Here is a 58,413-nt window from a genome sequence, read left to right as displayed (position 1 = left end):
ATCAAATCCATTCAGTAATAACAGAGGTAGAGTGAAAGTGCACCAAAACTTTAACCTGAAATTCTAAGTAAAAAGGGGGAATAATTCATGAAAGAAATGGTGCCAGAGTTATGCATCTTGTGTCATATGATGTGGGTGATGATGTTGAACAACTATTTAAAGTTTGAATCAAATCCATTCAGTAATAGCAGAGATAGATTGAAAGTGCATCAAAACTTTAACCTGAAAATCTAAGTGTAAAGGGGGGATAATTCATGTAATATTGGTGCCAGAGTTATGCACCTTATGTCAGATGATGTGGATGATGATGAGCAATAAGTATTTCAAGTTTGAATCAAATCCATCAAGTAATTAAAGAGATAAGTTGAAAAAAGAGAAAGTGTAAAAAAACTTTAACCAAGATGGGGACGCGGAAAGACGCCGACGCCGACGCCGGGGCGAGTAGGATAGCTCCCCTTATACTTCGTATAGTCGAACTAATAATTATATTTAAACGAAAGCAAGTTGTAAAAGCTATAACAGATGAAGATCATTCATTATTTACAAATCATCGCAAAAGGTAACATAGAGCATATGTAATGTTACACAAAAAGTTTACTGAAAGTCATGAAATAATTCCTTTTTTTTGCTGAATTTGTACTGTAGTTCCAGAGTATCCATGCATTATAATGCATGGAGCTCAAAGTCAACATTACCATTGTGTACTTTGGGATAATTTGAATGCATTCTTACCTAAAGTTTGAGTTTTAAATTTGAAAAGTACAATACTTCCATAGTGGACAAATTTACACACGTCTAGTATGCAATTGGAAGAAGCGATGTGTACATATGTATTACCGTTGCGGCGTAAAAACGATGAAGCGTTCTGTAGAGAATTACCACAGAGTATATATGTATGTTCCATGTGCAATAACAATTTAAAATATTACTGCCGTAGTGTATAAATGTACACTACAGTAAAATTTTGTATTTCATGGAAAAAGGTTCAGAACTACCGTTATGCACCTTGTGTCATATGGTGTGGGTGATGATGTTGAACAACTATTTTAAGGTTGAATCAAATCCATTCAGTAATAACAGAGACAGAGTGAAAGTGCATCAAAACTTTAACCTAAAATTCTAAGTAAAAAGGGGAAATAATTCATGAAAAATTGGCCCCAGAGTTATGCACCTTGTGTCATATGATAGGGTAATGATGTTGAACAATTGTTTATGTTTGAATCAGATCCTTCTAGAATAGCAGAGATAGATGTAATGTGCATAAAATTTAATAAACCTTGAAAATTCCTAAGTAAAACATGGGAAAAAGTTCAGAAAATTGGCCAGATTATGCACTTGTGTCATATGATGTGGGTGATGATGTGACCAACTATTTTAAGTTGAATCAAATCCATTCAGTAATAACAGAGTAGAGTGAAAGTGCACAAAATTTAACCTGAAATTCTAAGTAAAAAGGGGAATAATTCATGAAAAAATGGCCCAGAGTTATGCATCTTGTGTCATATGATGTGGGTGATGATGTTGAACAACTATTTTAAGTTTGAATCAAATCCATTCAGTAATAGCAGAGATAGATTGAAAGTGCATCAAAACTTTAACCTGAAAATCTAAGTGTAAAGAGGGGATAATTCATGTAATATTGGTGCCAGAGTTATGCACCTTATGTCAGATGATGTGGATGATGATGAGCAATAAGTATTTCAAGTTTGAATCAAATCCATCAAGTAATTAAAGAGATAAGTTGAAAAAAGAGAAAGTGTAAAAAAACTTTAACTAAGATGGGGACGCGGAAAGACGCCGACGCCGACGCCGGGGCGAGTAGGATAGCTCCCCTTATACTTCGTATAGTCGAACTAATAATTATATTTAAACGAAAGCAAGTTGTAAAAGCTGTAACAGATGAAGATCATTCATTATTTACAAATCATCGCAAAAGGTAACATAGAGCATATGTAATGTTACACAAAAAGTTTACTGAAAGTCATGAAATAATTCCTTTTTTTTGTTGAATTTGTACTGTAGTCCGTTTAAACTGAGTAAGAATGAAACAATTTTGTCAACGACTTACGACAATAACCGTTAATCTATATATACATGGATTTTTTGAATAGCCGTCTAAAGGCAAGGGGGTGGGGGTTAGGGTAATTAGCATTGTTAATGACGCATAGAAAGATAAAATGTCCAAAATTCACTGTGATAAACATGTCATCGGTAGAACTGTTTAATAAGTTAGTTATGTGTCTATATTTAATATGCCCGGTTGTATGATTATTATTTCTATGCTATATTACAATGTATCAAAATTCACAAGAAGCCAAACTTTATGAAACATGTTTTTCTTGAATTTCAAAACTTTAAACACCTTTTCCCTTGAGACAGCTCATGTTAGAAAAGTATATTGCATGTGAAAATTAATTATCAAAAGATGAATCAATCAAACTTTCTCATTCGTACTAAAAACATAACGTACATATACACACGACACATAGTAAAAATGTGTACACCATGTAATGTTGTCACTATCTTAGGCACTGTCTGTTTCTTTCTCCAGTTTGTGCTTAGTGTCCGCTAGTCTGACAGTCATTTCTTCTTCGTCGATTTCCAAGATAATTTTGTTGGCATTTTACGGGGTGTTTCTATTTTAATATGTACCTTCCTGGGTGATTTTTTGCAACCGTTATGTAGTTAAATTGAAGGAAGGGATTTCTGATTAAAATGTAGTAATAATGAGCAATAATAAAACGTATCAAATTATAACATTTAGTGATTTGCAATGGTTATATATACTAAAATCGATTTTCTGGAGTTTCCAATTTTGCTCTTGTTGCCATAAGTTGTACGGACGTTTTCAGATTTGAGGTCTGTATGGACTTGTCCTTTAGTTAGCCAATCCCAGTTCTGGACGCATGATACGAAAGAAAGCATTCCCTGAAAGTATTATTTAAAAGATCACGGGGATTAACCCTGAAAATAGATGACAAATATTTTTATGTAAGCAAGACATTTTGATTTTCAACTACAATTATTGCACAACTTCTCTGGAACTGGCTTTTGTACTTAAGGGTTGGATTTCTCGAAACATTTTATCCTGTACTAAGATTAACCTGTTAAGAGCAGTCGAATATATAATTCAATAACAGACTTTTCCTCTTCTGACATGCTTAAATATTTCGAGAAATTTGACCTAGAGCGATAATTTGAGTACATTTTTGGATTTGAGCGACTTGTTGACTCAGACCCAATTTATATACATGGAGTAAAAGAAAGTACGTTTACGTAACATAGCAATGACTCAATAATACCATGAAATCTTTAAAACTACTCATTAGATCAATATAACTTTTTAATAAGAAGAGTATTGTTATACCTGTGTAAATTGTCTTTACATTGCTTACAACCAAATGATGACGTTTGTGTTCGGAGACCACCGGCGGTCTTCAGTTTCTTCATACTGCAAAACTGACAAGCATTTGTTCGCCCTGACATTGAGATAATTTCATGTGAGTCTGCAAACTCTCGGTTAATGGTATCAACTACCTGCGTTTTTTTTGGTTTAATAATTCCTGAACGATAACCTTCTATACTCTAGCTACCATGTTTCCATCTTTGATTTGACGTGTCATATGCTGTCCTTTGTTCATTGTACTAACCAAAACCAGGAATTATAATGTATTACATGTATTACATTATTCCTGCCGAAACATCCTTCTGTCGGACTAATTTCTGTGGTTTCAAATCATATGGCAAGAATTTTCGCCCTTATTAAAAGACCCACAAAGATGGGTTGAGCTGGCAAGGAACGCCTGTGCCAAAGTGATGTGTCTAGAAGCACTACACGGTTCAACCAGATGTTCAACAACCTTCCTCGTTAGTTCTATTTCTTTTTTTCCCCTCTAATATAAAATTTAAACTTCCAAAGATATGCAGAAACTGCATCTGCTAAAACGAATATTTTAAAGCCTCTCTTTAATACATACTATTAACTAAATGTTTACCTATTTATCTTTTTATACTGCATCACTCCTCTTTACGAGTATTACGTGCAGCTGCGCGCCTGTACAAGAATTTTAAAAGTAGAATGGACAGGAGAATAAAAATAATACACGATGTGTATTGCAAGCATGAATACAGTTGATAGTGTTAAAAACAAGAAGGATTTACAGATAAAAGCAGTTTAAAGAAACAGGTCTATCACGTTAAGCATTGTGTGCAAGTTTGGTTACACCCTGCCTAAACTGGTTCAGGGTTGGGGCTTGCACAAGTTGTACTGGAATGGAATTCCAAAGCACTATGGTGCCTGGAAAAAAGAGTGCTTATAATAATTACAGGGAGTGAGGATCTAGGTATAGGAGTGGGGATGCATATGTCTTGTTATACGGGATTGGGGAGGGGGAGGGGCTGATATAGGGAGGAAGTGGTACAGCAACCAAACCACTCTGCAAATAATTACCACAGTAGACGTTTGCAGGAAGAACGAATTTCAATGTAGTACCGCAGTGTAGTTTTACTTGTCCTGTTACACAGAACTATAATAGACTTTTGTGAGAAACTTGAATTTTAAGGCAGTGCCATAGTGTAGTTATACATATTAAATGAAATTAAGTGCACTTCCACAGTGCTGAGAAAGTTACCCTGCGAAAGGATTATACTAGTAATCAAAACTTATCCTATAGGCATTATTTATTCCCCCGATTACCACAGTAGTTTAATGCAGGGCATGCGAAACCAAATAGGGTGCCGCAGCGTATTAATACATATTCACACAAAATAGTATGTACTGCCACGGTGATGCAGTGGCCGTTTAAATATGTGACTTTTAATAAATAACATTAACTGTTTGTTTTATCTGCATATAAATACCATAGTAGACTATTGCAGGAAACAAGAAACTATAAGTTGTGCCACAGTGTAGTTATACCAATAACCACACAATGGACATAACTACCATAGTGTAGCAACCGTTTTACATAAAAATTACCGCAGCATAAAAATGTAGCATATTTTTGTTAATTCCTTCTATTTTCAATTGCGAAAAAATACAATTTTTACCCAAATACTGCATTATGCGCTATGGAAATGAGCACCCCCATTTTTCTGGTACGTATTAGTCGTCTGCGGTAGCCCGCCTGCAAAACAGTAGCGGTAATGGAGAACCCCAAAAATATAGTCTGCATTTTGCGTCTCAGGTAGTGCGTCGGTGTACGATAGCGGTAGTCGAAAGGATATGCCCCCTCCCCCATTTTATGGCGGGGGCATAACAACTGTGCCATTCTGAAATAAAATTAATATTTTATGTAATTTTGAAACATGAAACTGTGACCTCTAAATATAAAGAATGATTGCACAGTGCTTCCGAACAATTTTAGAAACTGAAAAAACATGCACCACGTGTTGGGTATCAGAGTGATAACGTGTATCGTACCATTGCGTTTTTACAGAAAATCATCCCCGGTTCGGTCAAAACATTGAAGGTAACTCAAAAACTAGAGGGACTGTAAACAAGAGACATACATCGTTGGAAAGAGCATTAAAATGTGCATAGACTGTGCTATAACAAGAGTGGAATAGATGCTGTAGTTTTTACTAACCTTTGAAAATTGATAAAAAATTAAAAATCCGCCATGTTGGTTTCCGTGTTCCGTACTATTTTGGGCCACGTGATTCCCCGCACTTTTTATACTATTTTGAAATTACCGATAGCTGAAGAAAGATCCACATAGAGTGTCACAATTCGTTTATTTAGAATAGAATATGTGGTTCGTATGGTACTACTGAGTAGTTCAGATCTTTCCCGACAGCGTGAGCTCTTTAAGCCCATACTTGTTCGACCGTACGTGCTTCATATTGTATCGCTAAGTAGTTCCTCACTTGTTTGACAATATGTATAAAAGATACATTTTAAGTTTCAAGTCTTTATCTTATATTGCATTAAAGTAATATCCAGAAAGCGAAGATTGCAAAAAAAAGTTTAAGTACAAGAGGGGCATTATTCTGTCAAAAATACAATTAGAGTTATGGGGTTTGTAACCACAGATGATGATTATAAAGAAATATTTTTAATTTCAAGTCATTATCTTTTAAAGTACCAAAGATATGTCTATAAACGAAGCTTTCGAAAAATTTTACATGAAAACAATTCCAAGTATAACAACTTTGTGACCTTGACCTTGGGTATAATGGGCCAAGCCCCTGCACATACTTTGTTTGTATGCTTGACAATGTTTATATGAACTTACAGTAAGACATAAGCAATAGTAACAAAGATATGACAGAAAAACAAAGGTTGCCGAAAATCTTTTACCTTAAAAATAACCTAAGTATAACACCTTGGTGACCTTGACCTTGGATAAAATGGGCCCAGCCCCTGTACATACTTTGCTTGTATGCTAGACAATATGTATGTAAAGTTACAGTACGTTATAAGCAAAAGTAACAAATATAGGACAGAAAAACAAAGGTTGCCGAAAAACTTTAACCTTAAAAATAACATAAGTATAACACCTTGGTGACCTTGACCTTGGGTATAATTGGCTCAGCTCCTACATATACTTTGCTTGTAATCTCGACAATGTTTATGTGAAGTTACACTCAGATGTAAGCAATATTAACAAAGATATGACAGAAAAACAAAGGTTGCCGAAAAAACTTTAACCTTAAAACTAACCTAAGTATAACAGCTTGTTGACCTTGACCTTGAGTATAATGGGCTCAGCCCCTACACATACATTGTTTGTATACTGGACAATGTTTATGTGAAGTTACAGTAAGATATAAGCAATAGTAACAAAGATATGACAGAAAAACAAAGGTTGCCGAAAAACTTTAACCAAGAAGGGTCACGCCGACACCGACGCCGACGCCGGGCGAGTAGAATAGCCCCAATATTCTCCGAAAAGTGGAGATAAAAAGGGCGTATACTCATACTTGCTGTACACTTGAATATTGACGGACTGATATGGACTGCTAAAGAGATAAAAGATATAACATGTTTTGCGTTGATTTTGTTAAATGGACTTAGAGAAATGCTTGAAAATATACACACATGCTAATTAAGATATTTAGAAAAAACAGTAGTTAAAGAATAGAAGATGTAAACTAAAACAAAGCATTAAAATCGTATTGTACATGTAATTTACATTGCATTTCTAGGAAGCTTGTACCCAAAGCTGAATTTAACCAACCCAACAAACAGACAACATCAAATTTCATATATACATGTACATTTTGCTAATTTGGTCTTTGTTTTAAACTCGGGTTAGATACAGTTTCTTAATTAGTCTTGTACAGTATAACTTAATTTTTAAAAAGCGTAAGTCCTGTGAGAAAATGTCTGCAATGAAGCAGCTTAATTTAATCGATAGTTTCCTCCAGCAATTTCCTATAAATAACTGAGGTTGTTTCTCAAACAAGTTACACGTTTATTGGAAAAACAGACAGTAATTGGTTTTTGTTTTGCTAAAAATCATGGCGGCTGATTGTGCCAATTTCGTACTGTCGTTTTGTTGATCCCGTCACAACGAAAGAGCGATATGTCTTGTTTTTTTCGTTATGTCGTTGTATTCTGTTGTTTGGGCGGGGGCGACAGAACGAAAGAGCGATTGTAAATTATTGTCCTGTTGTTCTATCGGCATGGGGTGAACGAAAAAGAAAACAGAAAAAAACGAGGGCGAAAGTACGATATTTTGACAATGTTTCATTGTTCCATCGTCTCCTTCTGCCCCGCTACAGTGACAGAACGAAAAGTCAGCAGTTTATGGGCACCGTATCTGCCGTTCTTTTGTTCTGTCTCAACCACCAGGCTGGCCAATTCTGATTCCTGAACATCATTGTATGTGTTATAGATCTATACAGGATTTTTTTTTACAAAAAAGTATTATTACACTACTGCCTATTTATTGGCCACTATCAGTCCTGCATGAAAAATAGGACTGCTAATAGAAGACAGAGTACTTTAATAACCACCCTACAACATTTCAGAGAGTGTGTAACTACCTAAGAAAATAAGAGCTATCGACGCTTGCTCGACTATACAGAAGCAGTTCCACTAAGATGGTAAAATAATGAAAACGTAGGCAAACAACTATAAAAGTGACATTAATTTTGAATAACAAAACTTTCATTTCTAATGATACTTGTACTTAATAAAAACACGCACACACGTACACACGCACACACACGTACACACAACAAAAGTTGCTAAGTCGAAAAAGGGACATACCATTGTGAAATAGCAAATTTAATTTATAAGACCTGGGTATTTCATGGAATATGTGCATTCATGTAAGACAATCGCAGTGAAAAATATGTCGAAGTTTCAATCCATTCTCCGTAGTTAATGCGATACAAGCTTGCATACAAAAGTAAACCAAATCGAGACTCGGACGCGGTCGAATGTGCGAGTGAAACTGTTTTACCTAATTGAAATGTCGAGCTAATAAAATATCAAACAGATAAAAAGAATAAAGAACATATTGGTCTTCTATTTTTCTGTGTTTATATAATGTAAACTACATTGCGTAATATGGTCAACTTCCAACTTCGGGAAGTAAAATGGGCCTGACGGGTGCCTGGCTCAGATAGTCCAAAAGTTGATTACGCTCGCTAGAGTCTATCTATATGGTGTAACTATATCTATGAAATCCGTTTCTGATAGCCTAGAATTCATGTTCTTTAATTTAAACGTCTTAAACATAGTCTTATACACAATATGAACTTTACCAACATATGATTACATTTCGTGCCAAGTTATTTCAACATATATGGACGCATGAAATAGTTATATTCCGGGCAAGAAGATGACCAAACTTCGAATTTTAAGTGTGACTTTGATATCAAAGGTATTGGTCTGGACCTTGCACTGCACTTACAAATCTCATTTGGTAAATGTGTGTCCCAAAATATGTGAAAATCTGTTTTGTTTTCATATCAAAGACGGAAAATAATTTGTCGATCTTTTGAATTGACAGATAAACAATTAAATCTTCTAATATCATTTTCAGTACCTTTAAGCCTATAATATCGTCTTGTTATAGTGAATATTAGTGCAAAGTTATTGTCTTATTAATCCGTACATGCCAAAGCTATTGACTGAATAAGAAAACTTACCCCAAAACATTTGGCACTGCCTGTGACCTTGACCTTTTTGCTAGGGGCATCCATGAAATGCTTACCGCTTTAGGCCCGAAACGTCGTTTGAGGTGAAGGCTTAAGGAAGGTCGTTGTCCATCGTGCTTGTAATAATACTCATAAGGGTATCTGTGGTCCTCTCCCTCCATGCAAAGCTGGAAAGTCGCCATATGACTTATGATATTGTACTAGTGTGACGTTAATCCCGACAAAACAAAACAAAAAATAGGTGTTACGTCTATTGTGCAAAAGCCACATTTCTGCATTAATTTAACATTAATTTGATTCATTATCCTTAATTAGCAATTCATGTTAATTAGGTGTTTGTTTGTACAATATATGCCTTACTAACAATTCAATTCAATTCAATTAAATATATTTATTGCATTAAACATATTATACATATTTATAGCAACACAGTACATTAAATACAGTAGAAAACATGGATTTCATTCAATATTATACATTTTTTGCAAAAGAGCATAGATGTTTGTTGATATTGAAAAAAAAAGGTTCTTAGCTTCGTATCAGATTGGCATAATATATAAATTTACACAAGTTTTTATGTAATTTTCCGATTAGTCACTGTAAATAAGTTGATAAACTTTTGTTTGGCGGGCCAAAAATAATAATAACGTTTTAAATATTTTTTTCTGATGTCTCTCAATCTAGGACAAATTAGAAGAAAATGATATTCATTTTCGATTATTCCATGTACAACGTTCTTTCATTCTTTGTTACGTTGGCGTAACGCCGATATATTGTATGCTTTAAATAATATTGGCTGATTTTCTAGAGTAAGAAATTTTATCCAGTATTTAATTAGAAGTATTTTTCGCTGAATATTAATTGGTGTTCTTCCTAATTCTCCATAAAGAGTTTGTGGAGCGATTTACACATAACATTTTTCTACAAAATTTACTATGTATAATCTCAACGTCCAGTCCAGAATGGTGGTCCCATACCTCGGCATAATAATTTTAAGGGTTGACGACACAAGGGCAACACATATGTATACCATCTAAATATTCTATGAAACATATTCCTCCAATAATATGAGCTCTGTTGTGCTATGTATAGAGTCAAACATCAAACAAATGTCTAAAAATAGCCTTGTACTAGATCCGAGACGAAGACAAGATGATTTTGAAAAAAGTGTGTAACGTAACACTTTCAAATACGTCCGCTTTATATCGGCTGTTAAGTTTGTTTTCAAATCTTTAACGTCATAGATTGCGGCCTGACCAAACTTCGTGTCATATTTCTTTGATTTACATTTGAATAGTTTACAAAAGGATCAGCTTTTCAAATATTTCATAACATAAAACATGGGCAAACACATTGTGATTTTCTTTCGGGAATTATATCAAATACATGCGTATGAAACGCTTCAAATTTGCAAATCCAATATAACCATATTACAGGAACTGCGCATGTCAAAAATCAATTTTCAATATGTATAAAGTCTGACACAATATTCTTGACTTAAAACAGCTGATAAATTACATATAACTGAGAAATGTAAGCTTAATGTTTTTGTCATATGTGGATATGAATCGATACGTTTGTATTTCATAAGTGAAAGGCAAAAAATATAATTATAGTTTTTGTTCAACATCTATTATACTTTGAATGCTTGTGATTTTGATATCTTACATGTTGAAAGGCATGCGAAGAAGAGACAAAGAAGAGACAAATGAGTGTTTACTTGGGCGGTATGAAATAAGATGCATAGAACACATTTGTCATAAAAACAAAACAATATTCTCTCTTCTAATTATGATTGAACTTTATAATTACCATTTGTACTGATTGTTTTAAACGAGGAAAAGAAAAAAGAAAAAAACAATTATATATTCAGATAACGTCATGACTGTATAATTCAGTGAAATATTTATTCTTATTCTTTTTTTTTAGGTCTTGAGGATAAATACCAAATCTTATGCTCTGTTTACATGTTTCTTGTCTGTTGTAGTTTGATTTTGACGTTTGAGAGTTCAATTTATAGACTCATCTGTCGATTAGGGAAATCAGCATGATTTACTTTGCCTTATTTAGGTAAGAACCACTATCGTACTGAATAACACGTAAATAACGGACCATACCATTATTAAAAGTACAAAAGAAACCCCACCCCCCCAAAAAAAAAACAACGACAAAAAACAAACAAACAAAAAAACAAAAAACAACACGCATCGCTGACCTCGAAATCAAACTATTCTTTGCAATGAAGTAAAACAAATACAAACCCTTTTTCAAAGGATAGTAAAACAATATGCGAAATCTTTATGATAGCATGTATAGATATTGAATGTCATTCCGAATATACATTTAATTAGTTTTGAATAAACATCTCTTTGACAAAAAGCAATGTAAATGAAATGATATTTGTTTGTCAGAATGATTTGTATTTTTCGGCGACGCCGTCTAAATTCGTTTTCGTTACCTATGCCACGTGACTTCAGTTTGCAAATCAAACTACTTGGTAACGCATTATAGATAATTTATCAAAATGGAAGATTTATGCAACACTCTGCCTGATTGGACGGAGAGTGTTAATTTCTTTCACTCTGTTGATTGTGCTGCGCTGAGTGAAATGTAGACAAAGCGTTTATCCTAAACGACGCTGTTCATAGTTTTAAAGCTAACTTTGGATGAGTATATTTAGTAAATATATTGATATATCTCAAAATGATAAGCAAATTTAATAAATATGATAAAAACCTGTTCAAATACCAACATATATTAAATTAAAGAAAGAGCTGAATACGGTCTGCGTATCACATGAATAAGGGTGGGTGTGATAAGAGTCTTTTATGTAGAGAAGTGCTTTTTAAAAGATTTTCCTTGTTACAATTGTCGTCTGTATATGAAAAGGTTTCTTGCTTTTGTGCCTTATTCAGATTGCATATTAAAATGAGTACTTGTTTGCTTTGATATATTTGTTATAAATTATTTAACTGATTTATTATATATGAATATTTTTCTTTAGTATGGTATGCAGATATTGAACTCAGTTGAAATCTGTTTTATTATATATATGCTATATAATGACTGAATCTCATTACACTGAAATGAAGGTACGCTGCATACAGTTTATCTATGTGATATGACTACGGTCCAACTTTGCTTATGAAACAGAAATATTGAAATAATTACAATTGTATGTTTTGCTTGACCTTCACTTTTTTGTAGGTGTGACGTCATTGTCCAAAGATTTATGAATAGCGAATATGCATTTGTTAAAGCGGGATCAGTTGGTCTATTTTAGAAATAAATAAAAATGATAAATAAAAGAAAACCTTTAATTGATTTTTTCTCATGTATTCTAATCAAACTTGATTTGTAGCATCTTTATTAGGCCCGCAGCCATCTTTGCTCAGCTGGGACATTTAACCCCTTTTAGGGGCTGCTAGAGCTAAAACTAGAAATGCCTTTATACAGCTTCTCATGAACAGCTTTGTGGATCTTTGTCATACTTGGTCTGGAGCATCATTATAAGGTCCTCTTCCAAATTTATTTATATAGGAACTTGGGCCCTATTACGGACCACTATAGCTAAAAGTAGATATGCCTTTCTTCGCATTAACCACTAAAATGTAATGGATTTTTATCAACTCGATGTGTAACAATATCGTAAGGTCTCCTGCTATTTTGTTACAAATGGGGATAGGGACCAATTTAGCTAAAAATATAAACACGTTTAATGACCTCTTCTCATGAACCGCTTCATGAATCTTCATCAAACTACTGCTGTAAATTATTCGTCTAAAGATAAACGAAACCAAATTGCAACCCTACGAAACCTTTGCGAAAAATTAAAAGAGAACCATTTAAATTGTTAAAGTGCGGTGTTTAGTTTTGCAATTTGAAAAAAATGTTAGATGAAAGATGAATGTTAGATGAAAAATTCATAAACTTCTTTCCTTATTACAACTCGCCGACCATCATTTTTAAAGATATTTCTTGTTAGATTGTATTCTTAACATGTTGTAGAAGGACAGATAGATTGTGTCAGAACCCGTTATGTTGTACCATGCTTTATTTGTAGTTGATTTACTGTAAGTAGTAAGATTTATGTAATTTAAAGTCGATTCGGTTTAATTACAGTCATAGCTGGATCCCAGTATCACTCATTATACATTATACAATGTTTAAAGGGAACATCAAATACCAACTGAGAATTAAGACCAATTTGAAACGTCCCCTGTAAGTAGCACAAATCATAACTCACTATAAATAGCACAGGAAATCACTATATGGTAATTAAATCAGTTGTCGTATTGTTTCAATCTGTCTCATATGACCTCTCCCGAACATCACGTAAGTTTTGCTAATTTCCACCGTTAAATACACATGTTTTACTACAGTATTAATTACGCTTTCAGTTTTCATTCTAAGGTCGAAATTATTCGATATGAAAATATCAAATCTTTCCACCAGTTTCAATTACTAAGTGATATAAATATGCAAATAACGGTTATCAAAAAGCGAAAACGAAACTTTTAAATTTAAATGATCTCATCAAAATTCTTGCAATTATGTCATCAGGAAAATCTGTTGAGATGAAAGAAGAAACATTTTCGCATATGTGGCCATAGGACTCTAAACTTACGGCATGGCGCTTCCTTTACTTAACCAATTTTGGTCTAGCTTTGATTTGTAAGCAGGTACCTCACCTACCACTCTTAAGAATGAAATGAAACAGTTCACTGTGATGATCCGACATGCAGTGCACAGGTTCCATTATATTCTTGCTTTTTCCTAAAGTAATGTCTCAGTCCTGACTAAGCAATTTGTGGTTACTTTTTGTATGTGAGCATGCATTTCATTTAACATCATATGAGGGGAAAGTTCTGTGGCTACAACATACGTACGTTTAAGCAAATTTGATGGCACTTTTGTACTTCTTTACGTCATCGATTCATTACTTTATCTTTCTTAAGTCACATGGCATTTGAATGGTCGAGGCTTGTTTCCTGGTAATAAATTTGGTATTTGTATATATATATATATAAACAGTTGTTCTAAGTTTTCCAAATTTAGAACAGAAGTCAATATATAATAAAACAAATAAGTGTGAATAATTAATTTTTAAAATTGAAATATGAGATCCGGGGACAGAAATCAAAGGTTTTAATGAGACCCTATTATTAAACTAGCCGCCATGTATTTTTATTATATTAATATGTATTCTTGCATTTATACCCTATCATATGTTTAAGTAATAGGCCTGAGCGTTTGAATATCCAACGATGATAAATGGTATTCACCATTGTTCTTTTGACTGGTTAGAGCTTCATTCAATGGCTTTTACTTAGTTTATTTGAACTTATTGGTCAAAGCTGCATGTTGAGTGAGTGTAAAATTGACTAGGCATAAACGCGTTTAATGTTCAACTAAAGTGTTAGCGAGACCACCTTTAGGTGAATTTTATTTGGAAGATTTATACGTCATTGAACATTACCGTGTCGCGCACATGACCCATGGTTGTCGGTTAAAGGTCAAGGTCACTATTGAAGGTCAAGTAAATTTTTTTCCCGGTAGGAGACTTCTATATTGCCACTGCAATACTCGGTCACTTGTTTATCTAGGTACCCCTAGTTACGAAGTATGGGTTATTTATATGTTTTTTAAACATTGCACTATTTTGTCATTTTGACAGCTCTACTTTCACTTTCATTTTGCATTTTTTGTATTTTTTTTAAATGTACATGTTTTTCAAAACTCAGAGTACCTTGAGTCATATGTAATGCACACAATTATTATAGCCATAATGTCAAATTGTCTTTGAAAAAGAGTTTGATATTTTCTACAACATAGAATATGGACAGTCGGAAAACATGTCATATAAGATACAATTTGTTGTTTCAAACAAAATAACCACCCTTGAAAACCTTCTCTACTTGTTTTGAATAGTTTGGTAGGCATAGGAAAAAGAGATCAATATAATTGCACCTTTACTAATCCTACCAGGTGTTCTGTATTACAAAAGTGCTTCTATTGTGACATTTTGATACAAGCAAAACTGTATTATCTGCACTATAATATACTTACTGGTATTTCATTTTATTATCGGCTGGTTAAAAGTTAATTTTTACCATAAGTAGGTTGACAAAATCATAGGAACCAGTGGTTCAGGGGTAAATCAAACACATATTAATAAATCCTAAACGATTTTGTTGTGCAAAAATGTATAATATTGTGTTTTAAACCGTTTTCTTTTTCTATTCTACTGTGTAATTGCAAGGGAAGTTAACTAATAAATATCACTGCTTTAAAGTACTAGCCCAAGGCAAGAGTTCACATTCTTTGCGGATCACAGCTTTGAATTAAATATTAAAATTTCTGTTATTGATATTAGCAAAACTATCATATATTGCACATTTGTAAAATCATTTTTATTAATTTCAAGGACTTGGAAATCAATTTCTAGACTTTATTTAATGTATTTCTATCGATGAAAATGTAAGGGTCTATCTCTAAGTTTGGTATACTTTTTATAAGAAATAAAAGCCTATGAAGCGTAAAAACATAAAACCAAACTTCGTCCGAGGGGAGGTTTCAAGACACATTACAAAAACCTTAATCCCCCAGTTTATGTGTTCAATGTTGCTGGTCGTTGCAAGGCGTTGTCCAATCCTAAAATTTATAGCAGCAATTTTACTCCAGCGAAAAATGTGTCTGGTATCTTTAAATATATAGAACCAATGTATATCCTAAAGTTGTCTTAATATGAATATGAATGAATAAAATGAAGGTAGACTTTGCAAGGTTACATACTACGTATCTGTTAAAACATATATTAATTTCATGGAACTTGCTGTAAATATCAGTGGCTTCTGTCGCGGTTACCTCTGCCTTCTGTGATTGACTGGACAAGATTGCTCCCTTTTGCCAAAGATTATAGTTAAATGTATAAATGATTTTATTAATATGTATCTTGATGCATTAATGTAATTTTTCATACAAAAGAATAACTTGGAATAATAATTATGTTCAATCTTACTATTTTGTTGTTGGTTTCTTTAAAGTAGAGGTTGTATATAGATATATTCAGCCGAGTTTTAAAGAGGCCAATGATAACCCGTTGCGGGCCCGTTCTATTTTTATCTGTATTATAGTGAATCATTTTCCCTTTCAAGAGCCTCCTTTAGCAGCATAACGAAGTCTGCTCCTTATTTGGGCTTATCAGCATTAAATTGAGCCTCGTTCTGATAAGCAGGGGAATATTTCTTTGTTTCTAGGACTGCTTATTGCTCGTTCTAAAATACGCGCCCCAGCATCTTATTAAATTCATTTCTTTGTGCGCTGGATCTCCAATCGAATGGACGTTATCTTTGCTACACGCTCTAACCGCCATCCACCCCACCTCCAGGTACCAGGTACCGGGTTCTGCATTTTTGGAGTAATCTCGTGCAGTCTGTCACTGGATGCTCTATGTGACTGCTGTTATGCAACGCCCCAAACGGCCAAGCTATAACAAGCGTTATATACGCTTGCTATAGCAAAGTCTAGACAAACACTAGACTTATCCATTGCCAGGTCTAGACAAACACTAGACCTTAAAGGCCACTATATAACTTCCGTTATATATGCGCCCCTATAAGAATCGCTAAATAGAACCAAACAACACAATTATAGCAATTGTTAACACAATATCAGTCTGTCAGCTTCCTTTGGTCAAACTGGTTCTTTTGGCTGGTTCTTCATTTCGAACTCGGCTCCTTCGATCCGACTGCCCGTCTGTCCAAGGCATTATCAGTTCTAGTTCTGGGAACTGTATCGATGAGTACACGCCTCATCGCCTTCTGTCGTGGTTACCTCAGCTGGGCTCGCCAGCTTTCTGTGATGGACTGGACAAATTTGCTCCTTTATGCCAGTTGGCAATATTTCTTATTAGAAAGAATTATGTGAAACATTAACACTAACGAAAAAGGTATCAAAATCGGACTACAAAAAAAAAAGATATTGCCATTTGAATACCATCTATGAAAATGGCAGCCATTTTGGGCACAGTGACATCATCATTCTTTCCTTAAAGGAGTTCATCACAATATTTTGTGCGCAGCTCAATCGCGCAGCATGCGATAACCACTGTAAAGTTCAGGATTCTCCGCCGAAAGTACATAATTGTCCGATATGCAGCGCACTCGCGCAAAAAACATCGTATGTACTGACAATATACTTCGTGCATCCATATTTTACCTTTAAAAGTGATGGTGTTTTATCGGAGGAGTAGTCGTAGGAAGTGCTCGAATCGAATACATTGTGGGCAGCCAATTTGAAAGTAAACCATTTCGTCCAGTAATGATGCAGCCGACTCCAAGTCAAATAAAATTCCAGAAAATCTTAACGTAGATCTATCTCCTTCAGGTTCAAATGTTACTTCCTAAAAATGTTGTTTTACTTTTTGTGCCCCATCCCGCATTTCAAGTAGTAAGACCAGAGTTATGGCCCTTGACAGTCAAATTGTACATAAAGGTTCTAAACATTTGTGTCGCATGTACCTCAAAAGTATATGCGCCAAGAGTCATGAAACCACACAAAAATTAAATTCAGCATGCGAAGTTGTGCACCAATGATTTTGATTTGAGGTTTCACTCAGTGAAAACAGATTTATGTCCCCTGACGTGGTCAAATATATACGTAAATGGCATGTGAAAGCTTGTGTAGCACGTATCTCAAAAAGTATTTGACCTAGAGGCATGCAACCTCAAAGGAGCATCATTCCGATTATTCTGCATGTGAGTAAGAAAATTGGTTAAGAAACTGATAATAACATTGTGCAATTTGTTTTGTAAGAAAAAAATGTTCATAATTTGTAGGTGGGTGGGGTAATGAAAAAATACTTTTGTGGGTGGAGTAAATATTTTTTAATTTCTCCTGAAAACAAGCACGGGTTGGTATTATTTTTTTGGTTTAGATTTTTTTGTCTTAGTTCTAACTTACATAATATAAAATTTGGTAAAATTCTGTCCGCTAGATTTTTCATATCATTAAGAAATACTTCGTGTTTTTCTCAGTTCCAGATACTTTCGACATCTGTCAAGAGTAATTTTTCTGAGTTAATATATCTATATGTTGACATTTTATGCATAGTTATAGTGGTTTCATTAATTGTGATGCATAAACAGTAACATCAGAGTGAAACTTTGAATAAATAGTTGTTTGCAGTAGTTTTATTATAACATGTATGTATTGTTTCTTCAGACAAAAATACCGATTTGGTGTTCTTAATAAACTTTAAATATTGAAAAAAGAAGCACGGGTACCTACCATTTTTATTTTCTATTTTAACTTGTCATACATCAATCTATAAATATGCAAAGTTACAAACATTTCTGTCCGCTAGAAATAATTGTGAAAAACATCTTTAAATGGGCATTACCATGTATGGAAAATCAGTAAATAGCAACTAAGAGAAACATATTTTGTGGGCCATAATATAATATGAACCTTAGTATGTGTGTAAAAGTGTATGCCTTAAATTTAAGCTCCATGTTTCATTGTATTTAACATAATTTTGCCATATATACAATATTTGGTAATTCCAATATAAGGAAAGAACGATGACGTCACTGTGCCCAGAAAGGCTGCCATTGTTAAATGTTGAATATTCCCCTTTAATATAAATGATTTTATTAATATGTATCATGATGTATTAATTGTAATTATTCATTCAAAAGAATAACTTGGAATGATAATTATATTCAATCTTACTTCTATTTTGTCGTTGGTTTCTTTAAAATATGAACTTAAGTTTTCTATATTTCCTCATCACCAGTGAAATGGGTATTGATACTGCGTCAAGACTTCCCTAGGAAATTCAGAAAGAACTTACCTGATACTTTTGTAGAAAATGACAAACTAATGTTGTTGAACTTTTCATATTCAAATTTTGTCTCATAAGTATTTCTTTTTACTATTTTGATACTGTGAAATCATTTTTCATAAACACGGGATGGAGCTTAATTGCTAGATGTATTTATAGCATATTTCTACGTCACTTCTAGCCCGCTTAGCTCAGTAGGTAGAGCGTCGGTCTACGGATCGCGGGGTCGTGAGTTCGATCCTCGGGCGGGGCGTATGTTCTCCGTGACTATTTGATAAACGACATTGTGCCTGAAATCATTAGTCCTTCACCTCTGATTCATGTGGGGAAGTTGGCAGTTACTTGCGGAGAACAGGTTTGTACTGGTACAGAATCCAGGAACACTGGTTAGGTTAACTGCCCGCCGTTACATGACTGAAATACTGTTGAAAAATGGCGTTAAACCCAAAACAAACAAACAAAAACGTCACTTCTACGTCACTTCTACGTCATAAGTTTTAAAGATTTTTGTTCAGAAGCTAATTAATGTGAGAGTTACATTTTACTCGTGATTATATCTCATGTTTCTCACTCTACACCCGGTCTTAACAGCTATTAATTTGACCTGTCATTTCACTTCTAAGAAAAGAAATTGCTTACATATCTTCTTAAAGTGTTTGTATTGGTGATAAACTATTTATTAACTGTTTCAGTTCTTCCAAATTTGTTATAGAACTTATGCGTGTGACAGGCTTCATGTCTTTTAAAAGTAATTACACTGAATGGCTTCCTGAAACAAAAATCACTAAACGGGTCCAGTATCAGACATTAGGGATAATAATAATTGAAGACAACTGGCAATTAGAAACATACACTATGCGGAACAGCTTATTGGAAATAGAGGCTTCTGGGATATAAAAGTCTACGTGCAATTCGACAGTTGTTTACGTACGAAGTGGACTCCAGCAAGCTGTAATAGCATCCAAAAACAAACTATTTAGTCTGTATCAGTGTCCACCTTTTGGTATTAAATGTCATCAATGCTTCCCTGACCTTTTGTCTGTAACGTGGTTCAGGAAAGATAGCGTGACAGACTGCATACTGAGATGGACTTAGAATGAATACAAGCATATAAGAATATTTACAATGTGAGGATAAATGTCTGGCTTTAGCTTATATTTTCTGTTATTTAAGAAACAGTAAGTTTATCTTAGAATAACCAGAGTTTAGAGTTCTTATGCGTATGAATATATCACGAAGGCATAAGAACGACAAACCAGGGTTATTCTACAATGAAACATATTTAGATACTTCTTATTTCGATTCTAACACGACTTAAGACAAGAATCAGAGGAGTATCTTCATCAAACTTAAATTACATTTGCGTGCTACACCGCAGCATTTGGCCAAAAACACGGTGCGCGCAGCATAGTTCAAGGTCGGTTTATTGCAGAATAAGCCGGGATAGATTAGATTTTGCTCAAAATTAGCTGGTCGTGTTAGAATGAAATATTTAATGAATGAATCCACAAATTAACTAAAACAACCAATCACCTAGTCCCATGTGAACTGGAAAAGGTCATAAATTGCGTCCGATAGAACTGTCAAAATTAGCTCCATCATCGATAACATTTAGAATACTACAATATATATAGGTATGGAAAATATATAAATGTTAAGATATACGATTCTCCGTTCATTGAGCTGAATTCCAGGTATAGTCCATCCATCACCGAGATATTCCCAGTATGCAAAATCAGCAAATTGATACATTAAGCGGCGACCGTTTTCTTTAATATTAATCATAAATAGATTAATATTTCATATAAATACTTTAACCTTAACAATTAATTTTGCATGTAAAGCAGACAAAACCTTTATTGTCTGCGTTTGCTAATCTGTTGTAATTGTCAAAATAAAGAGAAAAATAAACTATCAAAAACACAATTGTATTTAAATTATGTAAATAATTATATAAGGCAACATGTTTTGCAAAGTGCAAAATGTTTACTAGGCACATCAGAAATTTAAAGGCTAGATTTTCAAAGAATATACCTTCAAATTAACAATTACAATATCTATTTTATTCTTAGTCTTTAATTTTCAAACATGCTCATTTAACTTATTAGTTTGAATAGATTAAACTGTGGGCTGGAAAAGGCTGGGAGAAAAAGCTCCGGGGCATAGTACAACGTCAGTGTCATATCCATTTTATATTGGAACCTTTATGTTAAATTGTGGCGGTTTGTTTGCGGTGGTCCTGATGCTTCATTCGGTTTCTCTTTTTATTATAGTTTCATAACATTTTAAGTTTATCCATGTATGTGATAAGCAACTAATGCAGCTTTTGTCAATACGTTGGTAGCCGAATCAAGTTCTCAGGATTTCTCACATGTAAAAGCCATACAATGTATGTCAAGAAAAAATGTTACAAACTTCATGTCATCAATTTTATTGGAGTTCTCAAAATTTAAACTTAATATTCACTATTTCACCAGTACGAAATGCGAGCTGTAAATTCCGAATGATCGGTGATTTAAGTAAGCATTTCAACAAGAACAGCATAATAAATGTACATTATTTGTGACCACAGCTAAATCGGTGCTTTTTGTCCAAGTCTGCCTAAACAATATATTTTGCCTAATGGTTATTCGACAATAAAGCCAAACGGAACTTATTAGAAGACCCAAAGACCGATGAGCACAAAAATGATCTTATACTCTACTTTTCTTAAGGCACCGATGGGTCACGGTATAAGTGTAATGTCGCGAATTTGCATTATTTTTTGTTTTTAAACATCGAAAAAGCTTCCGTCTGACCTAGTTTTCACAAAATTATTCAGGATTCCAAAATTAAAAAAAAGACATTTATTTTTGATATTCACATCATGTATATTCGCCCACAAATTTCAATGCAAGTTTAGCTCTAACAACGAGTCTTATTCTGTATCAGCATTTCATGACATCGCTTGTAACACCGTTAATTTTATTCATATCGTTTTATAACCTCATTTGAGAGGAAATACTTTATCAACTGCATGTGCTGACGTGGATTGTTTTACCATGAATAAATGTTTACGACTTACACTTTGCAAAAATGTCCACATTCATATACTCCTGCCTCTTTCAAAGTTGTTTCCTGTCTTATACTTCTATCTTTGATTTAGTTTTAGTCAGAACACAGCTTCGAAATGTGAGATATACATACTAGTACTACGTTTTAGGGTTAGGGTTGGGACATTTTTCTTCTTCCTCAGTTATAATAATATAACGATGATCAACATACATGTAATTAAATTAACAGCTTCTAATAGTGATTCAGGTAAAAAGACAAGTTCCGCGAGTATTTCACTTGATATCAAATAGGTCTAGTAGTATATCAGAAATATGCAGCACGTGTTTTAGAGATTGTCGTCATTTTCCGAATCATCTTAAAATTAGAAACAGATCTGATCCTCATAATAAGTTGTTTCCTCCAAAATTAAGGGTTTTTTATTCAGGTGTTTGTTTTACTTTGCACAGAAATGGTGATATGGCAGTTATGGACAGTAACTTTCTTTTGTATTTGGTTTTGATTTAAAAAAACTATCTAATGGTCAGAGGTTAGAAGAAACAAAAACAATCGTGGTTATGTACGCGGACGACCAGAGATTTCGAATATCTATATAATATTCGCAATACTAAATAAAGGTTAGCAGCAGATGCCAGCACGCCCAAACGCCCGTTCATTCATATCTCTCTGCCATCACTGTTTGTTTTTGACAGGTTGAAGTATATTGACAATAACAAATGTTGTAATTATTTATGGGTGTGGTGTAGTTACCAGGAACGTTTAATTCTTAAGCGAAATACAGGAGATTTGCGTACTCATGTGTTTGCTATTCACGGCATTGTTTCAGCTCAAATTTAATAAAAGCATATAGAATATATGGTCAGTATTAAGACTGCATACTACAAGTTCTTAGATCTACTGACTTTGACCTCGCCTTCACTGGATTTAACAAACATCGGATTAAAGGACTCAACTCAAGAATTTGGATAAAACTGAGGTTTCTTTAAAACTGACGTTTGATCATTTTATGAACATAGGGACATGAGGTTTTGCTTCTAAACTATTTAAAAAATGCTAAATCAATAAAATATAAATGTCTGTAAATATAATGTCTGAGTGAGGAAACGAGCCCTGAATGCATCGGAAATGAAAAAACCTACCATCTTCACCATTACACCGCGGAGGAATTCCTACTAACGACAGTTTAAATAAAGCGAAAAGTGGGGGACGAAATGACATTTTTAAATCGTCAAGGGAAACGAAACATACAAAATTAAAGTAATTATTTCACCAGCTAAGGTCAGCACATATGAAAAGTTCTTATATGCAGGAGCATGTGTATGAAGTTTCACAGAAATGCAGTTTGTTGAGAAATGAGGAAATGTTGAAAGATAATTATTTCAAAGTTGTGGTTCACAGCAAACATTATTTTTTTATTATCATATAATGTAATGAGTGTTTTCTATTCACTGATGAAGTTTCATGGACCTTAGTCAGCTACATTATAGATTTCAGAATGCAGATAATACAGTTTCCGTTGCCAAAACAACCAAAAATCTTGTCCAAGAAAAGAATGATATTACATGAATAATCTCTAAATTGCTCCTATTCACAAAGCAAATGTCATGAATCTTTCTTATATACTTTTGGAATATCATAGAATTCATTTTTTTGGACCAACGGTAAACTTGAAGTCCTTGTTGAACCGTAAGGTTACTAGGAATATGTCAGTGTCTAGATTCAAATCTAATATAACAAGAAAATTAGCAAGCATAATAACCCACTGCCAAAGTGTAGAAAATGTTTTAATGAAATCTTTTTTTAAGTTAGACAGGAATGGACAGATACGAAAACAAACTATCTATAAAAGTAAAAAAAAGAAGGAAAAATGAAACAAGTAACAAGATATAATACAACAAGAGCAACTGACTAGTCATATAAAATTAATGAAAATATAAATTCAACAAGGAAATCCATGTGGTCACAAATGGGAAACTCCATGCTTCAAAGTTAAGGTAACCATAACAATTAAATAAATATACAACTGTAAAAGGAATCTGCAAAAATGCGCGCATTCTGAAATTACATCACTGTACCTATCAACAAAGAAAATAAGACAAAGATTAAAAATAAGTTAACAGCGGCACTTCCTACGTTCATTTCAACATATATATGCTTATTGATTCCTTTATTTAATTTGTTAATACGTTGTGTTTTTTTTATTCAAGGAATTTTATGCAGGCAAAGTGTAATTTTCCGTATTTTCATTTCTCAATATTCTCTCGAAGTTTACTGAAAGGTTAATTATTGTAAAATACATGAATGCTCCCTTGTCCGCAATTCACGCGTTGCTGTATGGTATATCCGCGAGGTGTTCTATTTATAGAAAATTAGATAGGTAAGTAGGTCATGCTAAGGTCAGAAATATAAAACTGGACTTACAGAGTAACCTCCCTTATCAATAAATCGGATCAACATTTTGACGAAATTGTAAATAAAAAATATTTTCTGCTTGACAGAAAAGGAGAGGAAAGACAGATAACATTGTTTGATATCACATAATAAGTTGCATTACATACATTTCTTATGTTTTCTTTTTGCCATTTTTTTGTTTATTCACTAAAATCTATTGTGCAATATCGTGGGTCCATTAACAAACTATTCACTGTGTTCAGTTTATCATTGCGAAACTATTCATTACCATGTCTACAGGGTCAAAAATAAAAATGTTTCCCATATACTCGACACCGCCTCCTGGCGGCGTCGAATAAAAATTCTAAATTGCCTCTCATTCATAGATTTTACTCTGGCCATTTTGACATTTTGTTTCTGGTACATGATAGTAGATTGATAAAATAAAAGATTCATTTTATAAACCATGAGCAAATGGAAAGTTCTCGAATGGGAAACAGAATTTGTAAAAGGTTCCATTCTGATCTGAACTCTCGTAGAAAAATGTCAGAAAGTTTCCCATGAAAATTAATATAGGATACGATATTTTCTGTTTGAATGTAAACGACGCCAGTTACATGAATGTGGTTTCATATCAAATTCACATTTTTAACCTGTTAAAGATTTTACGTGTAATTGTGGACCTCTGGCAGGATGCTTCAACAAACCTTAATTACGTGATGACTGTTTACAACAAACATCGGTCATCGTGAAGATATTCGACTACATGTATTAATGATTTGCGTCTAGCCTATGAAACGAGAAATTGTGGCTAGTGTCAGTTACTGAATTATTGACAGGTTTTCTCATAAAAGTAAATTTTATTTGCAACTTTGTGACATAGCTAGTAGTAATTAAGTAATTAAACCTGTTGGTGGTATTTTGTTTTGAAACACCGGTGACTAAACGGAAATAAACAATTATTTTTAAATTTTAATTGCTATAACGATATTTTGATTTGATTTTGATCAATATGCGATAAAGAAATAACTGGAAAATCAAACTGAGTAATTATCTGAGAGGAAGTATTAGTGGGTTTGGAATCTGATGTGGGAGTGATACATTTTAATATATAAGGTCCAAGATGTCTATGTCAGACATAACTACCAAATATTTCACAGTTAATCAGGTAAGGATCTTATTTTTGCAATAACAGCTTTTAAATTATGTGTTCGAGGAAATGAATTAATATAAGTTTTCGCTGAAAACTTGTTTTCAGATCCTTTACATCATTTTGATTGTAAATGTTACTGTATATATTTATGTACATGATATATCTAATAAATACTGTTTAAACTAAATTATCTGTTAACATTTTTTACAATCCGGTAAAATGTTTTCTTTTTAATTTTGATATATCTACTGTAGGTTGGATTTAACAGTTTCCGAGCTTATTTATCAGTTTTCAGTAGAGTTTTCCAATTAAAGCTTACCACTGCAGAAATAGTTTCCACGAGATATATTAAATTTTACTTATTTGATATTTTGTAGCGTCGTTACACGAGGTATAGCTTGAAATTCACAGAAACGCTGCAAAAATGAGATACATGTTTGCATACGCAATGTGTGTGATGATAGTGGTCAATGCGCGGGCTCATTTACCAGGATCAAGCAGAATGTTACCTCAACCCCTTGTCCCAGTCGGTTCACCATTGATTGACCCATTCAGGACAGGCCCTGGTATGTTTAGAGGTGAGTTGCAGATAAGGTTACACGAATTCAAGCCCTCACATATTTACAACGTATATCATAGCCTTGCAACGCCTGTAATAAGTAACCGAGATTGACTTATTTATTATGTTTTTCTAACTTGTTCATACTGTGATAACTTACGTACAAATCATCTTAAAATTATGTTCAAATCAGCCGTACGGAGGTAAAACTATACGTTTTACACATATTGTTGTGATTTCGTGTTCTGAATGTTTGTCATACAACGTTTAGAGATATTGTTTCATATAATTTATAAGATAATTCAGCTATCGTCGTTAGGTGTTTTGTCATGTAGAATTCTTTCTACAAAATTAACAGTGGTAATCACATTGTTTTCAAATAATGATAATTTTTTTTTTATTTTGGCACCTTTCTCTATTTGCAATAGCAAGTCGCTCAGCTTGTTGGCGTATCTGTAGGTTTACGAGAACAATATTACGAAACCAGAAGTTCTTTGAAGACGAACTGAAATTTAAAACTAACTACATTTGGAGCAAATTGAATCATTATTATACGGTAAAAGTGCAAAAGAAGCACGCTATACAAATGCACGTTTATATACTTTAGGCGGATGGAACAATGTATTTCTACCACAAGGACACTTGGGCAGTTTTGGTCAGTGGCCACAAACTTGGGACAGTCGAAATACCTGGAATAATGGTGTCTCTGTTATAGAAAACAGAGTGAGTATTGGATAGTAAATGTAATTTTCAAAAATAATTTTTATATATATCAATATATCTGTATCTTGCTATGAAAGTTTAATATAAATACAGTTACTGCACTTCATTTAATTTCATTGCTTATACAATATGTACAAAATTAAGATTATTTAAATCACTGTTTACATAATATCGTTCTAGTATTTCTGAGTGTTTCCGAGTCTTCCACATTTGAAGATCAGTTAATTATAAGCAGATTTGATCAACAAGAAAATTTATAACTTTAATGCAATTAAACTATTACGATTCTCTATTGGTAGAAAACAAGTTAATACTTCTTTAATTCAGTACTGAATGCTTGTAGCAGGTGACATAGTCGAATATTCAAACTGGCCATTTCACTTTTAATGACATACCTCTATATCATAGGTAAAAGTAAATTAATGCGTAATTGCCCTGGTTATATACCTTTGACTAATCCACATATACTGCACACACTCTGTAAAAAGGGAGTCACGTTCTGGAATATTTGGAACGTTCGTGGACAGTTGTAAAGACAGAAACGTTACGTGATAAATAAGTATGGCAATGAAAAGTAGGGTATGAACGTATTTTTGATGTGATTAGGAATAAAACTGTCAGAAATACACTCATAAATTTTGTTCGGGTAAATCCGCCCCAAACAAGTACTGGTTCCTATAAATAATGAAACTGTGTACCAGAACAGAACAGTGTACTTTGTAATTCCTTTTGAAAACTGCTCAGAAATGTTAGAACAGCGTTCGAGTAGACAAATGAATATGGCCTTCGATCTGTAATGTTTAAGACTGACGTCTTTTCCTGATCTAACTTATATATTCTGTTGCGGCAAAACCGAATGTCATTGCTGTGAAAAACATGTTTACGGATATACATGGTGGAACATTAAGTTATATTATGCTAAACATTTATTATTAAACGTGTATTGTACGTTGTACAGTATCAGTATATGCGTATTGTGTTTATAATATGAATATTTTTTCAGATGGGTGGTTTTAATAGCAATGCTGTGGGAAGCACAGATCCTTGGGAGCAATATAGACGGTTTAACTCAGGAATGAGAGGCATGACTGATGGTATAGATACTTCAAGAGGGATTTCAACTAATGTAATGTCATCACGAAATCAGCTTACACAGGGTCCAGTCAGTAACAATGATCCATGGAATACATTCGCAGCACAGAACAACCTGTTGAATACATTTCCAACACAGAACAACCCAGCGAATACATTTCTAACAAAGAACAATGTCAACACAAATATTCCAGCTGTAACTAATGGTATCAACCAGGGTTTTGTTAGTCCTCAGTTGTCACCAAATGTCAACAACCAGTTCCGGAACCAACCCTTCCTTTCCCAGAGTTTTCCAAATAGATTACGGGCGACTAATGGTGTATTTGTCTAATTGATAACAAACAAATAATGTAAACATAATGCAGCAAACTATAAACATTTGATGAGGAGTTATTTGTAAGGCAAAAAAGTGAGATCACACATCTGATTCATTAATCAAAACATTTACTTTGATGATTATTTTTTTTATATTTATGCTTTAATTATTAGTTTTGAATATTTTTATACATTGTTGTTTTGTAATAAAAGTAACGTTAACAAAGATACAATGTGTTGTCAATTGTTTTTCCTCCCCATATGTCTACGTATTGAAATAAATCTGAATTTTACGGTTTATTTTAATAAATAAAAATATTTAATTAGCGAGCTTAAAATTGCCTTATTGTTAATGTGGGTAATCTGGAACATCTAGGTCTTTTGCTGTCTTAGTGAAGTGTTTTTTTTTCATTGGTGATAGGAGTTTGTTACATTTATTCTGATTGGTCAAATAAAGTTGTTTTGTTGAGGCCCTGTCTCTTTTTGATTTCTATAGTATTTGTCATTGTTGTTAGTGATTTTGACTTGATCACACGTATTTAAAGTTAAACATTTTGTAGTAGTTTGAGCGGGAAATAACAGGACCCGGATAAATCTTCAGTTTTAATTTAATGAGTTAATATTTAAACAAAATGTAGACAATTTGGGAATAAGTGTTGTTTCTTATTGCCTGTTGGCCAGTACAGGCTTGGACTTGTGAACTTTCTATTTTTGTATCCACGATGTTTGTGGAACTTTTTATGTTTGTTTCAACGATATTTGTGGAAGTTTGGATTATTTGGACAGTAAGGTTTTTACTGGTAATCGTTCTGTAAAATGGTCGAAAGGAAACAGAGGCGGAAGGAGAGAAAAAATTACAAGAAAATACATGAGGGCACAGTGCAAGACTCTAGCACTGAAGAACAGTGTAAAAAGACATCTATAATTCCCGAAGGAGCTGGCATGGTAGCGAGCGGAGGGGAAATTTACGGTAGATGAAGTAGCGGTTATTACCCATGCCGGGACCTCATGTGATGACAGGTGCACTCTAAACGATAGCGAGAGTGATGACGAGGAGATGCGAGCGATAAAACAGCAATTACGAAAAGCTGAAGTTAAGAATAAAACGGTTTACCAAACTCAAACAGAAAGAAGACCTTAGAAAAGAACTGAAGCAGAAACAGGAAGAAATCAAACGTTCGAAAGGTAGGCCTGTTCATTCTGACATGTTTCCCAGTTACTGCCTTCCAACACCAACTCCTAAATTAGCTTTAGCTAGTAAATCGTCAAAAGCTGATGATAAATTATATAATTAACAATAAATTCATTACGAAAGGACAAAAAATTGATAAAGAAGGAAAACAAACAAATGTCACAATTGGGTTTTTCGGATCCAGATCTAGACGTATCCAATTTGGACAGTTCAAGTTCGGATACTGATTCGTCTAGCAGATCAGTAGTGGATGATGACAGTAATAGTAACAGCAGTGAGGAGGCAGGTTCTGATAGTAGTTTAAAGAAAAAGTTGGGAAACAATTCTAAAAAGTCAAAGAAATCAAAATCAAAGAAAAAATCTGGGATAAAAGCTAAAAATTCAGACTAAGTTAAACATGCTCAAAAATACCCTTACTCTCAACTTAGATATGGGTATGTAAGCCAAAAGATCAAATTTTAAGAGTTAAACTTAAATTTATTTGTTGCTTATTTATTTGTTGGCAGATTAAATCCAAAGAACAAAAAAGGTAAAAAAGAATAATGTATATAGTTCTACTTATAGTTTTTTTCTATCCTTAAATCATATTATGCAGCAGTGTTAAGAGAAATAGAACTAGGGGAGAAAAGCTGGTCAGATGATTTTCATTATTTTGAAATTGCCATTCTGAATAAAGTTAGCGTAACTAAAAGTGCATTGGTTAAAGGTAAGGGTCCATATTTATATAAAGCAAAAGGAGATGAAAGTACTGTTTGGTTTTGTTCTCCATATCAGAGAAATAAATGTCCCCATAAGACAGGTCATACAGTTGTTGTAAAAGGTCAGATGAGATTTGCACAACACATTTGTGCCACTTGTTGGCAGAAAGACCACAAAAAATTGCAACACCCAGACAGTTCTCCTGTCTGTGTTCATATGACTGCATGACGTTGGGATTCTAATCCAGTTATTATCTATAAGAACAAAATTGAACCTTATGTCAATATAAAAACTAAAAAAAGGTGTGGAAGAATTTTCTTCGCATATCGACAAGTTTTTTGTGAAAGAAATGAATGAAAATGCAATTATTGGACCCTTTAAAACAAATTCTTTTAGGAGTAATTTATTAATTTCACCTTTGAATACAGTGCCCAAGAAAGAAATCAATGATAGACGAGTTATTTTAGATCTTAGTAGTGCTACACAATGTGCTGTAAATAGTTTCATAGATAAAGATATGTATTTAGGAGAAAATGTTTCATTAACATTCCCTTTTGATGATTTTGTTCAACTCATTCTCGCTAAAGGTCAATATTGCTACTTACTTAAAAAAGATTTATCAATAGCTTACAGACAAATGAATATTTATCCTTCAAATTATAATCTGGTGGCTTACATTTGGAAAAGGCATATATTTTGTGATGTGGTACTGTCAATGGGACTAAGGAGTGCAGCTCAGATCTGTCAGAGGGTCACCAATGCTATAGCATTTATTCTTTTATGTTTAGGTATATCTGTTTTGAATTATGTACTTAGATGATTTAGCAGGAGCCGAAAAAATAGAGAATGCACAGTTTGCATATCTCACGTTAGGTCAAGTATTGTCAAGATCTGGGTTACAAGAGTCTGTTAGTAAAAGTTGTCCCCCTTGTCAAATTTTTAGGAGTTCTTTTTAATACAACTAATATGACAATGGAAATTACCCCAAATACCCCAGTCACACATACGGCGCGGATAGCTACGTCTAGCCACGGATAGAAACGCAGTAATCCGTATCGATCCGTACCTGAGCCGTACGGATTGGTACGGATTGATACGGATTACTACTTTAAGGTACGGCTCAGGTACGGCTCGATACGGATTACCACGTTTCTATCCGTGGTTTGACGTAGCTATCCGCGCCGTATGTATAACTGGGGTATAAAAGGTTAAAGGAAATTACAGATTTGATTAAAAATTGGTTAAATAAGGATACAGATTCTTTGAAAGAGGTACAACGGTTACTGGGTAAATTGTTTATTTATTTCGGTTTTACGGCGCACCAACACAGTATAGGTTATATGGCGCCAAACAGGACTACAAATTTTGGTTTCACATCTCATTTACATCGAAATAAAAACATGAGGTATGGAATCAAAATTTGCATACCTGCTGGAATCACAGAGTTACAGCAAAACCAAGTGTTAAGACCCTATTAGTCGCCTTTTACGATCATGCAAGGGTAAGGCAGTGGTTCCAATTCTTTTCATACATAGATCGTCCCAGAACCACATGGGGCCTGGGTAAATTGAATATTACTAGAGCTTCCCAGTAGAATATTTGTTAGTTAGTTACTAAACTGATTAAGGGAGTTGTATGGAAGAGATACTTTACAGGAATCTCATATACCTTCTGAAGTTAAAAAGGATTTGCTTTGGTGGAATGAGTTTCTCCCTTTGTATAATGGGGTTTCATTAATGGCATTTGGGTGAATGGTCAGAACCAGATCAATTTTTTCTTCAGACTCATGCTTAGAGAGTTGTGGTGGATATTGGGAAGGTTATTACTTCCATTCCCAATTTCCTGTCCATATTCTAAATAGAAAATTACATATAGGAGCATTAGAAATGTTATCTATAGTGGTATGTTTACACTTGTGGGAAAAAAAGTCAAACACCGTCGTATAACTGTGTTATGCTTACACTGCATTGAATACTGGAAAGGCTAGGTGCTTTTTTTTTTTTTACAATCACGTCTCAGAGTTTTATAGCTGCAGTAAATGAATCTGACATACGTGCCCAACATATCTTTACAAATGAAAACCGCATAGCTGATTTCTTTCAAGGTGGCATAAGAATGATAGTTTTTTACTTTAGTAAAGGATATAGATATTAAAGAATGTACGGTAGTTGATAATGATTTTGAGTTAAAAAATAACTGGTTATTTATTTGTTTCCTTACAGAGTCACAAATTAAGACTTTAAAAACTGATCTTTCAAAGTCTAACAGAATGGCATATGCAGCAGGATCCAGGAGAAATTTAAATATTCAATGGGAGTCATTTTTACTATTTTACACTTATTTTAATTTCTGAGAATTGCCAGTAGATACAAAGACTTTGCAGCTATATGATCAATTTTTGAGCAGGTCATTCAAATCTGTAGAATGTACTAAAAACTACATCAGTGGTGTTAAAGTAATGCATTTACTTTTAGGTGCAAAAATTGAACGTATCAATAATTTCATATGGTTGACTGAATAATACGTGAATATTATGGAATAAGGATCTCCTCCCCAAACTAAAGAAAAACAGAAGCCCCACCCCCCCCCCCGACCCCCATGCACCATCACGGCCGCATTAGTCATTTCACACTTTAAGCTACGAAACGTGCATGCACTCTGCGCTTTTGCATACCATTGGGTATTTATATAGCAAAACAAAACGTAGTTTTTAAAGTAAAATGTTCATGTTCTTTATTTTTTATGTAGTACATAAATTACAGAACTCATATTTTACATCGTAATTGTATTAATCATAAGCTAGGACATTTTGACAACTAAAAAAAGAAGACAAAAAAGAAGGGGCCGAAAAGAAGAGGGGTAGGGGGGGGGGGGGGGGGGGCGCAATGACCATTTTTGAAATCGTCAAGGGATACGAAATGACCAAAATGGGGACGAGTTGACTGGGGGGCGAGTTGACTAGAGGACGCTTTGACTGTAGATCACTTCGTATCAGAGTGGCAGGGGATCCGCAGAATTGACGTTTTACAAGCTATTTCCACAGGAGCCTTACAACAACTATACTGTCTAATAAAACAGCGCAGAGCACCTGCACACAATATTATCTATTCAATTCGGAAACCTGTGGAATTGTTCATCCAAAAATCAAAATATACAGTTGTCATCAGCTGTTAAATGACGTCAACCCAGATATAAACAGGAAGTAAAGATGAAATCTATATCGGCCTGCGGCAGGAAAAAGACGATAAGTAGATTCTTATACGTCTATATCCAATTATGTTACATAATACTGCATTGTATTATTAATACCTCCCATCAGTTATCTTTTTATTCCCCAAAATAAAGTAATTTGAACTTCCTCCTTACATTTTTTTCATGATATGGTGTTTATTACTACAAATTTGTAATAAAGGGTTTTGCTCTCCGATTTCACAGTGTCACAAAGTTTCAGTAGATTTTCCTATTTCAACTACCATTAAATCTCTGAAATGACAGGTATGTTCAACACTGCTCGTAGCTGTATAATAAGCTTCACTTGATATCAACAATAGACAATAGTAAGGCTACCATGAAAATAGGATCTTATAATTCTATGGATTTGCTCATTTGTTTCATTAGTTAAATTTCAATTCAAATTTTTGACAAACTTATCGACGGGTATCCAATAGTCACATCATTCCGTATACGGTACTGGCGCAGCTCAAAAGCTCTATTTTTGATGCGAAACCAAGTTATAAAAATAAATTTAAAAATATTTTTGGAGAATGTCTAACATGTACCAGAATGCCCAAATGAACATGAGTAAGTGTATATGGTCAGTCGAAAAATCTTGAAATAAATTCTTTGCACGATTAACATCCTTTAGACAATCTTTAAAAATTATGATGTCGTACCCCAGTAATTAATGTATAAGTGTTATTAAATGGCCGTACGCATGTAAGTTGGTTCTATAAACATAACAAGATGGCCAAGATAGCCCTAGGTCGCTCACCTGAATAACACACCATAACATTGTAAACATGTTTTACCTAGTGATTTCATGGAGACAAATATTCTGACCAATTTTCATTAAGATTGGACCAAAAAAACGCGGCCTCTTGAGAGTAAACAAGCATTTTATTTGATTTGACCTAGTGACCTAGTTTTTTTACCCCACATGACCATGATACAAACTTGTCCAACATTTCATGAAAACAAACATTCTGACAAAATTTTGGGAAGATTGGAGCAAAAAATGGCCTCTAGAGTGGACACAAGCTTTTCCTTTGATTTGACCTAGTGACTTAGTTTTTGACTCCACATCATTCAGATTTACAATCATCCAAGACTTTATGATAACAAACATTCTATATTTAAACAAGTTTCATGAAGATAGAATTTAAAATGTGCCCGTAGGGTGTAAACAAGTTTATTCTTTGATTTGACCTGGTGACCTAGTTTTTGACCCCACATGACCCAGATAAAAATTAGTCCGATATTTCATGCAGACAAACATTCTGACCAAGTTTCATGCACATTAAATGAACAAGTGTTAAAAAGCTTTTCCTTTAATTTGACTGGGTGATCTTGTTTTTGACCCTATATGACCCAATTCCAAACTTGGCCTAGGAATCATCAAAATAAACATTCTGACCAAGTTTCATGAATATAGAATTATAAGTATTGCCTCTAGAGTGTTAAGAATCTTTTCCTTTGATTTGACCGGGTGACCTAGTTTTGACCCCATATAAACCAGTTTTAAACTTGGCCTTGGAATCATCAAGACAAACATTCTGACCAAGTTCCATGAAGATAGGATTATAAATGTGGCCTCTAGATTGTTAACAAGCTTTTCCTTTGATTTGACCTGATGACCTAGTTTTTGATCCGACATGACCTAGTTTCGATCCAGGCCTAGAGATCATCTAGATAATCACTCTGTGCAAGTTTGTGTCAGATCAAATCGTAAATGAAACCTCTATATGGTTGAAAGAGCCAAAATAGAAAATTTAGCCCCTTTAAGGGGCAATAACTCTATAACCCATGATTGAATCTAGCCGGTTTTCGAAAAGAACCGAGATCTTATTGTGACATAAGTTGTATGTAAACGTGGTTAAAATCAAATATAAAATGTCACTTCTATCGTGTTCACAAGGTAAAAAATAACAAATTTTGGCTCTTTCAGGGGTCAAACAGGGGCCGTAACTCCGGAACTTATGGTTGGATCTGACAGATTCATCATTGAATCCAAGATTTATTGTTGCTAAAGATATTGTGCAAGTTTGTATAAAATGAAACCATAAATGAGGTCTCTATATGGCTGCAAAAGCCAAAATAACACATTTTGGCCCTTTAAGGGGCCATAACTCTGGAACCAATGATGGAATCTGGCCAGTTTTCGAAAGGAATCGAGATAATATGCCAATACAAGTTGTATGCAAGTTTGATTAAAGTTGATTGCAAAATGTGGTCTCTATCGTGTTCACAAGCCAAAAATAGCATAAGGGGCCATTACTCTGAAACTCATGATGGGATCTGGCCAGTTTTCAAAAGGAATCGAGATATAATACCAATACATATTGTATGCAAGCTTGATTAAAGTTGATTGCAAAATGTGGTCTCTATCATGTTCACAATCCAAATGAAGCAAATGTTGGCCCTTATAGGGGCCATAACTCTGGAACCCATGACGAGATCTGGCCAGTTTTCGAAAGGAATCGAGATATTATGCCAATACAAGTTGTGTGCAAGTTTGATTAAAGTTGATTGCAAAATGTGGTCTCTGTCATGTTCACAAGCCAAAAGTAGCAAATTTTGGCCCTTTAAGAGGCTATAACTCTAGAACCCATGATGGGATCTGGCCAGTTTTTGAAAGGAACCGACATATTATGCTAATACAAGTTGTGTGCAAGTTTGATTAAAATTGATTGCAAAATGTGTCTCTATCGTGTTCACAAGTAATTGTGTACGGACGGACGACGGACGGAGGGCAATCACAAAAGCCCACCCTGTCACTACGGTGACAGTTGAGCTAAAAGTAAATATCATGTAGGTTTTCCTGCAAATCTATGCTTTTCCAAACTTTTGTGACTTACTCGAATCTGCGATTCATCGAATTTAATTTCTAGAAGCAGTAACTATTTCCCGGATAATTTGATTGAATATAGTTCTGTATCAGATTTAGGACATCAAAATATTATATTTTCAAAATTTAATTACAACTGACGTGAAACGTTTATCTAAATTTGCTTCATATTGGTTGCACAAAAGAAATACATCATGTGAACAGTAAATAAATTATCCCATTATCGTGTTTGTATGCATTGTTGTAATTACCAACGAAAGACTCTTTTGTTAAAAAACATGATTTATATAACAAATTTTAAACAAATTGCCAAATTGGCGTGACCTTTGCACTACTAACAATTTTAAATTTTTTTCATTTATTTCTTTCTTTTTTCAAGGTAACCAGTGAATTAAAGCGTCGGTACATATCAACAACTTAGGGAGTGGATCCAGTATGACAACAGTATGACAACTGGCAAATAGAGATTTTCAACTTACTCCGACGCGGACTGCGGACAGCGGACTGCGTACTTACAGTAGGGGTTTTCTCAAAATATTTACAGTCGAATACCGTTACCTCGATATTCAAGGGACTGTAAAAATTGCATCGACGTATCCGAAGTTCGATGTAACGATATCGACTATCTGGGACTTCTTTGTACTTGTGTCGGACGTGTATATTGTCCGTATATCCAATGTTTTTTTCAGAGGGTTTGAAGGGGGAAATTAATAATAAAAACCGCAAATATAATTTGGTTATCAATAAAACCCGGCCCGGCCCGGCCCAAACCAGGGAAATAGCCGATTCCGATTGTACGGAAACCACCGGAAACTTACGGACGGAAGGCTAATATAATTACGAATGATATCGTGTCGATATCAACTTACATATTTAGAATTTAGTAAAAAAACACTGACTTTTATGATGCCCGCGAGGAACTTCTTTGATGAATAGGTTAAGACTGCTTGTTCTTTCTGGTTGCAAAAACGTCTTAATCTATAATTTGTAAACTTGTACACAGGAAGTCGTTATACATAGCGTTGTTTTGACGAGGCTTCTAATTAGTTCCCGAAATTTTGTATCGTTATCATTATATACTATTTTATAATCACGTTTTGTCCAAAAAGTTGTTATAATTCCTCTCGGGCCTCAAAGAGTTTTTGTTTCACCTGTGCATTCCCAAAGCCTAAATATTTCTTTGTGTCCGGTAACATGCCTAAAAACAGGTAGTAAATAGGCAGGGTTTTTTTTTTATACTTTTTTGTTCAATGAGACTTTACGGAAATTATTTTTATGTAAAAAAATGAATACGAATAATTTCTAATATCACTGAGAATTTTTAAAGAATAGAATGAGCAGTTCTTTAAAACTTTTTATTAAAACGTTTTTAAAAAATCTCAAAGGCCATAAAACATTTAGGCCATGTAAAACATTTAGGATAGGTCGGGATACCGATTACGCACGAAGAATGCAGCGTTGAATATTGAAAGGTTTTACACACGGTACCCCATATTTTTTAAATATTCCTGTATAAATATATAAAAAACAAATACTGAATTAGGTTTGTTCGCGCAGTATTCTGAGTATCTCTTGAACTTAGTCGACTGAATAGACGTACGATGAAAGTCATACATTGAATATATTGTGGTACATTGCAGTTTGTGGCATAGTCTTTGCACTTTCGATAATCGGTTTCATATTCGGCAGGTTGCTATGATGTTTTAACATCTTTTTTATTTTTTTTCCCCAAGTTTGCAAGTAATCTCTGAATAAACTGACTTACTTAAGTTATATTCAAATTAGTTAAAGACTATATAGAGTAGAATCGAGGTACAAATTTTACCTTTTTCATTTTTGTACAGATGTCTCGTAATCCGGAGGTCACGGGGTTGAATCCTGTCAGCGGATTTTGACCGTGACTCCAACAGTCCCTTCTTTCGGTGCGAATACTGGTTAGTTTCCAGGAAGCAGTCATCGAGTGTATTTCACATTAGTTGGTGAACCAAAACTCGACGCGAAAAAGAAATCTTTTAAATGGGAACAAAATTACCATTTAACTGCACTCAATATATAGAACGATTCACACTGTTTCGTGAAAAAAAGACCAAGTAAAAACTTGTTACGGTTCGTTTGGATATTTACCAATGCTCTACACTTTCAGAGTATGCATTTAGATACTTCAAGATTAAACTTCAATGGTTTGACATATCTTGCAAAACCTTGCAATTTATTTAGGTTGATTTGATATATTATTGTATACAGAATGCCCTTTCAGTCAGTTTGCTAGTGCTCGGCATTTTCGATACATAACAACAGAAGAATCGTTTGAGCCCGCTAATCATAATTTACAAATAAGTCTGGAAAAAGCAAAACAAAACTTCGAATGGATGTGGTTTCTTCAAATCTCACAAATTTCTTCATTAAGATTTCTTTGTGTGTAAATTTATCAATATCACAGTGTAGTGCAGACGATTTACTCTAACATTGCTTACTGAATGGATGTGGTTTCTTCAAATCTCACAAATTTCTTCATTAAGATTTTTTCTGTGTGTAAATTTATCAATATCACAGTGTAGTGCAGACGATTTACTCTAACACTGCTTACTTTACTATGGTCACGTGACAACACCGGAAGTGAACTGTACTTGGACTTTTAATGCTGTTTCATTCTGAGACCCTACGTTTTGTAAGTTTTTCATTGGTAGAACCAAACCTATTGTAATTATGCAAATTAAACTGTTGCTCTTTTCTTATATACAGAGTAATTGTACGATAGTTTGCAGCTTTTACGAAGGATCTGAGTGTAATTCTCCAGCTAAAATGGTTTGTTAAACTGCCTATGTGTGGCCAAATCCATAAAGCATCTCAGAAAAGTTTTAACCTTACATATTTTTTTCAACTTTACGATAAAGAAAGTGTAATGAGCGGGATTTTCCAAAAACAAGTTGCATCCTTCATAACTTGTTTAAATAATAGTAAAAATTGATCTTCACCCGTTACACAACTGTTCTATTGTTCTCTGCGGGTTAATAACCAAAATGAATACCTACATACCATACCTTCGCACGTGCACAAGTATCATACCATACCTGCGCTCGTGCACAGGTATAATATCATACCCGAGCACGTGAAAAGAATGTTAGATGAGTTCAAACTGTAATGTTTATTTAATATCATGTTATTGTCCGTAGGTTTGACCTGACACTTGAGAATATTCCGTATATTTTCCGTAAATTAATTCTGGGTGTATGAAGTTAAATAGCGATATAAATATCGCGTATATATTTCTTTATGATTTTCACAATGTTACATGTGCAAATAGCTGTGCCGACAAAAACTGCATTTCTGGTTCATCTCCTGCTAACCGACCATTTCCCCCCATTTTTTTCGGTAAAAATATTACCATGTTTATCTGATCAAATCTTATGGTCTATAAACGTTATGAGAAATGTTGAATAAATGAAACATATTTAAAAGTGTCTTAGATAAAAAGAAAAAGTATTTCTCACCAGCGTTTCCTGAAAATGAATACTACATCTACAAGAGAAAACAATCAGATTTCGTAAAATATGTTAACAACTATTGTAAGAGTAAAAGTAACATCAATAACAACATTACATTGAATTTAAGAAAATGGTCTGAGGTGATTTTGAACTTGTGGTGCCGTGCGTGACAGTCAGACAGCTACCACTATGCCACCGTGCCATTGGTTATATATACTGGTTATTTCAGGATAGAAATATTTCGTAAAATAATGGAAACCCCCGAAAATACTGGAGAAGATTAATAAGTGTCAGGTCTATACTTACGGAAAAAAGACAATACCTGCGTCAAGTAGCATTTACAAATGAATACATGTACTTCTTTTTTAAATGTTGTATATTTTGACCTCTGCATTACGTTCGTCATGTTTACATGTAGAAGATACATTCACGGCTCAGTACCTAACAGGGAGGAGTAAAAGAAGAAGATAATCATTTTAATTACTGTTGTTAGATGATGATGATGAAGATGATGATGATGATAACGATCACGACCACAACCACGACGAAACCGTAAATGCAGAGTCCGAAACTAAGTTTATCATGAAAATGTTTTATAAACATGCAACCGAAGTGTGAAGTTGTGCCTAAAAGATAACAAAAAACTCCTAACAAATAATTGTTGAACAAAAATGCACTTACATTGGCGAATTAGCAGAACTCACATAAACTTTTCTAATATCATTTTACGTATTTAAATTTACCTGCTGAAGTTAAAGTAATTCCCAATATCATTTATTTTCTGACTGGAAGATGGAAAGACTTATAACTAAATAAATAAATAGATAAAAACTAACATTAAAATGACGTTGTGTAAGTCAGTTACTTACCTCATAGATCGGTGTTCATGAAATGAAAATACCCGCGCTCGTGCGGTAACACCTCGAGCGCTATGCGCTCTCGGTGTCACGATTCGCACGAGCGCGGGTATTTTCATTTCATGAACACCTCCTACTCGGTTAGTAACCTACACATATTACATTGTACTGAAACACAGGCACTTGGTTGCACTGATGGTATGTCGAAAATTCGCTTTTTAAAGAATCTTAAAAATTTGGTCTTAGGATAGATATAAAGTGAAGGTATTGCACTCCGCCATTATCGGCTATTATCGGCAACGGAACTACGGTCGACTGGTTTTGCAAACGGTAGTAAGCCACTAATTTATCGTGGCGTGGTAACTAGAACTACCTAACTTATTTCATGCGTTAATATTACATATTAACTCTGTATTACTAAAACAGATCAATGGAACAGACTGTAAAACGAACTGGAGTACATGTCGCTTTTTGCCTACAGAGCCAGAACAATAACAGAAGACACGTCAACAAAGATTGTACAAGAATTGATATTACAATTTTTCACAGAATTCATGATGGACCTCCAGAAATTTATAATTTTAACATGACATCACCGTACGTTAGGGGTTCTAACTGACCAATCAGAGAGCTGCATTTTCGAGTTCATTTGAAATTTTAAAATCAATTCACCAAACTAATTTCTGGCTGGAAGGACATTTCTTCAAAAAAAAAAAAAAAAAAAAAAAGCAATAAGATTACATATATAATAAGTTTTTAACTTTATTTAAATGACTTTCATGCTTAATTATATAGCATTTAACATAAACTAAATGAAATATATCGCACAAAGTACATTTCAGGAAATGGCAACAATATAAAATATTTTATTTCAGAGCATTAAAACATTTAGAAAATCAGTTTATTTTAAAAAGACATAAAAAATCAGAAAATTAATTTACTTATTTATTTTATCTGTTCTTTCTTGAGAAAACAAACAAACAAAAACTCTTTTTCAAGACACTTGAAAGATTCTCTGAAAGATGAAATAAACAACAGCTACGATTTTAAGCAAAGAAGTTGAATAAAAAAAAAAATGTTTTGTTCTCAGATATTTAGTTTATTTTAATATGTAATATAATGCAAACAGAGAAAATGTTGAATAAGCTTGGGAATTTGTGTTAATCATAACTGATCCGTAGCGCCAAAGAGCTGACAATACATAATCTGTCACTTTTTCCAGACCGTTTTAAAATGCCACAAAATCAATTATCACAAAAAAAACCTACTTTTTTTGAAAAATATATAGATTGTACCATAGCGTAAGCATATAATAAAAAAGATGACTCTTGATTTGTTTTATTTGAAAATAAAGACATTACAACCCACACCGCTAGTTAATTCGCTACGAATTGCGAGGTCCTGCTTTCACCTCCAAAGGTAATTTGCATAATCGACTGCTCCGGATGTGACGTCATGCCGACCTGATCAAAGTGGAAATAAGTATCATTGCGCAATGTTTTTGACATGATAAAATTATGAATGGTAATAACTGATTTGGTCTATTGCTGTACTTTTTTTTTCTTGTCTCTTGATATGGTATTTTTCAAACATCTGATGTTGTTGGAGGAATACATAAGGTGTGCCTGCAGGTATAACTTCATTAGACACCTGGGTAGAACCACCAACCTTCCATGTACCAGGATAAATTCTTCAAGCGAAAGATTTCTACACCAAAGCGGGACTTAAAATCCACACTGGTGAAGAGCATGTAAATGTAACTTCTCAGTTATGATGATAGTCTGTGTAAATATTTACTTACCAGCACTATGTAGGGTTATGGAATAACCTTTTTGACATTTCACTGGTTTAAGACCACAAACACTATATAATCTATTTCATTTTCAAACTTAAAATTATCAATCCGTATTTAAACAAATCACCACTTATCTTAGACAAAACTGACTTCAAAAACTTAAAATTCTATAGCTTTCTGAACATTGCCTCCATAATATCTGAAATTTCCATCGATAAAATGGATATTCTCAAATTGCTAGCTAACCTAAAACAGACAAAGCTGCAGGACCAGACCATTTTGTCCAGTTGTCCTCCAGGAACTTAATGATGAAATTGTTGATGTTCTACTGGTAATCTTCCATAGTCTTTCTCCTCAGGCACTGTTCCCACAAAATGGAGATAAGATTTTGTTTGCCCTCTATTCAAGAAGGGGGACCCGCATGACTTGGCAAATTATCTGTTATATCATTCACTGTGTAAAACACTAGAACACATCTATGCCTCCGATGTCTCTGTCCACCTTTCTAAACGTAACATTCTTTATGACTCAAATGGCGTTTCTGAATGAGATATTGTAAAACTCAACTAATTGAGTTAATAGGTGAGCTGATTAACAGCATTTCCAGTCGTAAACAAACTGAATTAATTGTACTCGACTTCAGTAAGACTTTAAGACTTTTGTTAAGATCATGGTGTCTGTCCACCAGTCATCAAGTGGTATTATGCATTTCTACTTGATAGAAAGTCAATTTGTAGTTTTTGAGGGCGAAGTACCAATGGCATCTGGGATTCCACAAGGTTCCATCCTTAGACCTCAGTTTTTTCTATTTTATATTAGCGATCTCCCATTTTCAATCAAGTCTCAAATCCGACACTTTGCCGACGTTAATGTAGTATACATATACCTTATTATGATATCAATTCTGTGGATGGAAACAAAATCCTCCAGGGAAATCTGAACAAGCTAGAACAATGGGAAAATAATTGGGACATGGAGTTTTAATCCTTCTAAATTAGGCACTACATGTCACAAATATACAAAGCTGTCATCAAAACCAAATATTTACTCCTGGCTATATTTTTATAGTTAATTGTCAGTGCTAAATAGTGTGACAGATGTAAAATATCACTTAAATATCTTTAAATGCTAATAACGCTTAATTTCATAACCATCGCAAACAACAAACGAAACGCCAAAACATAAGCATAAAAAAACTTGTCCGTCCACAGCTAGAATATGCATATACCATCTTGCATCCAAGTAATACTATGGAATAACCTTGACCTTGTAGAATAACCTGACCACAAAGTTTCAGATGTACTGTGGAATAATCTTGACCACCCTGACCTTGAAGCTTTCAAATGGTTGTAGCAACTATAAAGTACATGTACTATACCAGAGTGCTATGGGTTTTTTTATCTTTTGTTTGTTTGTTTGTTTTGGGTTTAACGCCGTTTTTCAACAGTATTTCAGTTATGTAGTGGCGGGCAGTTAACCTAACCAGTGTTCCTGGATTCTGTACCAGTACAAACCTGTTCTCCGCAAGTAACCGCCAACTTCCCCACATGAATCAGAGGTGGAGGACTAATGATTTAAGACACAATGTCGTTTATGATATAGTCACGGAGAACACACGCCCCGCCCGAGATCGAACTCGCGACCCTGCGATCCGTAGACCGACGCTCTACCTACTGAGCTAAGCGGGCGGGTTCTTTTTTATCTTTTAATGCTTGTTCTGTTTTTTATATCACACTTACCATGCTAGCATTCCTTTAGCCTTTTCATTTTAGCTGATGTCGGACCCATCAGTCTTTTAGAACACTTTTTCAACATAACTAGCAAGTCGACGTGTATCCCATGTCTCTATCAGTCGAGAGATGACTTGACACTATGAGAGAGAGAGAGACAGAGAGGGTGGGGAGGGAGAGAGAGAGAGAGAGATTACCTGCCTGCAGCCACTTATGAAGTATATATACCTACCTTTCATACAGAAATACATTTTCAATTTTTATAAATTAAATATCTGACATGTGCATTGTGAATAAGTTCTTTTTCTATAATTTAATGTTGTGAGCTTGTTTTTGACCTTGTGTAACCAATTTATTTTTATTACATAGTTAAAAAAAGACAACAGTCATGATCAACGCTCAAAAGCCGGAAATAATTTAGTGGTTCAAAACCTTTTCATTACCCGTCATACACCGGTCATACACTTCCGTTGCCTCGTCAGGTATACCTTATATGTAATAATATCTAACCTAAAATTTTAACTTTTTTAATTAAAGGGATTCACTTACAGTAAATAATGTTTTAAATACAGGGAGCACTGGTGCACGTATAAAAACCAACAAACAGTAGGTACAGGCCAATATAAGAAAAATACTATCAGTGCAACCAAGTGCCTGTGTACTGAAAAGGTAAAATTCGCACTTCTTAACGCAAATCGCGTCGAGAAATCACATTTTAGCTCAACCTTAAATATAATTGTGACGTTTCTGTTTTTACGGAGATTAATTTATTTTTTGGGTTGTCCATTATATCCAAAAAGTAATTATGTTTTATTTGGTATAACAGGCCCATTGAAACCTATATGTTTTCAAATGGAATGACTAAGTAGTGTGTTATTTTTTCACAAATACAATTATGATAAAAAAAAAATTGAATTGTAATATGAGCAAAAAATAAACAGGGGTCTCCTTCGTTTTCGCGGTATTCTTAATTTTCTCCTACCCAATTTTCACGCGCAGCTATTGCACACTCAATTTTTACATACAAATGCTTGTATCTAAGGGAAAATAATTTAAACTCTGCAATGAGAAACATTCTTTTCCGAAAATGTTCCTGAAATGTTTTGAATGAAATAAATTGTAAAATGACTACCAGGTTCATTTTCATACTGCGGGGCTAGGAAAATTTTGACTGTGCATATCAAAGTCCCGACCAACTTAAAAGTCAGAATTAGCCGGGAAGAATTATTTCCTGTTGTGGTCTTTTAGGATTTTAAGCCCATTTTCGTCAACATTTTATTATACATTTACATTTTAAGTACTAAACTCTTTCTCTACAGTAACTTACAATTGTCGCATTGAAAAATATTAGTCACGGATAGAGTTATTTCGAGGGGTCACCCTCTCAGGAATACATTATTTATTTTATTATACCGAAAAATTAATGAAATGATTTATTTAACATTAAAAAAGTTATTACTTGCCAAATAACGAAGAAAGAATTAAGGAGGCTTTACTAGTAAGCACTTAGAAATTGTCGCGACTTTGCTGTATAAAAATACTTTTTTGATAGGTATAGTCTTGAGGTTACATATCGCTGTATTTATGGGAATACTTCAACAAAATCAGCAGCAGTAACATTCGAAAAACGGCGATAACTACGGAACATATAATGAGAGCACCCATTTTCTTAGTAGTTAGTAGTTAGTTAATTTCCAATCTGATGGTGATAGTTTCAGTTTAAAATTTGATGAAAAATTGTTTTCAAAATGTTGCATGTAGAACAAATCATTCAAAAGCAGAAAAGAAAAATAGGCCGGGTTCACACATGTATGAACACAAGATAAAGTAATTCAATCCTATGTATAAATAAGCGCATCGTCTTTTATTCAGTACGAAAGTATCGATCTCTCATAGGGAGACATGAAAATGTAATATCACATGCGCAGAAAAACAAAATAGCGTTGTTGCGCATGTGATATGAAATTATTCTTTTTATCATTAAATCTATATTTATAGTCCTTTCCATTGTTCTAGATGTAGTCACATGTTCAACGATAAAAGGTCGTATTTTCTCGAAGGCGGAGCCAAACATACATATTGAACTCCAGCTGTGACGTCCACACGTTATTACGTTAAAGCAATGCGACGTCGTGTACAATTAACCACGAAAGGTGACCTAAGGCTGCAGACATCTGTATCTAATGTTTATACTTATGAGTAGGCTGGATTTGATAATAAAACAATTGTCGCCTTTTATGTGTGGTCGATATGTGGATTTATCGACCTGTTAAAGCGATATCAAGTCGATAAATTCGCCCGAGGTTGATATTGCTTTTATCAGGCCGATAAATCTACATATGAGCCACGCCATGAGAAAACCAACATTGTCTATTGCGATAACAGAAATCGTTAGCAAACAGCATGGATCTTGACCAGACTGCGCGGATGTTGGTTTTCTCATGGCGCGGCTCAAGTCGACCTCACCAAAAGGCAATTATTGTATAGTATCACATGCGCAGAAATTGAAAATAACGATTTTGCGCACGAGATATAAAAACGCTTGTAAATATGATATATTATTCAAGTTAAACTAATGGGAAAATTGCACTGGACACTGTGTGGGGTATAATAATTTAACATCTGAATTGCACACATTTGTAATCCATGCTTTAAAATGTTCATTTTAAAAACAAAAAAGTTAACATTAGTTGTATAAGCATAGGCTGAAATAGTTCGTAGTCCGACCAGACCGGGTTTTTTTTTAATTCTGTGTTAAAAAGATATGCTAGTATTATTTCAAATATAAAGGAAAGAGAAATCAAAAATTAAATAATCAAAATAACAAAAATAACGTTAGCAGTAAATTGTTAATACACGAAAATTCATTGCTATCACTCCATCCCATTTATCCATATTAGATATTTACCGTTTTTTTATTGTTTTGTTTCAAACAGACTGAGCGGGCATGTTTCGGGGTGGGGTGGGGGTCCGGGTTCGAAACTTTGCGACCGATCTTTCATATTTTATACTCAGTTCATTCATTTCTACAACTTACTGTAACTCGGGTATCATCTCCATACATATCACCGGTTTTGTTTAAAGCTAAATATATGATTTATCATTTGAGCAACATTTATGATATTTTTGTCAGTTTTCTTGTATTTCAGGAACAAAGACTATTATTACATAGAGTTATACCTCTTCTGGAAATGTTTACTTTGATACTTTTTTATAAATTTGTAATTGCCTCCCTTTAATATGAAAAAATGTAAAAGTTGACTATTTTTTTTTAGCTTTTGATATAATTTATAGTCTTATATTCAAATTTGATACTTCAACAACCTGAAAACAAATGGAAGGTATGAAAACAGCGCATAGCTTCGAAGTTCGTCTATTTTCGATCTATCTTGGTTGCGCAACCGAGATAGGCAAAAGGAGTATAATAATAATTTCATAAACTTACATTTCTAGTTAATTTTCGCAAAGTGTGTACTTTACAATGCAAATCTTTGACAACTTTAATATAAGAGTGTTTATATTCATATGTTCCCTAAGGCAAGACATTTTTATTAAATTAATACTTAATATGCTAAACGCTATCTTGGTCGGGCAACCAAATTTTATAAATACTTCCAGTGCACGGTAACAGACCCTTCGCCGTACTACACAACCTAGTGTCACATCGTTGGGTGTGAAATAACGACGTACCATTAACTAGCTTGACTAGTTCTGTTGAAAGTATCCTGTAAACTGCTATCTCCTGTCTGTCCGGTACACAAAATGACAAATCGACTGCCGAACGTATTACTTCTTTGATTGAGTGTGATTCAAATATCTTGTTATTTAAAGTCTTTGCTTATGTCAAGTGCAATACTTCATCAAACATACGTATCATCAATATTAAATACTTTGCTTCTACTTTTGTAATAATGAAATAAAATACACATAAATTTGCCTTGATTAAGATGACGGTTTCACCATTCGTAATTATATTAGCCTTCCGTCCGTAAGTTTCCGGTGGTTTCCGTACAATCGAAATCGGCTATTTCCGTGGTTTGGGCCGGGCCGGGCCGGGCCGGGTTTTATTAATAACCTATAATTTTAATTTTATTAACAAATAAAACATCTTATTAATTAAATAGTACATACATACATACAACTTTTTTAATTTTTCAAAATATACGTGTAAAGATTAGCATTTTTATTCCTTCCCTAACCAAGTCTGAAAGCAGCGGTAATGTTCCTAGTTGAGTAGTTATTTTGACTGTGCTTGATAACGAAATACGCATATTGTTACTCAATCCTAAATGGCAGATTTTTACTCCGTCAAACAGAAAATATTTCATCCAAATTAGTTGTAATATTGGAACAGCTTGCCCGCTGTTTAATAAGACTACTTATACTATGCTTTTACTTTAAGAAATGCAAATATGTATCAGTAACAATATTTCATTTTCCCGTAAAAATATTCCGGCCAAAACAAATACTGTTGTAATATAAATATGTATGTATATTTCACAGTAGTTATTTCTTGAAACAGATTCATGATTATCCAGTCTGTTGTTCCTTTTGTTTCGTTTCGTTAAGGATCAACTCAAGACCGGAATATATCTTAATCTATAAGACTGGAATATTTTTCAGTTCATTATTAGTAGATACTATGTATGAATATATATGTTATGCTAATCTATTATAAGTGTGTAACCGTCTCCAAATGTAAAAATGTAGACACATATACACAAATGTTTTATATATGTACATGCTGATTTCACTGTTAATGCTATCTATTATAGTGTGTAACCTTCTCAAATGTAAAAATATAGACACATATACACAAATGTTTTATATATGTACATGATGATTTCACTGTTAATGCTAATCTATTATTAGTGTGTAACCTTCTCCAAATGTAAAAATGTAGACACATATACACAAATGTTTTATATATGTACATGCTGATTTCACTGTTAATGCTAATCTATTATTAGTGTGTAACCGTCTCCAAATGTAAAAATGTAGACACATATACACAAATGTTTTATATATGTACATGCTGATTTCACTGTTAATGCTAATCTATTATTAGTGTGTAACCTTCTCCAAATGTAAAAATATAGACACATATACACAAATGTTTTATATATGTACATGCTGATTTCACTGTTAATGCTAATCTATTATTAGTGTGTAACCTTCTCCAAATGTAAAAATGTAGACACATATACACAAATGTTTTATATATGTACATGCTGATTTCACCGTTAATGTTAATCTATAATTAGTGTGTAACCGTCTCCAAATGTAAAAATGTAGACACATATACACAAATGTTTTATATATGTACATGCTGATTTCACCGTTAATGCTAATCTATTATTAGTGTGTAACCTTCTCCAAATGTAAAAATATAGACACATATACACAAATGTTTATATATGTACATGCTGATTTCACTGTTAATGCTAATCTATTATTAGTGTGTAACCTTCTCCAAATGTAAAAATGTAGACACATATACACAAAATGTTTTATATATGTACATGCTGATTTCACTGTTAATGCTAATATATTATTAGTGTGTACCTTCTTCAAATGTAAAAATGTAGACACATATACACAAATGTTTTATATATGTACATGCTGATTTCACTGTTAATGCTAATCTATTATTAGTGTGTAACCTTCTCCAAATGTAAAATGTAGACAATATACACAAATGTTTTATATATGTTACATGCTGATTTCACTGTTAATGCTAATCTATTATTAGTGTGTAACCTTCTCCAAATGTAAAAATGTAGACAACATATACACAAATGTTTTATATATGTACATGCTGATTTCACTGTTAATGCTAATCTATTATTAGTGTGTAACCTTCTCCAAATGTAAAAATGTAGACACATATACACAAATGTTTTATATATGTACATGCTGATTTCACATGTTAATGCTAATCTATTATTAGTGTGTAACCTTCTCCAAATGTAAAAATGTAGACACATATACACAAATGTTTTATATATGTACATGCTGATTTCACTGTTAATGCTAATCTATTATTAGTGTGTAACCTTCTCCAAATGTAAAAATGTAGACACATATACATAAATGTTTTATATATGTACATGCTGATTTCACTGTTAATGCTAATCTATTATTAGTGTGTAACCTTCTCCAAATGTAAAAATGTAGACACATATACACAAATGTTTTTATATATGTACATGCTGATTTCACTGTTAATGCTAATCTATATATTAGTGTGTAACCTTCTCAAATGTAAAAATGTAGACACATATACACAAATGTTTTATATATGTACATGCTGATTTCACTGTTAATGCTAATCTATTATTAGTGTGTAACCTTCTCCAAATGTAAAAATGTAGACACATATACATAAATGTTTTATATATGTACATGCTGATTTCACTGTTAATGCTAATCTATTATTAGTGTGTAACCTTCTCCAAATGTAAAATATAGACACATATACACAAATGTTTTATATATGTACATGCTGATTTCACTGTTAATGCTAATCTATTATTAGTGTGTAACCTTCTCCAAATGTAAAAATATAGACACATATACATAAATGTTTTATATATGTACATGCTGATTTCACTGTAATGCTAATTATATTAGTGTGTAACCTTCTCCAAATGTAAAAATATAGACACATATACATAAATGTTTTTATATATACATGCTGATTTCACTGTTAATGCTAATCTATTATTAGTGTGTAACCTTCTCAAATGTAAAAAATGTAAGACACATATACATAATTGTTTTATATATGTACATGCTGATTTCACTGTTAATGCTAATCTATAATTAGTGTGTAACCGTCTCCAAATGTTAAAAATGTAGACACATATACACAAATGTTTTATATATGTACATGCTGATTTCACTGTTAATGCTAATCTATTATTAGTGTGTACCTTCTCCAAATGTAAAAATGTAGACACATATACATAAATGTTTTATATATGTACATGCTGATTTCACTGTTAATGCTAATCTATTATTAGTGTGTAACCTTCTCCAATGTAAAAATGTAGACACATATACACAAAATGTTTTATATATGTACATGCTGTTTCACTGTTAATGCTAATCTATTATTAGTGTGTAACCTTCTCCAAATGTAAAAATGTAGACACATATACACAAATGTTTTATATATGTACATGCTGATTTCACTGTTTATGCTAATCTATTATTAGTGTGTAACCTTCTCCAAATGTAAAAATGTAGACACATATACATAAATGTTTTATATATGTACATGTGATTTCACTGTTAATGCTAATCTATTATTACTGTGTAACCTTCTCCAAATGTAAAATGTAGACCACATATACATAAATGTTTTATATATGTACATGCTGATTTTACTGTTAATGCTAATCTATTATTACTGTGTAACCTTCTCCAAATGTCAAAATGTAGACACATATACACAAATGTTTTATATATGTACATGCTGATTTCACTGTTAATGCTAATCTATTATTAGTGTGTAACCTTCTCCAAATGTAAAAATATAGACATATATACACAAATGTTTTATATATGTACATGCTGATTTCGCTGTTAATGCTAATCTATTATTAGTGTGTAACCTTCTCCAAATGTAAAAATGTAGACACATATACACAAATGTTTTATATATGTACATGCTGATTTCACTGTTAATGCTAATCTATTATTAGTGTGTAACCTTCTCCAAATGTAAAAATATAGACATATATACACAAATGTTTTATATATGTACATGCTGATTTCACTGTTAATGCTAATCTATTATTAGTGTGTAACCTTCTCCAAATGTAAAAATGTAGACATATATACACAAATGTTTTATGTACATGCTGATTTCACTGTTCGTCATATACTGTGCATGTTTATGTCCTCATGGGCTTCTAGCCTATTGGAATTGAAATAAACTTACTACTTATCCTTATTGGGAATTAAATGCAAACGTCCTGACATTTAATTCGGATTAAAGGTTAAATAACAAACAAAACAAACACACAAACTAACTTGATTATGATTAATACATCGCCGGACAACAATAGGTTGATTTTCACACCTTACAAATAACATGGATATTCTTTGACAAGCTGTGATATCGACGAATCCAGGTGTAAAAACAGTACAGATAAGTTAACGGGACTGAAAAATCTCATCGAGCTAAATAAAATGTCGAGCTAATCAAATCGAGGTAATGATAAATAATTACATTGAAATATATAGGGGAAAATCGGGACCGACTAAAACACATCGTGCTAACCGGAGTATCGAGCTAACCGATATCGAGGTAACGATATTTAGCTGTATATGTTTCTTTTACCTATATGTGTATTAACTTTTGCCATAACGTTTGAAAATGTATTGATAGTGAACAGACTACATTTAACAGACATTTCTGGCGTTACCTATCTTCCGCGCGACTTGAACTACACGACATGTGAAGTTTCGAACCCATGGTACTACGATAATACTTCACCTTAATATGTTCATGCATTAAAAAAGTACAACTTGAAACATGGATTTGAAGATAACGGCGATTTCCATAAAAACAGTTTGGTTTTAATTTGTGTTTGTCCATACGAGTCTTAGACTTGTTTTTCCTAGCAACAAGATAAGAAAAAAGCGGTACAAAATATCATTGTGAAAACATAAACATTCTGAATAAAATGAACGTAGTAACAAGAAATGTGTTGCATTAATGTTATTTGTTTTCAAATGAGCGCGAATGTTGAATAATTCGGTTAACAATAATAGTAATAATAATAATAATTGTAACTATAATCCAAATCTGGAACATGTATATTATTTCATGGGACAGACTTTCCTTTTTGCACGTCTCAATTGTTGTGAATTAATCTTTTGTGACGCGTGGTAAAATCTTGCGCCAGTTTGCAATGGGTAGAATTTCATGAAATATGTCGCAAGGGTTTGAATTTTTAAAGTCCGAATGTTTGTTATCGTTTGGATAACCTTATCCAACTTATGCGGTTACAAATTATGGCAACTTTTCTGTTATATACATGCAGGTATTGTTACATATGTATTTTTAATTTAAAATCTGGTGAGCATCAAATTCCCTTATGCAGGGATTGTGACAATTAAATTCTAGACTTCTTTTAAAACATGGTTTCTACTGTTATACTTTTAATTTTTGCATATTATACTTTTTAAGACTTCTATAATTTCAGTCGTGTTTGTCGAAGAAACATGTAAATAATTCTGATATGTGTATTTGTAAAAATGTTTGATCATAAATTGACTGTATGATTGTGTAAATGTATGAATGTATATGAAATTTAATGATTGAGGTTACGCAAAGACTGAATTCCTGCACTTCTGTTTTAAAAACAGTTTGAGTCTCAGCTGAGTTTGATAATGAAACATTTTCATTGATATCAAAATTGCATGTTAAAATCTAAGTTTAAAATTCATGACTATTTTCAAATAACTATTCAGTAAGGATTGTCATGTCTCAACTGGAATTTATTCTACCGTTAGAACTAGCTGTAAAAGTTTCAATCTTAAACTCAGCTGAGACCGAAAATTGTTTTGTGAACAAAGGGCTTGGGACGCGTCCAAGGTCAAAGCTTCGATCATATTCCAAAAATGTTTTATGGCCAGTACATGCATAAAATTGTCAACGAAATTATATTTTGACTTAGTCAAATCCATTGACACCATTTGAGCAATTCTGTGTGGTCATTTGATACAACCAGCTTAGTAGTCGAGACTATAAGAATATTTCACTGGTTGCGGATAAAGAGGGGAATATCCGGCACGAGGGTAACTGTTTAGGCGGTAACGAGGCTCCTGTCGAGTGTAGAGGTTATGCTATGTCAGATATTTTAAGTTGATGTATTTATTGTTTATCCAAACATGTGTGTCCGAATTTGTGAAGTTTCTTTTAGAGATCGATTTTTGCATAATGAATCAGGTAGCATTGTAATCTTTGGATTATTTCTGTGAAACTCATTTACTACCTTCAGGTCATGATGTATTTAACTGCTTATCAGATGTATTTACGAGAAAACTTTGCTTTTACAAATTTACATTCACTTCCAGGTTGTTATTAAGCGGTGTCATGGTAACTTTTTACCTGGCAACGAAAGAATGTCGCCATTTTTGTATTGAAGGCAAATAGACCGAAAGATGAGCTACAAAAGGGGTTATGCTGTAAGGATCTTATAGATTATCATAACTTCTAATGAATCAAGCTAAAGTTTAATGATTTTAGTGCAATTTTATCGTAAATTATGGTTGCCGACTCTGAATACTGGTTGCCAGTGCGGAAATTTTGTTTGTGTACATTTTTAGCCAATGACGTTGGCGTCTTGTACGCATTCGTTTTTGGTGCATTTGATGCATTTTTGCGCACCCGCACAAATTTTCGGCGTACCCCTTTTTAGTTTTAGTGCACAGGTCTTGGGTATATATAGATCTGCCCGTTGTTCCCGATTTTCGGGGTCTCCAAAATTCAAAACATCTAAAGGGCAAATTCTTGTCAGTTTACAGAAGACAATCATATTAATTTATTTCCAAGAGTTCAAGGCCGGCTTCCATGTTTATTAAAATAAATCAGAAAACTGTTAAGGTTATTAATTATTTAAGCTGTCTGAACTACCAGACTGTTTATTTATTTTCTATTAAATAATTTAAAGCTGACTGACAGAATTTTCATAGTATTTTTAAGAGAACTTAAAAGTCTAGATTTGTGTGTTACAAAGATAACTGTTTTACCATAAACTACTGTATATCTTGTCCCGTTAGTCGTTGACAGATCCTCGTATCTTCACGTGATATTTTTAATAGTGCCTGACCGTGCATCTTCGCGTATTTTATTCGAAGCATAAAATGGAATGACATTGTTGATCTTGTAAGATACTGCCTATGCTACTTATTGTTGTGATTTTTGCACTTTGCTGAAATTGAGAATTCTGGTCACACATTGAATATTTGTTAGGGAATAAATGAATAAATAATTCTATTTTTTAAAATCCTGTTATTGTTTTCACTTAATTAATTATTACTTAGTGTTGTACACTTCCCAAATGCCCTGTGGAGACCAATCCTTTCTATCTGAGTAATTCTTGTAAGTCCTTTAAAGAGCCGACACAACTTATAACAAGGCAATAGTGTTGCCTTAGTCTACGCAGAACTTCATAGCCAGAGCTACAATCATAGTCCGCACCGTGCCGGGTTGTCTATTCGTCATTCATAGTCTACATAGTGCCCACCCGCTTAGCTCAGTAGGGAGAGCGTTGGTCTACGGATCGCGGGGTCGCGAGTTCGCTCCCCGGGGTGGGGGAGGAGGGCGGGGGGGGGGGGGGGAGAGGCGTATGTTCTCCGTGACGATTTGATAAAAGAAATTGTGTCTGAAATCATTCGTCCTCCACCTCTGCTTATTCATGTGGGGAAGTTGGCAGTTACTTGCGGAGAGCAGGTTTGTACTGGTACAGAATCCAGGAACACTGGTTAGGTTAACTGCCCGCCGTTACATGACTGAAATACTGTTGAAAAACGGCGTTAAACCCAACACAAAAACAAATAGTCTACATAGAACCAGATTGTGTACGTTGTTTCACAATCTACTGAGACACATTCAACTCAGTCTACAGACATAATACATGTATATTCAGATTCAGATATCCTAATCTATTGACACAATACAAGGCTACCAAGGTGTTGTTGGATTAGGTGATATTCACGCTATCAGTTACAGTCCTTATGGCCATTAGCTCACTACAATATGTTGCTGTGATCCCCTACGCATACGGGTCATCTGAGCTAAAAGAGGTGAACCTCTTGCGGCGCAGGGGAAGAGTGTCTGTCTCCTCACCAGGAGGTCATTGGCTCAAATCCTGGATCATAGGGTATGTTGATCGTTGAATCAACAGCCGTTTTCACTGCTAGCGAATACTGGTTAGAAATTCACGAAATGGACAGCAAGCATATTAATAACTTGCAGCACTTCTAATAAAAAAGAACAAACTTGCGATACAGATCCTCTAGCTTCTTGTTCATAAATACGGTAGTCGAAAGATTTGAATAGATACATTAATCAAAAAGCGATATAAAAGGTAAAAGGGTAAAAATTTTGAACAATGCTCCCACGTTGTTAAGAATGCTTGTAAGACAAAATATATCGTTAATTCATATACAATAAAACGGATATTAATAAATCTTACAACTGTCTTTTCTCAGATATTTTAAATGGAAACAGTATTACGGCTGCTAAATATGCCACTTTTCAGTTTTGCACTTCCTCATATACAGTTTGATAAAACCCCTATAGTATGTCCGCAGTTCGTGGTCCGCAGTACGTGTCGAAGCAAGCTGAAAATCTGTAAGTACGTGTTCTCTATTTGGGATTCCGACATTTCCGGTTTTACGGATAGTTTTACTTTAATTAAAAAAAACAAAAAAAACAAACCATTACTGCAGAGCGAGAATACATAATCACACGGAAAGTGCCGAGTGTCATTACGCGTATACTAAGTCTGTAAATTCGTCTGACCAAGATTCCAATACAAGATTTAGTTCTGTAACAAGTATAAAGCCGGCGTCCATCTTCGTTTCAACGAATATTCAGCGTGTGATATTTGGGATTGAAAGAAGGCATGCCCTAATCCTAACCCTAATCCTGTAAAGCAAAGTATTTTATAAAAGTCAAAAAATCAGGTCATAAGAGCTAAAGTGCCGCGTTCCACATGGTACGCTGCACCATTGGTAATTGAGTTTCTCTGCATTTTTCTATTAAGGGGATTTTATGTCTGTATCACAAATTGCAGGAAGACTTTCCTTACTCCAAAAAAGTAGAAGGCCACAAAACAGATATCTAAGAAGCACAAGAAAAACACAGCAGTTTGTCTCATTGTTGACTACTTTTACTTTCATACCGATAATCAGCATAATAAAATAAAGGTCAGCTGGTTGTTGTATAAAGGTTAATCTCTTGGGTAATAAGAAAATCACGTTTGGTATTAAAAGGAATACATTAATTGTAGCTTAAAACAATTATTTTACTGCGTTGCCACTACTCAAATAACGTACCAGTATTTGGCTTTATATCGATTTCGTGAATATTTGCAGCTAAAATTAGTTTACAAGTCTTATGTCATAGATTTTCACATTATCATGTAATAATACCATTCATATTATATATCATTCTATAGAATCTTTTAATTTTATACAATTTTGAAATTACCGATAACGGAGAAAAATGATCCGTTTAGAATGTATGGGTTTCATGTGTTAAAATATGTCACTTAAACATTACTAATGATATGATTTGTTTTTGTACAAGATTTTCAATTTGTTCTTGTGATATTAGGAATCTATAAAGAGGTTCTTTGGAAACATAGAACGCAACCAAGGAAAATAATAGCAGACTCTGTTTGACAGTCTGTTCATGTATAATGTGCAACACCCTTCAACAATTGTTTTGACTATTGACCTACAAACCGTATGCTATGGAAGGAGCTGCGAAAGTTGTTGTAGATATTGCATGTAAAGCGTTGCTTTCGTTTCATGTTCAAAGCGAAATATCTTAGTATAGGCCTGAAAAAAAAAGCACTTTGCTTATTTAGGTATTTTGACAACATGTAGTAAAGGAATATGGAAAACGTTAAATTCTACTAGTACATTGGCGTCGCATTAACTCTAGAAAACTTGTAACCGGAAGTTATTAACATTCTGCCTGCAAATTGCATTTTGCTAATATGACATTTAGTTTAAACTGAGGCATAGACATTATGCTTCTTAATAAACTTATTTTGAAACTGCTTAAAAGTGTGACAACTTTAAAATTCTATATTTTACAATTTGAAAGTGCAGCTTAATTCAATTTTTTCCTCAAGCAGTTATTTACAAAAAGCACAGGTCAAGCTGCATTTAAAAAAAAAGTCTCAAAACGAACAAAGTCTTGATTCTTGAACCTCATTATATATATTGACGTTAGATGGAGAATGTTATCGGGAAGTATTTGGAAACGAGATCCGGTGAAAAGGACTCCATTTGAATTAATATAGGTAAAATGATAGGAAAAATAAACATTGCCATTCCCTGTTTCTACCTGTCTACATGTCTCTCCATGCGGATATGGGCGCAGCAACACTCAAACTTTTCTCCGCGACAAGTTCTGCCCCTACCACAACAAATGCGGAAACGGGTATATAGTGGTACCCCTGTCTATGTTTGCGTGTGTGCATGTGTCCACGCGTGTGTATAATTGCTCGTACGCAAAATTGTGTGCATCTACCGTGAACAACATTATCATAATATCTTTTCTTAGAAACGCTCCCCTTAACGGTAATTGAT

The 58,413-nt window shown here is 33.7% G+C and overlaps 1 protein-coding gene across 1 annotated transcript; it reads left to right on the top strand.

Annotated features, from left to right (window-relative positions):
• The first annotated feature begins 25,362 nt into the window (after window positions 1-25,362).
• LOC123553415 (uncharacterized) lies at window positions 25,363-28,462 on the top strand. Its single transcript, XM_053542431.1, has 4 exons — window positions 25,363-25,571; window positions 25,934-26,134; window positions 26,723-26,838; window positions 27,842-28,462. Exons 2-4 carry the CDS (start codon window positions 25,981-25,983, stop codon window positions 28,259-28,261), a joined length of 690 nt encoding a protein of 229 aa, XP_053398406.1. The 5' UTR covers window positions 25,363-25,571; window positions 25,934-25,980; the 3' UTR covers window positions 28,262-28,462.
• Window positions 28,463-58,413: the final 29,951 nt, after the last annotated feature.

Source organism: Mercenaria mercenaria, chromosome 4, assembly GCF_021730395.1.
Source record: "Mercenaria mercenaria strain notata chromosome 4, MADL_Memer_1, whole genome shotgun sequence".
NCBI classification, from domain to species: domain Eukaryota; kingdom Metazoa; phylum Mollusca; class Bivalvia; order Venerida; family Veneridae; genus Mercenaria; species Mercenaria mercenaria.
Note: the sequence above shows the minus strand (reverse complement) of the source record. Positions and strands in the feature narration are given on the sequence as shown.

Coding starts and splice junctions, on each gene's coding strand:
- LOC123553415 (XM_053542431.1), top strand. CDS start 25,981: ATGAGATACATGTTTGCATACGCAATGTGTGTGATGATAGTGGTCAAT. Junction 26,135..26,722: donor AGGCCCTGGTATGTTTAGAG/GTGAGTTGCAGA, acceptor TATATACTTTAG/GCGGATGGAACAATGTATTT. Junction 26,839..27,841: donor TCTCTGTTATAGAAAACAGA/GTGAGTATTGGA, acceptor ATATTTTTTCAG/ATGGGTGGTTTTAATAGCAA.